The sequence below is a fragment of the Trachypithecus francoisi genome, unplaced genomic scaffold, assembly GCF_009764315.1.
Source record: "Trachypithecus francoisi isolate TF-2019V2 unplaced genomic scaffold, Tfra_2.0 Lachesis_group11, whole genome shotgun sequence".
Taxonomy (NCBI): Eukaryota; Metazoa; Chordata; class Mammalia; order Primates; family Cercopithecidae; genus Trachypithecus; species Trachypithecus francoisi.
Genome location: NW_022681456.1, coordinates 739,825 through 809,936, shown reverse-complemented (window position 1 = coordinate 809,936; position 70,112 = coordinate 739,825). Strand labels below are relative to the sequence as shown.

Genomic DNA, 70,112 nt, shown 5'->3' with positions numbered 1-70,112 from the left:
CGGTGGTGGCCGTCTCTGGAAACACGACTGGCTGTGGTTTGAGGAACGTGTTGCCACTTCCTGATCCTGAACAGAGCCTTCTGATGGACAGCAGGCCACAGACACAGCCAGTGCACCCGGCCTGAGACCCCCACTCAAATCCTGCGGACCCTGAGGAAGGAGAGCTCCGGCCAAGAGAGGAAGAGAGGGGGCCCGGTCAGGTCTCTGGAGTTGAGACCTCGTCCCTAGAGGGAGCGGGGCAGCAGAGGGACCTCCCTCCCCACCCCACAGTGGGCTCCTACGGGAGGAGATGCCTCCAAAAAGACTGACGGCCAGCAGCACCCAGTGCAGGAAGGGCCCCACACCCCAGATGTCAAGGCCAGAGGGCCCAGAATGGCTCCTGAAGGGTTGCAGCCCAGGGCCCTGATGCTCCCTTGCTGCCTAGTGCTCCTAGGCCCACCCCTGCCAGCCCCCAACACCCGGAAGTCCACGAGGAACCACCCCCTTGCTGGCCACAGCCCCGCAGAGGCAGGGCAGGGGGTTCTCAGCCAAGGCTGACCAGTAGCTGAGCGGGGCCCAGAGTCCTGCTGTGGCCGTGCCACTGACTGGAAACCAGGCCTGGTGGGCAGGAGGGAGAAACAGACACATCCCACCTACCTCTGCTGAAACCACACACAGAAGCCGAATGTCTCCCACCCACCCAGCCCCACGGCAGTCCAGCCACTGTCCTGGTCTCCACACCAGGGTCCTCCGTCCCAGCACAGCCAATCCCTTGAAACAATGGCTCCACTGTGTTGTTCATGGTGCTGGGGTCAGGGACTCAGGGGGCCTGGCCGGGGGGATCCTTGCTGGGGACTCAGGAGGCCTGTCTAGGGGATCTTCACTGGGGTCTCTCGTGTTGTGCCGCTGGCCAGGGCTGTGTCCCATGAGGGTGACTGGGCTGGACGTGGGCAACCACTGGTCTGGTTGCTGGCTGGGTGCTCCCCGGCTTGGTGGGGGTCTCCCCAAGGTCCCCCACACAGCGGTCCCGGGATCAGAATCTTCAGGCAGTGGCCGCCCCTGCAGTGCAGTGGCTCCAAGAACCAGGCAGAGGCCTTGGGCCTTTCAAGAGCCAGCCGCGGGACTAAAGCCTACGGTGTCACCCCTCCATGGTCCACAAAGTCAGGGAGGGCTGGACCCAGCTCTGTGGGAAGCGTGGCAAAGCCATTGGGCATACATTTCAGCACCGCCCACAGCCTCCTGCCTGTCCTCCTGCCAGTCCCCTCCTCCCATGGCCCAGCCTCCTGCCTGTCCCCCTGCCTGTCCCCTCCTCCCACGGCCCAGCCTCCTGCCCAGCTGGGGCCAAAACCAATGCCTCGCGTGCTTAGACCCACAGTGCCTTCCTGCTCTCAGGTCAAAGCCCTAGCCAGGGCCTGCAGAGCCCACGGGACCCGCCCAGCTTCCCCTCTGGCCTCCAACTGTGCTGCCCCGGCCGTGGCCGCACCGCCTGCTCTGCTGCCGACACTTGGAGCTCTCCCACCGCCAGGCCCTTCCCCGCCTGCTCCTCCTGGCTGTCCAGGTGGCCGGATCTCGCTCCGAGCACTCCGTGTGTCTGGCGTGGTCTCAGGCACACCTTTGCTTCCCGTCTACTCTGTCCCCATGGGGACCTGAGGCAGCGGAGACTTGTCCTCTGGTTTCCAGCTACTTCCCCAGCAGTTGGAAGGCTGCCCGGCACATACACGCAGAGCATCCCTCATGCAAAAATCCAAAATCAGAAAGCTCCGGAACCTGAAACTTTCTGAGCACTGGTATGAGCTCAGATGAAAGGCATGAAATGCCCATTGGAAGAGCTTGCATTTCAGAGTCTGGATTTTCAGATGAGGGATGCTTAACTGAATAAGTACAAGTCAAGTATCTAAAATGAAAAAAGATTACAGGTGTGGCAGCTCACACCTGTAATCCCAGCCCTTTGGGAGGCTGAGGTGGGGGGATCACTTGAGCCCAGGAGTTCAAGACCAGCCTGGGCAACATAGCAAGACCCTATCTCTACAAAAAACAAATGACTAGCCAGGTGTGGTGGCACGTGCCTGTAGCCCCAGCTACTTGGGAGGGACTTGAGGTGGGAGAATCGCTGAAGCAATCAGGTCAAGGCTGCTGTGAGCTGTGATTGCACCGATGCACTCCAGCCTGGGCAACACAGCAAGACTCTGTCTCAAAAATAAAAATGAAGAGAAGGGAGGGAAGGGGAGGAGAGGGGAGGGGAGGGGAGAAGAGAAAGAAAGGAAGGCAGAATCCTGGGCTCCTCTAGACCTCTTGGTGGAGAATCTTTATTCTAACAATACCCGCAGTGATTTACTGCACATTGAGTGTTTAGAAGCTCTGTTCCATGAAGTGGGCCCTGGGGCAGGGAGTTCAGTGGAGAGGGGGTGTCTCTCCCACAGTCCACAAAAGAGAAACGGAAGAAACACCGAGGCTCAGAGGTCAGAGGCTCCTCCGCATCCTCCAGAGCCTCTGCAGCCTGAGACCCGAGTAAGTGCCACTATGGTTGTGAATTTCCTCAAATATATTGTCTTGTTGATGTAAAGTTACCCAAATAAGCTCTGGACTCCACAGCATTCAATGCCTGCTGAGATCCCTTTGAAAAGGCATAATTCAGGGCCAAACGCAGTAGCCCATGCCTGTAATCCCAGCACTTTGGGAAGCAGAGGCAGGCGGATCACAAGGTCGAGACCAGCCTGGCCAACATGGTGGAACCCCATTTCTACTAAACATGCAAAAAATTAGCCGGGTGTGGTGGCACGCACCTGTAGTCCCAGCTACTCGGGAGGCTGAGGCAGGAGAATCGCTTGAACATGGCAGCTAAGTAGAGGTTGCAGTGAGCCAAGATCACCCCACTGCACTCCAGCCTGGGCGACAGATGGAGACTCTATCTCAAAATTAAAAAAAGGCATAATTCAGCTGCCACATGGTAACTTTCAATGGGCTCTCATTTTACCTGCAAACTGAAAGAGGGGCAACTCCGAGCTACGCTCTAACTTTTTCCTTCCTTCCTCCACTCAGTTTTCTTGCCCGGGGAGATGCTCTGACCCCTCTCCCACCTCAAACCCTGAAATCCGTTCTCCAGCCTGAACCCACAGGGCAGCTTTCTTCTCTCTGCCTCCCCAACCAGATGTTTTCTGTAGATGATTTGGCATCTGGCTGTGCCCTCCCAGCCCTCCGCCGCCCACACACTCCCTTTTGTGAAGGCTCTATTCTTCCTGATCCAGCTTCCTAACTTTTGTAATCAGAAATGTTCCAGGACTAAATTGGCAAAGACCCTCCTTCATGGGTGAAAGGGAAGGAAAACAGAAAGCATTCACCCATCCTGAACCTTGCCATGGTCGGTCACGGTAACATGTGTTGCCTGACAACCCTTTTGTGAAGGCAGAACAGCCATCAGGCTTTGGATTGATGACTGGCTGAGTGTGTTCGGGCTGGTTAATTCACCGAAGTACCAAAAGCAAAGCCAGAGTTAAGAGAGGCATGTTCCATGACATAAGAGCGGAGGAGCGGTGTCAACAGGGCATTGTTAGAGCTATTTCAGCTGCAGATGTGTGGAAAGAAGTGAAATAGAAAAAAAAAAAAAAAAGCTACATTTCAAGGGAAAGAAAATTAGCCAGCCGGGTGCGGTGGCTCAAGCCTGTAATCCCAGCACTTTGGGAGGCCGAGGCAGGCGGATCACAAGGTCAGGAGATCGAGACCATCCTGGCTAACACGGTGAAACCCCGTCTCTACTAAAAAATACCAAAAAAAGCTAGCCGGGCGAGGTGGTGGGCTCCTGTAGTCCCAGCTACTCGGGAGGCTGAGGCAGGAGAATGGCATGAACCCGGGAGGCGGAGCTTGCAGTGAGCTGAGATTTGGCCACTGCACTCCAGCCTGGGTGACAGAGCGAGACTCCATCTCAAAAAAAAAAAAGAAAAGAAAAGAAAATTAGCCACAGAGGAAACGCGATGCATGGTAAGTATGAGGAACCGCATGAAGCCTGGGAATAAATAGCTCACATACACGCTCTTGAAAGACTATTCAACGGTCTCTGTCAGGGATTATTTGTTTGGTTGCAAAACCTAGAAACACCCTCACAATTGGGAGCCACATTGAACTCAACAATTTTTTTTTTTTTTTAGATGGAGTCTCACTTTGTCACCCAGGCTAGAGTGCAACGGGTGATCTCAGCTCACTGCAACCTCTGTCTCGCAGGCTCAAGCGATCCTACTGCCTCAGCCTCCTGAGTAGCTGGGATTACAGGCACCCACCACCACGCCCAGCTAATTTTGTATTTTTGGTAGAGACGGGGTTTTGCCATGTTGGCCAGGCTAGTCTCAAGCTCCTGACCTCAGGCGATCCATCCACCTCGGCCTCCCAAAGGCTGAGATTACAGGCATGAGCCACCGTGCCTGGCCTAAAATGTTTTTTTAAAAAGGAATTGATTGTTTTATTGCTGTTGTTGTTTGGAGATGGGATCTCACCATGTTGCCCAGGTTGGTCTTGCCCCATAATCAAAATGTTCCAGTGCCTTCAGGTAAGACTTGATCCAGCATCTCAAATGTTGCCATACTCTGCCTCACATGGGTGGGTCAAGTTCAGGCTGCAGAAGAGGCTGCGTCAGGTGACCAGTCAGGCACACAGCTACTTCCTTCCGATGCCTGGCTGTGTCCTGGCCAGGGGTGAGTTCAGAGTAGACCCACATCTGGTCTATTGGGCTTTATGATTTTGGGGCCTGGCCAATGTTGGTGTTTGCCTTTGTGATGTCTGTGAGAAAAGACTTTGAAGCAAGTTAATGGTGCAAAACATTGAAGGAGAAAATGTCCAACTTACTATTTAACTCCCATTAGCAGAGTCAACATTGCCATGCAAATGGAAATTACTAACTTGGTGTGTGTGTGTGTATATATATATAGAGAGAGAGAGAGACAGAGAGAGAGAGAGACAGAGAGAGAGAGAGAGGGTTTTTCGCTCTTGTTGCCCAAGCTGGAGTGCAATGGCGTGATCTTGGCTCACTCCACCTCCCAGGTTCAAGTGATTCTCCTGCCTCAGCCTCCTGGGTTGCTGGGATTACAGGCATCTGGCACCATGCCCAGCTAATTTTTTGAATTTTTAGTAGAGACAGGGTTTCACCATGTTGGCCAGGCTGGTCTTGAACTCCTGACCTCAGGTGATCCACCCGCCTCAGCCTCCCAAAGTGCTGGGATGACAGGTATGAGCCACTGTGCCCAGTCGAGATGGGTAATTTGGGATAACGTCATCAATTTATTAACATAGGTACTGCAGATGAATTAACCTACATCAGAGGAATCAGATGAGAGCACTCTAGAAATGGGGGTTGGGAATCCCAAAACAATTCCCAGGAGATCCCCGAGATAGGAAATTCCTGTGAAGTTTGAGATGCCCACTGGACGTCCCAGGAGGCATGGAGTGTGCAGATGGGTGTGAGAGGCTGGAACTGGCATCCAGGCCCATGACAGAATAGGCAGGAATAGGCGTGGAGGCCATGAGACTGGGTGAGATGCCGGGGGTGAGTGTGGACAGGGCGGTGAGAGGATAGGCATGGAGGCCATGACGGGGCGGTGTGAGGATAGGCATGGAGGCCATGACGGGGCGGTGAGAGGATAGGCATGGAGGCCATGACGGGGCGGTGAGAGGATAGGCATGGAGGCCATGACGGGGCGGTGAGAGGATAGGCATGGAGGCCATGACGGGCGGTGAGAGGATAGGCATGGAGGCCATGACGGGGTGGTGAGAGGATAGGCATGGAGGCCATGACTGGATGAGGTGTCAGGGGATGAGTGTGGATGGCGCAGAGGACAGGCTGTAGGCACCGGGTCCTGAGACCGGATGAGATGCCAGGGGTGAGTGTGGATCAGGCAGAGGAGAGGCTGTGGGCACTGGGTCTCCAAGGCGCCCCCTCAGGGAGGAGAGAGAACCAACAGCCACCAGCCCCATAGCAGGAGGACAGTGAGAAGGAGGGGATGGGGCGGCGTGGGGTGGGGGGTGCCTGGAAGTCAAGGGAAGACACCGATTCCAGGGGAAGGACTGGACAGGTCGGCGTGGAACTAGGATACCCGGCCATCGCGACAGTCTCAGGAATAAGCACAGACCTCAGAGGCTGCCTGACATCATTCCTCCTTCGGGTCATGGCCTGGGAAGCCCCATGGCCTCTCCACTGAGACAGTCACACAGGCAGGCTCCGGGGAGGGGAACGGACTCCTCCTCTCGATGGGGACAGTCAGTTCTGGAAGAGCAAGGGGAACTGGAAACAGCCGGGGAAATGCCAGCCGCAGCAGGAAGCTGGACGACTCAGCCTGGTGGGCACAGGGTCCAGACCCTCCCGCTCCATGACCAAGGGCGGCAGCTCCCCCTGCAGACGGGTGTCCTCGCTGGAACCCAACCGGCCAGTCCACACTCTAGGAGCTGCCATTAGCAACTAGTCCACCCCACACCAATGTGTGTCAGGGTCTTTCTGATGCAAGTGATGGAAACCAACTCACAGAAAACAAGGGGATGAAGGAGTTTTAAACGCAGCCATCCAGGCGCCTCGGATTTCATAGAGGTCTCAGATAACATCATCAGAGCACAGTCGTCTCCGCCTCTGTCTCTCTCTCTCTCTGCCCTTTTCCATCTGTTTCTGCCTCTTTCTCTTCTCTGTTTCTCTGTTCCTCTCTCTCTGTCTCTCTCTGTCTCTTTATCTATATCTCCATCTCTGACTCTCTCTCTTTGCCTCTCCATCTGCTTCTGTCTCTGTCTCTCTCCCTCTGTCTATCTCTGTCTCTCTGTCCCTGTCTCTGTGTGTGTGTCTCTCTCTTATCTCTATCTCTGTCTCTGCCTCTCTCTCTTTGCCTCTCTCCATCTGCTTCTGTCTCTCTGTGTCTCTCTCCCTCTGTCTCTCTATCTCTGTCTCTCCTCTGTTTCTCTGTCCATGTCTCTGTGTGTCTTCTCTCTTTATCTCTATCTCCGTCTCTGCCTCTCTCTCTGCCTCTCTCCATCTGCTTCTGTCTCTCTGTCTCTCTCCCTCTGTCTCTCCTGTTTCTCTGTCCCTGTCTCTCTCTGTCTCTTTATCTCTATGTCTCTGCCTCTCTCTCTCTCTGCCCCCTCCATCTGTTTCTGCCTCTGTCTTTCTCCAACTCTGTCTCTCCTGTTTCTCTGCCCCATCTCTCTCTGTCTCTTTTTCTCTCTCTCCCTCTCTCTGCTCCCTCCATCTGTTTCTCTCTGTGTCTCTCTCCCTCTATCTCTGTCTCTCTCTTCTCTGTTTCTCTGTCCCTGTCTCTCTCTGTCTCTATCTCTATCCCTATCTCTGTCTTTCTCTCCTCCCCACCCTGGCCTGTCGACCTCAGGCTGCTCCACTCCCTTGGGACCCCAGGGGTCTCCGCACCACCTGCAGCCCAGACTCTGCCCTCCTGCTCCTGCGAGCCGCGCCAAAACCCCAGGCCTGGCTTTCATTGGTCTAGCTGGGATCACGTGCTCACCACTGAGCCAATCACGGTGTCCAGTAAGCCGAGACAGGAGCCAATCAGCAGTGCTGGGTGGGACACTGGGTGGTGCCTGGGCGGCCATGCCCCTCCCCTGAACAAGGCGGACCAGGGCAGAGACCAGCGGCCCGCGGGTGTCGGTCGGACGGGTCTGTGGATGAGGAGGGTCAGGGCGCGCGGAGTCTGCGGGCGGAGCACGGGCTGGGCCTCCTGTGGGACCGGAAGGGCGTGCGGTGCCCAGGACAGGGACTTTCACAAAGGGTGACTGGAAGAGTGAATTGCCGGGTCCCAGCTCTGCCACTGTGCTGTGTGGCCTCGGGCAGGTCACTCAACCTCTCTGTGCCTGGTCCCCTGCCTGTAAGGTGGGGCCAGCAAGCAGGTGCTGTGGGGTTCACCCTGATGTGTGCGTCACTCAGAAGGGCGGCTGCACCTCTAAGTTACTGTCACAGCAGAGACCTCCCCCGGGCGAGGCGACTGGATCCACAGAGAGAACATGGGTTGCCCTCCAGAAAGCACCTCCCCCGCGCGGGGCACGCAGAGGGCCCAGGAGTTTCCCTTCCCGGGGCCGGAGCTACGCATCCAGGATCCAGCTGCAGACCCACAAGGGCTTGGGCTGCCGGATCCCCAGGCCAGCGACCTCCACCCTCGCCTAATTGTCCCAGCTGTGTCTCCTTCACGCCTAGTTAGATTTTGTTGTAAAGAGATAAAAGGCTGTTACTTTGTATCAGCAAGCCGTCTTTTTCTGCAGGACTGAGTTCACCAAAGGGGAAGGCGGTGGGGGGCAGAGGAGTAGAAGGAAGGCGGGGAGTTAATAGACTTTGGAATAAAATCCTGACAGACTCAAATTGATTCTGCAGCCTGAGAAAAATGGAGTGCAGAGCAAATGAGATTTATGCGCTGTTAACTGTAACTGCCTCTCAGTGTCTGCACCAAAGGCTATTAAAATGGTGATCTTTAGTCATGTATAGAAATTGTGTGTGAAGAGACGGATGAACCATCTGGGAGCAGGCTTCTTCCACGCCATGTCTTATACACAGCAATATTATCATCAGTGATATAATGTATTATGGGTGTAATTTAATCCAAGCATCTAAAGGTACATGCAAACCAAAGGTTCCTGGCACATTTTCCACGCCTATGGTTACCAGAGAACTCTGGGGGCTGTGAAGACAGTGGTGGGCCCGTCAGTCACTGGCACCTAGTGGGCTATGGGGGGGGGTCTCACCTCTCCCAGCTTGGGGTGGGGAGGGCTGGGCCCACTTCTACTCATGCGCCAGCCCCGATGCAGGACACTGCTCAGGAGACCAGCCCCTTCCTCGGGGACAGGGCCCTGGGGGATCGTCAAGCCCTTCCTCAGCAGGGCAGAGCTGTGCCCACCCTGCCGCGACCAGCTCCTCCACAGACGCCTCCCATGGTGTTTCTTGTCATTGTTCCTGGGGGACGTAGGAGTAAGGTGTTCTGGACATTGCTGAGAAACAGCCCTGGGTCCTACTCCCCTCATTGGAGAAGCAGAGCCCTATTCATGCTTGAGGGAGTATATCAGTCAGGCTGGTCTTGGCTGGGCTGTGTAACAAACAGCCCCACACCACAGCAGCTGAGCACTTCGCAGATGCACTTCTTTCTCACACAGGTGTTCAGTGTGGGCCAGCAGGGGCCTTTGCTATTTGTCATCACTGGGGGACAGGGACCGAGGTGTCAACACACATCCACAATCCCCAAAGCAGGAGGCTTCATGAACTCATGTTTAAAGGCTAAAATTTCATTGGCCAAAGCAGGTCACATGGCCAAGCCTAACTTGGAGAGAGAGGGAAAGCATAATCCTAAATGTATCTGGAAAAGGAGACCAAAATATTCGTGGGCGGTGCCACTGACTTCCACGTCTGCCTTCTGGACTAATCAACTGTGTTCACTCCCCATCATGGCTCCCCAGGTGAGACGACCCCAAATCACAGCCATATCGGGTCTGGGTGACCCCAGACACCTCTTCACTGGAGACTCACGGACTGAAGAGGTTGGTCACTGCCTCCCTCACGCTCGGCACACAGCGGACGGCAGGGAATGGACATGACGAGCCCCAGCAGCAGGGAGAGAGAGAAGGGAGATGGCAGCAGTCGCTGGTGCACGGAGGACCTGAAACCCCTGGGAAGGCCGCTGAGCGCCCACCCTGGTGCTGGTCCACACTCCTTCACTCAGTCCAGATTCAGTTCCTCCTGAAGGTCACCTCCTTTTCCGCCGTCCTCCGAGGTCCCTGGCTCTGCCCTCCAAGAGGTTTCTGATTCCTCCATGACCCTTCTCGGCCAGTATGAGGTGGGTACCCGGGACACGCCTTCCTCAGGGCGGGTCAGTGTTCGCCGCCCACCTCCTGGTCGCAGGGGTTAGTGGTGGTTTCCACTAATGCACACGTTTCTCTTGTAGACTGAATGGGTGCCGTCCTGTCATCGTGACTTTCTCAAGATCCCAGGAGCTTTCTCGTCTCTGACTTCAGCCAGCTCCACATGCAGCAGCCACCCTTGCAGCTCCTCTGCCGTCAACCCTCCCAGGGCCGCAGAGCCTTCTGCCCACACCAATGGCTCGGCTGAGTTTCAGGGACGTCATCCCCTTCTCTCTAGCTAGTCGCTTTCCCTGCGCTGTTTTGTCCAAGTGAAAAGCACCCCCACTTCGCCTTCACCGTGAGATGCCTCGATCCCCGGGAGAGGAACCAGGGCTGTGACACTGTGTCCTGCATGAAACTTTTCTCAGAAGCTGCATTTTCATGATCGCGGTCTACAGTCAGCCAGCTCTTCCAACTTTCTGGGAGTATAATATTTTGAAATCTCCTTGTTCACTTTCACGCTTGCTGGCAGGATGGACAATTACTGTCTGGGTCTGACTCCTCAAAACATTTCACTGCCGTGTCTGCCGACGTGCGATTTTCCAGCCTTTCCTAGAGCTGCGGTTTCATCAGGCTCATGGTCCAACTTCCAAGTTGCCGGTCCAGTCTGACGAGTGTTCCACACGGAGTGCGCTCCGGCCTCTGCCCGCCTCCCCTCTGTCCTCCATGTGGGCAGGACACATGCTCCAGGTGCCCTGTGGCTGTAGCAGCACCTCATTTCTCGGAGCTGCTTTCTGTGCTGTCAGGACTGCTCAGTTCTGCTGCTCTAACAAACAGTCCCCAGACTCAATGCCTTCAATGGTGAAGGCATATCTCTCACTCAAGCAACTGCTCTCACACGTCCTCAGGGGACCTGCTGTTTGTCCTCACTCAGGGACACAGGCAGAGGGATGACCCCTTTGACACACCTTTCCGTAAGGACTCGGTTGGCCAGAGGAGGAGATATGGCGAAACATGCTGGGTGGGGGAGGCCTCTGCCGGGGCGGATCGGGGCACCTGCTCACGTTCTCGCAGCAATGCAGGCACGGGCTCACACCCAGATTTGCCCTCCACTCCCGCAGTTTATTCCTTGAACAAATGTTTACTGAGACTCTGCCATGGGTCAGACACTGCTCCAGGCCCTAGGGGTGCTGCAGGGGAGAAAGAAGACGCAGGAGAACCCTGCCCTTGTGGAGTGTGCATCCCAGTGGCAGCGGGGGGAGGTCAGCAGCTGGGAGGACCTGATGCTGATGAATCCTGCAGAGACAAATATGCAGGGGTGGCAGGGACATGGGAGAAATCTGAGGCTAAGCAGGGAGGTCAGGGAGGGGCTCACTGAGAAGCTGATGTTGGAAGGAGTGAGGGAGCAAGCTGTTCACCCATCTCAGGGAACAGCATCTCAAGCAGAGAGAACCGCCTGTGCAAACACAGTGGGAATGTTCAGGAAACTGCCCCATGTGGCTGGAGGCCAGCCAGGAAGCAAGGAAAGAGTAGGTGGTGGCCAGAGGGTGACAAACAGGGCAGGGCCTGGGGCAGGTGGCTGGAGGGTGATGAACGAGGCAGGGCCTGGGGCGGGTTGCCGGAGGGTGACGAACGGGGCAGGGCCTGGGACGGGTGGCTGGAGGGTGACGAACGGGGCAGGGCCTGGGACGGGTGGCTGGAGGGTGACGAATGGGGCAGGGCCTGGGGTGGGTGGCTGGAGGGTGACAAACAGGGCAGGGCCTGGGGTGGATGGCTGGGGGGGTGATGAACAGTTCAGGGCCTGTGGGGGGGTGATGAACCAGGCAGGTCTGGGGAGCAAAGCAGTGGCCAGGGGGTGACAAACAGTGCAGGGCCTGGGACAGGTGGCTGTGGGGGGATGAATGGGATAGGCCTGGGGAGCAGGTGGTGACCAGCTGGTGATGAACAGTGCAGGGCCTGGGGTGGGTGGCTGGGAGGTGATGAATGGTGCAGGGCCTGGGGCTATTGAGACACTAGGAGCCATGAGCAGGGAAGTGCTGTGAGCTGATCTGGTCTTGACACAATCACACTGGCTCGGAGGAGAAGGCAGGGTGGGCCTGTGGCATCTACTTAACTCCTGCATCACAAAGGGTCCCACACTTATCAGCTCCCATTTTCCTTAGATCAAGGATCAGGTGTGGCTTGGCTGGATCCCCAGGCTCAGGGTCTCAGGCTCACTCTGGGCTCAGCTGGGCAGGGGTCTCATCTGACAGCTCCACTGGGGAAGAACCGGCCTCCAAGCTCAGGCATGTAGTTCTGGGCAGGATTCAGTTCTTTAGGGCCTCAGCTCCTCACTGGTGTTTAGCTGGAGGCCACCCTCAGTCTCTTGCCCCATGGCAGCTCTCAGCACAGCTGCTGGCTTCACCAGACATGGGAGAGGGTGAGAGGGATGAGCAAGACAGACACAGGGTCTTTCTGTGACCAGATTTGGAAGTGACATCCCATTGCTTTTGCCATTTTCTATTCATTCGAGATGAGCCACAGGTCCTGCACATGCTCAAGGGAGGGAGTGCACGAGGACTGAGCACCAGCAGGGGTGCCATGAGCCGTGTGAGGCTGCCCCACAGAGGGCGACAGCAGGAGCTGCACCAGTCCAGACCTGAGACAGCAGTGGCTTGGACCAGCATGGCCGGGGTGGAGGCCATGAGAAGCAATTGGATGCTGGGTACTTGCTGACGACAGGCTCCGCCTCAGGCTGGGAGAAGAGCTGCACCTTGGCCATGTTCACCTGAAGGGGGCTGCTGTGACCTGAGATGGGGCAGCCGTGACCCGAGATGGGGCTGCCGTGACCCATGACCTGAGATAGGGCAGCCGTGACCCGAGATGGGGCAGCCGTGACCTGAAATGGGGCAGCCTAGCTCCACTCTAGACAGGGTCCCTCCCGTGCCCTGGGACCTTCCTCCCAATAGAAGAGGAAGGTGAGGAGAGTGGGGTGCGAAACCCAGAGGCCTTGAGAGCAGCAGGCAGGGCAGACAGTCCTCATGGAGAGACACCCCACGCCCAGCTCCAGCCACCTGCCTGGAGCACAGCAGCCTGCCCGTCGTCACTACGTGAAGGGGCTGCCCCTGCTGGGAGGCCCTGCCGGCCCCCGAACCACCAGCCCTCCCACTAATCCGCTTTAAACCCACGACACGGATGCGGTGGGGGCCTATAAGCAGCTTTTCAAGTGAGAGACAATGTCCCCACACGGCACGTTGCCCCGGAGACTGCAGGGCTGAGCTGCAGGCTGAGGTCTGCCGCTGTGTTTACGCTTCCGGACGTGTTCACCCTGCTCCGCCCCAGGCCCAGGAGGGATTGAGAGGCTGAATTCCTGAGAGCACGAGCACAAAGAAAAATTCATGGGAAAATGCAGACAGGCAACGGGAATCTGCTGTCAGTCCCAGCTTCCCCATGTACCTTTCGGCTCAAAATACTCCCTGATCTGCTTATCCCGACAGGTCCCGGAAGGGAGCAGACAGCCAGCCTGGGAAGGCGCTGACTCAGACAGAAACTGATCCAAGCCCTCATCTCTGTTCTCGCAGACGCCCTGGGAAAGGAAACCTGTCTGAAACCTGCGAGTCCCAACTGACAGCTGCCAACGGCCACCACGCTCCTGCCTCTCTGACCACACAGCCTCTTCCCGACGACGGTGCCACTCAAGTTCCTACCCCATGGCCTGTGACTTGCTCACCTCCCCACCTCCCATCCACCTCCGCCCGCCTCCCCGCCTCCCGTCCACCTCCCCATTTTCACACACGTGGGTTCTCCCATCCTCAGGCCTCAGCTCAGACGTCCTTTCCATGGGGCCCGTCGGAAGCAGCCACCTGCAGCCACTCTCCCTCTCCCAGGGCACTGGTCACTTCCTGAAACCCACTCCTGGCCCATCACCCGTCTCCCTCTCCAGGTTGGAAGTTCCCGAGGTCCCAGGCCTTGAATTTCCCCAACAGCCCCTGTGGCCCTGCCCACAATAGGAAACCACGGAAGGCAGCAGAGTTCGGGGTGCTCCTGTGGGATGCCTGCCTGACAGTCGGGCTCAGGCAGGGACCCTGACAGGCTGCAGCCCCTCAGCAGCCTGAGTCCTCTGGTCCTGGGGGAGCCATGGGTGTCAGGAGCCTGCCGGTGGGCTCTGGACAGGAACTTGGAATTTCCTAGTTCCTGGGAGGCAGCCACCAGATGGCAGCGTGGGCACATCCTTGCCTGGCCCCTCCAGCACAGCCCCCAAGCCCGAGAGGGCTGGGCGGATGGCCAAGGAAGGGAAGGTACCCTCCCCGATCCTGAGCAGGCGGCCATGAGGCCTTGGCAGACCTCCCACCCTGGAACTGGGCCGCTGGAGCCTGGGGTAAGACATGTGGAAGGGCCTCGGCTCCTGGTGCCTGGCCCTCAACACATCTGAGCACACCTAGGCACATCGGCACACACCTGAGCACACCTGCACACACCTGGGCACATCTGCACATACCTGGGCATACGTGCACACACTGGAGCACACCTATGCACACCTGCACACACCTGCACACACCTGCAGCGCTCATTGTCCCTATGTGACCTGGAGCAAGTTACCTACCTCTTGGTGCCTGAGTTTCCTTATCTGTAAGGTGACAGTGACGACAGCCCCCCCAGAGAGCTGTCATGAGAATGAAATGAGGTGATGCCCTTACAGGTGTGTAAGGGCGATGCCTGGCACATTGTGGGGTCATCTGAGGGTTGTTCATCATCCCCCATCCCAGAAGCTCACCACCATGCCCAGGTGTGCAGCCCACAGACAGCTGCAGCTGTCACGGCCACATGAGATCACAGAGAGGCAGGTCTGGGAAGGGGCTGCCAGCCCTGGTCTGGGGAGCAGCATGTGGAGCGCCAGCTGCAACGCAGTGGGGAGCAGTGGGGGCCATGGCGCAGCAGGCATGAGCCCCATGGGGCAAGGCGGCAGCCCGCACACAGCTGCAGCTGCTTCCTGACTTGCAGGGTGTGGACTCAGCCTTGCTCCACCTTCTGTTTTTTAAAGAAAAGCTAATACGAGGTTTCCGTAATGTGGTGGTTATCACGTTTGCCTAACACAGGAGAGGTCCCAGCTCAAAACCGGGCGGGAACACGTGGGCTGATATTATGGCCGGGCGCGGTGACTCACGCCTGTAATCCTAGCACTTTGGGAGGCCGAGGTGGGTGGATCACGAGGTCAGGAGATGGAGACCATCCTGGCTAACATGGTGAAACCCCGTCTCTACTAAAAATACAAAAAATTAGCTGGGTGTGGTGGCGGGCGCCTGTAGTCCCAGCTACTAGGGAGGCTGAGGCAGGAGAATGGCGTGAACTCGGGAGGCGGAGCTTGCAGTGAGCCGAGACTGTGCCATTGCACTCCAGCCTGGGGACAGAGCGAGATTCCATCTCAAAAAAAAGAAAAGGAAAAAGAACAAAAGCTGGGGCCAGGCGCAGTGGCTCAAGCCTGTAATCCCAGCACTTTGGGAGGCTGAGACGTGCGGCTCACAAGGTCAGAAAACCGAGACCATCCTGGCTAACATGGTGAAACCCCGTCTCTACTAAAAATACAAAAAACTAGCCGGGCGTGGTGGCGGCACCTGTAGTCCCAGCTACTCGGGAGGCTGAGGCAGGAGAATGGCGTGAACCCAGGAGGCGGAGCTTGCGTGAACTGAGATCGCGCCACTGCCCTCCAGCCTGGGCAACTGAGCAAGATTCAGTCTCAAAAAGAGAAAAGCAAAGCTGGAAGTCTGGATTTGGGGTCAGACGTCCCATGTTTAGAAATACTGTGCTGTTCAAATTTGCAACGTGCCTGGGTGTTGGCCACGGCCCGAGAGCCCGGCGGCGACGTCGGCCTCAGCATCAAGGTGGGCTCCAGAGTCCACACTCGCACTGCACGTTCTGAGTGTGCACCCGTCTCCCGGCAGGCCTGGGCAGCTTCCACGGGTCTGAAGCTGCAGACGACAGGATCCGCCTGAGATGAGGCTGCTGTGAGCAAGATGTCTTCTCTCTTGGATTCAGGGTCCACCGAGAGAGGTGGAGAGGAAATATCATACCCCGGCCTAACCATATGACAACTGCAACGACAGTCCCCGCCCAGCACCCGCCCTCCTGCAGGCCTGGCTCACCGGCAGGCGCTCCGCTCCCCAAACGGCCCCGCCCAGCACCCGCCCCTAATGTGGGCCTGACTCACCGGCAGGCACTACCCAGATGTGGCTTGACCTGTGTTGAGCCAGAGCCCTAGGTCCAAAGACTTGAGTTTCCAGGTTTGGAATCGGTGTCTACTCATATGACAGATTGTGCCAAAAACAAACAAATGGCCAAAACAGTATTTTCAGTCCTGAGTGTTCTTCTAGACCTTTGCCCTCCCCCTCAGACCCCCCCGAGAGGAGCCCTCCTCCCTGCTGCTTGGCTGCTTGAATATCCAGCCCTCATGGCAGGCCGGGGAAGGGAACGGGGCAGGAGGTTGCAGCTGGCCCACCTGGTCTGCTCTCGGCTCTGGGCTCTGGGCTCTGGGCTCTGGGCTGGGGACTCTGGGCTTTCTCTCGTGGAACCAGACACCAGGCTGTGTGGGAGCCCAGACCACACGGAGAAGCCCCTGTAGGTGTCTGGTCACAGCCCGGCCAGGGCCCAGCCGACAGCCACCACAACCCACCAGGAGCCTGAGCCTTGGGCGACCTCAGCCCCCAGCGTCTGGGCAGCCCAGCTCCTGCCAAGTGTAGCAGAAACAAGCCGTCCCTAGCAAACCTGCCTGGGCTGTGGATTCATGATAAAAATCAGCCCTGGTGTTGCTGCAGGTCACAAAGTGTGGGGGTGGTTTCTGTGTAGCTGTAGGCGATGGGGGCATGTGCCCAGCACCGAGTGACCCTGTGCAGCTCAGCCTCCTCCTGGCATTTTCACACCTGTAAACTGGGGACCATCAGGGGCCTCTCTCTTAAGAGTGGTGGAGGGTTCCGTATGTACATACGTGATACTCGGTAGACTGGTGTCCACCCAGAACCTCAGGCTGCAGCCTCATCTGGAAACAGGGCCTTTGCAGGTGGAGTTGGTTAAGATGAGACCCAGCCTATGAGGGTAGACCCTAAGTCCAAAGACAGGCATCCTTATAAGAAAACAGAGACATGGAGGAGACGCAGGGGAAGGAGGCAGAGACTGCAGCACTGCGGCCACAGCTGGGACCTTGGTGCCAGCAGAGGCCGGAACGGATGGCAGGATCCTCCTCTGGAGCCTCAGCCCAGTGACGCCTGACTCCAGACTCCTGGCCCCAGGCGGGGAGCACATGTTCCACTGCGTTTCGTCACTAGCGTGTGGCAGACGCCTATGAGCCTTTGTCGCTGCCCATCCCATTCCCTCGAGAACTTACTACTCTAGATTATCAGAAGGATGGAAAACTTAATTTTTAAATTACACAGAAAGAAAATCCCCCTGCTGCAGGCCCACTACCTTCTAATGGGACACCTGGGATGGAATCTTCTAGAAAGCACGTTCTGTGCTTAGCAGAGATGGTAGTTTCTCATGGGTTTTCCTAAAATGAGGAGCACCAGAGGGAGTGGGACGTGGGGACCCAGAACAGCCCTGAGCACACACAGTCACAGCTGGTTTCTCCAAGACGCCCAGCACAGAGGCCCAGAGCCAGAAGGCCAGCCACAGGGCACAGCTGTCCTGGAGGCCTCCAGTGACTCCATAACCCTCCCAGCGCTATCCTGGAGGCCCCCAGCAGCTCCGCAGCCCTCCCGGCCTGCTGCTGGGCTGCTGAAGGACCTCAGCATTGGCTGCATTTCCAAAACCAGCAGCTCAGAGGCCCCATGGGAGATGCTGCCAAGTGGGGCCCCGAGAGGGGCTGGACTGCAGCTGTTTGGAGCCTTTCTTCCAATGCACGGCCTCCACATCTTCCCTCCGCCCCCACCCCCACCCCCGCCGTGGGGAGCCCTGCCAACGGCATTTAACTGACTGTGTAAGGCTGGGCCTCTTGCCCTCCCACTCCTGTCCAGCACAGTGAGGAACTGTTCCATCCATCAGAGATAAAGGCCTCCGCAGAAGCCAGGAGCCATGCCTTCGCGTGTGCACACCTGAGGGCTCACGTGTCTGTGGGTACTCAGGGTTCTATGTGTACACAGATCTGAATGCGGGCACATGTGCCCGTGAGCACGCATGTCCCGAGAGATGCATGTCTGCTTATCCATGAGGTGCATGCGTGTGTCTGGACCTGCACAAGTGCGCGTCTGCTCGTGGACACGCAGAGGCAGGCGGGGCTGTGCATGTGTGCCTGTCTGCACAGGAGGCTGGAAACATAACCACATGTGACTTGAGGTCTCGTGTGTGATGGTGTCGGGGTCTGCGGCCTGCCTGGTCGGTATGTGTGTGTGTTTGCCAAGGTTGCATGTGTCTGCATGTTCATGCTTATCTTGGCGTGTCTGTGTGTTTGGTGTACACAGTGGATGTCTGTGTGCGTGTGTGCTGTCTCTCCGTCGGCACGCAAGTGTGCATGTGGTGGGTGCAGGGAAAGAATGTAAGATCGGGGAGCTGGAAAGGACATGCCCTTGCCCGGCCAGCCGAGGAAGCCTGTCCTTCGTTGCCATGGCAAGCACTGGCATCTGCGCGTGGCCTCAGCACAGCCCCTCCCCCCAGGTTGGCTCCCAGGGCCCCAGGCAGGCGCTGCTCACCAGGGCAGATGCTTCCCCCGTGGGTGTGGCAGGCTGGGGTGGGAGCTCATGGGCCCCTGCGCCTGCAGAGGGAGAGGGTCTCCCCAACACCGTGGTCAGGTGCTGGAGGGACCCCTGAGCTGCCCCCGTCATCCTGGCCTGGGCAGAGGCAGTGGCAGGCAGACAGCCCAGAGCAGGGACACACCTGGAGTCAGACCAAGGCTGCAGCCTGGCCCAGCAAGCAGGGCATCGGCCTGTGGTTTCTGACTTGAGAGCCACTGGGCCCCAATATCTCCGAGGCCAGAACAGTCCCTGGAGTGAAGGGGTGTCCTCCCAGGGTGCCCGGAGCCCAGGGAAAGACAGAACGGCAGAAGGAACTGCAGGCAGCGCCCACAGGTGCGCGGCTGAGACCCCGTCATCACATCGTGGCGTCTGTCAGGCATGAGTTGACCCTGGGGAGACGTCGGCACCGAGCCCGGGGTCACCACGACCGTGCTGAGCCAAAGCGCTGCAGCAGCCCGCCACGAAGCTCGTGCACCCACGGGCGCAGCCACAGGGCTGGTTCTGACCCAGGGCACGCCCACCCACTCTGCGGCCTCCGTCTTCATTGGTACAACAGGGGCCACGGGGCCCAGTGTGTGTGTCCTATTCCAGAAAGTTCTAGAGATGGCCTGTGCCCTGTTGCTGCTGTTTCATCTACACTGAAGATCCACTGTGAGTACAGCAGCCTTCATCTGTCATCTCAGCTGGATCTTCAGGAGAATCTGCTGCGGCTTCTCCATCAGGGAGCTGAACGTGCTGCCTCACCTGCCTCATCTGCGCTTCTGTGTGATGGAGGTGGCTTCTGTCCCTAAACCTCAGGAAGCCACCTCTGCCAGCTGCCAGCTTTTCTTCTGGAGCTTCCTTACCTCTCTCAGCCTCCATACAGTTGAGAAGAGTTACAGCCTTGGTCTGGATCCGGCTGTGGCTTGAGGAGATGTCGTGGCTGGTTTGATCTTCTGTGCCGACCGCTGCAACATTTTCCACATCGGCAACAGGCCTTTTTGCTTCCTTTCCATTCGTGTGTTCACTGGAGTAGCTCTTACAATTTCCTTCAAAGACTTTTCTTTTATACTCAAAACTTGGCTAACTCCTTTGCACAAGAGGCCTGGCTTTCAGTCTGTCCAGATTTTGGAATGCCCTTCTCACCAGGCTTAGCCATTCCTAACTTCTGATTTGAAAGAGAGACCTGCAACCCTTCCTTCCATTTGAACATCCGAGGCCACTGGACAGTATCACGTGGCCTGATTTCAGTGCTCTGTGTCTCAGGGACTAGAAGGGCCCGAGGAGAGGTAGGGGGATGGGAAGCTGCCGGTCGGTGGAGCACTCGGAACACACAACATGTATTGATGAAGCTTGCTGTCTTATGTGGGTGCAGTTTGTGGTGCCCCAAAATGATGATCACACTAACATCAAAATTCACTGATCACAGATCACCGAACAGATATAATAAAGATGAAAATGTTTTGGCCGGGCGCAGTGCCTCAAGCCTGTAATCCCAGCACTTTGGGAGGCCAAGGTGGGCGGATCACCTGAGGTCAGGAGTTTGAGACCAGCCTGGCCAACATGGTGAAACCCCGTCTCTACTAAAAATACAAAAATTAGCTGGGTGTGGTGGCTGGCGCCTGTAATCCCAGTTACTCAGGAGGCTGAGGCAGGAGAATCACTTGAACTCGGGAGGTGGAAGTTGCAGTGAGCTGAGATCACGCCACTGCACTCCAGCCTGGGCAACAAAATCGAAACTCTGTCTCAAAAAATAAAAGAACATGTTTGGAACTGCAAGAGCTACCAAATCCTGACACACAGCAACGTGAGCACAGGCTGTTGGAAAAGTGGCACTGACAGACTTGTTCCACAAGGTGGCCGCACCCCCAGTGTGTAAAACACCCACCGGCGACTGCCGTGAGCAAGGCTGGCCTGTGAGCCCGGCAGGTGGGGGTCAGCATTTTTCTCTCTTAAAGGGGCTGTGTGGATTCTAGCATGTTACAGTCAAGGCAGCCAGGCTCCCAGCTTCACTGCGGGTGGGAGCGGAGGGTCGACTCAGAGTGGGGCCCGTTTATTGACCCTGTGCCAGGGCTCTGCAGACACAGCCCAAGCCCCCAGCGCCAGCCCAAGGCAAGCCCTATCCTCGGGGTGCCCTTCCCACACTCAGCCCGGCCCCTCACCTGTTGCAGCAGCAGGGTTTACCGCCTGGATGAGCAGTGCCAGCATATCCCAGTGTTCATGCCATCACAACCCCAGACACGTGACCTTGCTGGTGGAAGCTGGCATTTGTCATCATTGTCCTCATTCTAGGGCCCCAGTGAGAGGTGACAACGTGCTAGCAGCCCTTGCTCTCAGTGCCTCCTCTGCCTTGGCATCCACTCTGGTGGCGCTTGAGGAGCCCTTCAGCCCACCACTGCACTGTGGGAGCCCCTCTCTGGGCTGGCTGAGGCCGGAGCCGCCTCCCTCTGCTAGTGGGGAGGTGTGGAGGGAGAGGCGCAGGCGGGAACCGGGGCTGCGCTCAGCGCTTGCAGGCCAGCACGAGTTCCGGCGGGTGGGGGTGCGGGCTCTGCCAGCCCCGCACTGCAGCCGGCCATGTCCGAGTCCCCTCGGCCTCCGCCGCCATGTCCGAGCCCCTCCCCCCGGCCATGTCCGAGCTCCCTTCCCCCTACCCCTAAGCCGAGCTTCCCCGACGGGTGCCGCCCCCACTCCATGGCGCTCCCTCCCATTGACCGCCCAAGGGCTGAGGAGTGCAGGCGCCGCTGGGGGACTGGCGGGCAGCTCTGCCTGCAGCCCCGGCACAGGATCCACTAGGTGAAACCAGCTGGGCTCCTGAGTCTAGTGGGGACTTGGAGAACTTCAGCACCTGTCTAGCTCAAGGTTTGTAAATACACCAATCAGTGCTCTGTATCTAGCTAACCAAGTGGAGACTTGGAGAACTTTTCTGTCTAGCACTCTGTGTCTAGCTAAAGGATTGTAAATGCACCAATCAGCACTCTGTGTCTAGCTCAGGGTTTCTAAATACACCAATCACTACTCTGTGTCTAGCTAACCTAGTAGGGACTTGGAAAACTTTCCTGTCTTGCACTCTGTGTCTAGCTCAGGGATTGTAAATGCACCAATCAGTACTCTGTCAAAACAGACCAATCAGCTCTCTGTAAAATGGACCAATCAGCAGGATGTGGGTGGGGCCAGATAAGGGAATAAAAGCAGGCTGCCCAAGCCAGCCAGTGACAACCCGCTCGGGTCCCCTTCCACACTGCTAGAAGCTTTATTCTTTTGCTCTTTACAATAAATCTTGCTGCTGCTTACTCTTTGGGTCCATGCTGCCTTTATGAGCTGTAACACTCACCGCAAAGGTCTGCAGCTTCACTCCTGAAGCCAGAGAGACCACGAACCCACCGGGAAGAACAATCAACTCCAGACACGCTGCCTTTAAGAGCTGTAACGCTCACCGTGAAGGTCTGCAGCAAACCCACCAGAAGGAAGACGCTCCAGACACATCTGAATGTCTGAAGGAACAAACTCCGGACACACCATCTTTAAGAACCGTAACACTCACCGCGAGGGTCCGCGGCTTCATTTTTGAAGTCAGCAAGACCAAGAACCCACCAATTCCAGATACACCGGCAAGTAGCGGCTTCTCTGGAGAACACAGCCAGGCACCATGCAGAGAAGTGTCATGGTTTCACTCACCGTCACGCACCCGCTGAAGAGAGAGACTATGCTTTGGTCCCAAAGAAGAGAGCCTAACCCCGAAGGAGAGAGAGACCCTGAGCCTGCAGGAGAGAGACCGACTCTGAGCCTGAAGGAGAGAGAGACCCTGAGCCCGAAGGAGAGAGAGACCCCGGGCCCGAAGGAGGGAGAAACCCCGAGCCCGAAGGAGGGAGAGACCCTGGGCCCGAAGGAGGGAGAGACCCTGGGCCCGAAGGAGGGAGAGACCCTGACCGGAGAGAGAGACCCTGAGCCCAAAGGAGAGAGAGACCCTGAGCCCGAAGGAGGGAGAGAGACCCTGAGCCTGAAGGAGAGAGAGACCCTGAGCCCGGAGGGAGAGAGACCCTGAGCCCGAAGGAGAGAGAGACCCTGAGCCCGAAGGAGGGAGAGACCCTCAGCCCGAAGGAGGGAGAGACCCTGACCAGAAAGAGAGACCCTGAGCCCGAAGGAGGGAGAGAGACCCTGAGCCTGAAGGAGAGAGAGACCCTGAGCCCGGAGGGAGAGAGACCCTGAGCCCGAAGGAGAGAGAGACCCTGAGCCCGAAGGAGGGAGAGACCCTCAGCCCGAAGGAGGGAGAGACCCTGACCAGAAAGAGAGACCCTGAGCCCGAAGGAGGGAGAGAGACCCTAAGTCCGAAAGAGAGAGAGACCCTGAGCCCGGAGGGAGAGAGACCCTGAGCCGAAGGAGAGAGAGACCCTGAGCCCGAAGGAGGGAGAGAGACCCTGAGCCTGAAGGAGAGAGAGACCCTGAGCCCGGAGGGAGAGAGACCCTGAGCCCGAAGGAGAGAGAGACCCTGAGCCCGAAGGAGGGAGAGACCCTCAGCCCGAAGGAGGGAGAGACCCTGACCAGAAAGAGAGACCCTGAGCCCGAAGGAGGGAGAGAGACCCTAAGCCTGAAGGAGAGAGAGACCCTGAGCCCGGAGGGAGAGAGACCCTGAGCCCGAAGGAGAGAGAGACCCTGAGCCCGAAGGAGGGAGAGACCCTCAGCCCGAAGGAGGGAGAGACCCTGACCAGAAAGAGAGACCCTGAGCCCGAAGGAGGGAGAGAGACCCTAAGTCCGAAAGAGAGAGAGACCCTGAGCCCGGAGGGAGAGAGACCCTGAGCCCGAAGGAGAGAGAGACCCTGAGCCCGAAGAAGAGAGAGACCCTGAGCCCGAAGGAGGGAGAGACCCTCAGCCCGAAGGAGGGAGAGACCCTCAGCCCACCTGTCCCTCTAGCACACCAGGCTCCCTCCCAAATCAAATGGCTCTGCTCCTGCCTGCTACCCCCACCGGCTCCCCGGCACCCTCTGCTCGGGGCAGCGGAGCAGGCTCAGAAGCACCTGGCTTCCGTCCCAGGGCTTTGGGGTGAGAACACAATGAGACTGGATAATTCTCAATAGAAACTTACTGCTTACAGTGCTGGGGGCTGAAAAGCCAAGACCAAGGCAACCGCATTTGGTGAGGGCTGCTCTCTGCCCAAGACAGCGCCTGGCATGCGGTGTCCCCTGGAGGGAGGAACGCGGGTCCTCCGGAGGCAATGGTGGGAGGGACAGACCCCTGATAAGGCCCCTTCTAGGGGCACTAATCCCACGCACAGGGAAGAGCCCTCAGGCCGGTCACCACTTCACACCATCACATCGGCAAACAAAAAAATTGGCAGGTTCGTGGTTTATTTTCTTCTCCCCAGACTCCACCCCCGACCTCACACAGAGCAGGGGGAACTCAGTAGGTATCTGTCAAATGAATAAACAGAAAAAAGGAATGTGGGGAGTGGGAGGAAAGGACTGGAGAGGAGGGGAGAGGGGATGGAGGGGAGAGAGGAAGGAAGGGAGGGAGGAGGGAAGGGAGAGATGGAGGGAAGAGAGGAAAGAAGGGAGGGAGGAGGGAGGGGAGAGAGGAAGAAAGGGAGGGAGGATGGAGGGGAGAGAGGACAGGAAAAAGGAAGGCAGGGAGGAGAGAGGGAGGAGGGAGAGGGAAGGAGGAGGGAGGGGGCAGGAGCTCAGTGGTGAAGGGCAGAGGGGTAGCGGTTGGCCAGGCCTGCCCAACACAGGGATGTGCTGTTCCCAGGGCCGGGGCTAACCCCACAGGGCTCATGCAATCAGGAGCCAGGCTTTGTGGGTGCAGGAGCCAGAGAGCAGTCCCCAGCCACACACCTCAGGCTTGGTGGGCATCCAGGAGGGGTGCCTGGGCCAGTGCTGGTGAGCACTGCATTGCCCCCATGGCCCCTGAGCCAGGGCTGAGGCTAAGCGCACATTGCCTGCCTGCCTGCCCTCTCGGCCTGGGTCTGGGTGATCCCCAACCACCGTGGGGGTTCTCTGAAGCTCAGGCTGGAAGAAATGCCACGTGGAGGAAACAGAAGGAAAGTGGAGGAAACAGAATTCCCAGAGATAGAGCTGGTGCCTGAACAACCTCCAGCTGCAGCCTGGGAATCAAGGGTCCAGGACCCCCCTCCAGGGCTGCGTTGATCACCACAGGAAGTTGCGCAGCCCGGGGAAGAAGCTCCGCGGCCCCACGCCCTGCTGCACACTCCCACCGCCAACTTCTCTCTGGAGCCCTGCAGGGATGGACTTATGATCACCCATGATACTGATTTGCCGTGTTTCATGTTTAAATTGCTGAGCTGTAGCTGTGGCTTTGTGGGGGCTGGCAGGAAGCTGGCGGGGAGGGCCCACGCCCAGCATGGTGGCTGCCCTTGGCCCCTTTCCTGCTAGGCCTGGCCTTGTCTAGGACACTGCAGATGTGGAACAAAGCACGAGGCCACTCGAGGGTCATCAGGAAAACAGTTAGAACCAATGAATGCTTGGTCATCTTCACACCGCCTCCCACCATGGCAGGGTCCACGGCCACAGCCGGCGTTCACAAGACCCCAGGACTGTGGATGGTGGGGCTCCTGGGGTCTGAAGAGTTGGGGGCCAAGCACTAGCAAGAGTCAGGAGATTTCTGGAGACTGAGGTTGAGTTCATTGAGGACACCTCTGTTTGCCCCTTTCAAGTAAATGACCCCATCCCCGCAACGGAGGGCAGGAACCCAATCCTCGGGTTGGGGCTCAGGATCACTTCCAAATGTAGCCCCACTTACCGCACAGCTGCAGGCCCCTGAGTAGAGCTGGGATGCTGGGAGGGCTCCAGGGAGGGTGATGGGGCGGGTAGACACCAGGCCCACTCAGCGTCTGGCCCACTCAAGCCACTGTGCTGTGTGCAGAGTGGCTCCGTGGGCTGCACTCCAGGGCTCCCCGGTGGCTTTGGGGTGGCGGGCAGGCAGGCGGGGCCCCATGTGTCCCACTCTCCCCCTGCGTGGGAGCCACAGGTGCAGCAAGCAGCCACTGCGTCTCTCAACAGCCCGAGGGCTGACTCGGGGCCACTGCACCGTGGGGGAGGTGAGGTCCTGCCTGGTGGCCTCTGGGGCCCCTTGGCCCTGCCCATGCCTCTGTGAACATCTGTCTGCCAATGTTAATGTGAATGGCTTCCTGCTCGTGCCCTTGGTGACAGAGAAACGCCACTGGGTCGCCAACACTGACTAAAGGCCGCCATGAGGCTGGAGGTGCTGAAGCTGCAGGCAAGAGGGCTTCATGCAGCTCCGTATCCTAGAAACCAACGCCCATCGCCACCCGTCACCCCCACGCCACCTGCTCACCCCACACCACCATGGTCCACAGTACTCACCATCGATGACCCCAGCAGCAGCACCGCCAGACACAACACCACTGCCCACCCCAAACCAGCCCCACAGCACCCCAACCCCACCACAATCCCTGTCGCCAACACGGCCCCACTGCCAGCTGGCTCATCTTTGCCACCGACAAAGGCTGAGCATGGGCCTCAGGTGGGGCCTGGCCCAGTGTTGGGGGACCTGGAGTGAATCTGACAGCCAGTGTCCCTGCTCAGGCAGTTTCTGGTGCAGGGATGGTGAGAGGCAGCAACAGATCAGCACACACGTGCGGCCTCACCTGGGCCGGCTGCGGAATGCGTGGGGCCTGGTGCAGAATCAACAGGCAGGGCCCTCATTCTAAAAGCAGGGAGTGGTGTGATCACAGGAGCTGACTTCCTTCTTTCCGTGTTCTTTTTTCTTTTCTTTCTCTCACCCAGGCTGCAGTGCAGCAGCACTCCCCTCAGCTAAAAGGGGAGAAATCACAGTGAGCTCGAGCTCTGTAGGCTGGAACAGGCACAAGGCTGGGTCCACCTCCGCTATCCACAGACCTAGGAGGAGACGCCATGGTTCCTGAGTCTGAACGGGAGATAACAATATTCCTGCTCCAAGGAACTCCCAGAGCTGCTCCGGAAATGGAGAAGGTGGTTGGAACTCTGTTGTCCGGAAGTGATAGCTCACAGTGTAATATACAAGCAAAAAATATAAAACTATGAGCTATCACTTCCAGACATCGGAGATCCAACCACATTCTCCATCACCATCCTCCCCCATGGTGGAGGCTTGCAAGGCCCTGAGGCTCGCCAGGCATCTCCAGACTTGGGGAAGGTGAAAGCCATCTTTACCCTCCTCTGCCACCAACTGGACCGCCTGACTTCTCAAGCCAGGAACCACCATGCAGTGGCGGTCACAGTGAGGGACTCACAGCACGGGGGACACATACCGTATTTTTTAATGGCTTTAGTTTTATCAAAAATATACATCCACATGACTTAAAAAGCCAGTTTTGCTAGCCACGGTGGCTCTTGCCTGTAATCCCAGCACTTTGGGAGGCCGAGGTGGGCGGATCACAAGGTCAGGAGATCAAGGCCATCCTGGCTAACACGGTGAAACCCCATCTCTACTGAAAATACAAAAAAAATGAGCCAGGCATGGTGGCACCTGTAGTCCCAGCTACTCAGGACGCTGAGGCAGAAGAATGGCGTGAACCCAGAAAGCGGAGCTTGCAGTGAGCCAAGATCGCACCACTACACTCCAGCCTGGGCAACACAGCGAGACTCCCTTTCAAAAAAAAAGCAAAAAGCCAGTTTTATGGCCAGGCACAGTGGCTCACGCCTGTAATCCCAGCATTTTGGGAGGCTGAGGCAGGCGGATCACTTGAGGTCGGGAGTTTGAGACCAGCCTGGCCAACATGGAGAAACCCCATCTCTACTAAAAATACAAAAATTAGCCAGGCGTGGTGGCGCACGCATGCAGTCCCAGCTACTGGGGAGGCTGAGGCAGGAGAATCACTTGAACCCGGGAGGTGGAGGTTACAATGAGCTGAGATCACACCACTGCACTGCAGCCTGGGCAACAGGCTGAGACAGAGCGAGACTCTGTCTCAAAAACAAAAAAGCCAGTATTATAAGCCTGTTACAAACAAGAGCAGCCCCACCTTCTCATTCATCGTTCTCCCTGGGGACAGCTACATGTAGACGTCTTCCCGATTCCCAAGACGCAGCCCCATCTCCGCATGAAAAGCAGGGCTTGCTGCTCCTCGGCTGTGTAGCACTAAACATTGTCTTCCGACTTTGAACTGTGAAGCAAGGATTCCTCTCTGTTCCTCATCACCACAACCCACACCACGTGGAATCTGACGCCTCGTTAAAAATGCAGATTCCCTGGCTCTGCAGGTCTTGGGCAGGCGGTCCTAACACACACAGGGGTCTGTGGTAAGGGCCAGGGCCCCACAGTGGGGGTCCCTCAGGGGCTCTAAGCTGCGGTTCCAACAGTTCCTCTGTCCGCTCCACTCCCTGCAAGGGGCCTCCGGCCCCCCTCGTTCTGCTCATCCAGACCACAGACTCTTCTCGGTCCTGGGGGAAGGACACTTGGCCTCCAGCCTGGAGCTCCGTCTTTAGTTTTTTAGCCTCAGATCTGCCAGCTTCAGGTTTGGGGACTCCGCTGAGGCAGCCGTGGGGGTGGCTTGACCGTGCCAGCAAGTGGGTTGAGGTCGTGTCAGGAGCTGGGTGTGGGTTGAGAGTGCGTTCAGCTTTGGTCGGCTTATCTGCTCTTCCCGGGAGCTTCTCGGAGCAGGAATATTGTTACCTCCATTTCAGATTCAGGAACCGCCATGTCTCCTCCTAGGTCTATGGAGAGCAGAGATGGACCCAGCCTCGCACCTGTTCCAGTCTCCAGAACTTGAGCTTGCCGTGGCTCCTCTGCCTCTGTCTTCAGATGGGAAGAACTGGGCGCTGGCCTCTACCAATCCCTCCCCACTCAGTCATGTGTCTGAGTCCAGTTCCACGGTCCCTGGCATTCAGCCAGTTGTCTGGGTTCAGTGCCACAGGCCCTGGCGTCAGCAGCTCTGGCTCCACCAGAGGCCAGCAGAGGCACTCTGGTTCCCATGCCCTCCCTGCTCCTGCCATGCGCCTGGTCAAAGCAGGTTTGCGGTCACCCTCTGGATCCCAACCCCAGCCACCCACTCCTCAGGCTTTGCTCTTCCAGGGGAGGCTCCCAGATCACTGGCTCTTCCTCACCTGCCTCGGTGGAATCCCGGCGGTTCGCAGCCACACTGGAAGAAGCTCTCATCTCCTCTCTGGTTCCTCACAGGTATTGGTGGACTTCAGGGAAGGCAGGTGCAGCCTCCTGCATTCACTCCGTCGTCTCTGGCTGAGGCCATGGCACACACTCTGCCCACGTTCCTCTGCACTCCCAGGAAGGAGACGTCCTCGACCCCGGCCTCAGAGAATGGACACCAAGCCCCACTTGCTCTTTGTGGCCAGTTCCATTTTAATTTGGTCTCAACAGAGTAGAAAATGGGAGAGAGCTCGCGTGTGCTCCAGACTGAAATCAGCCAGTCCAAAAATGAGCCCATGAGACACCAAGTCACTGAATCCCCCCACACTCTGGCATCTCTGAACACCCCACAAGGATGTCAGTGCTGTGGTTGCTTTGGGGTCTGCAGTGCACGTCCTCGTGGACCCCGGGCTCCTTCAGGTGAAACCTGCCACTCTGTGGTGATGTGAGAACCTTCCCACATCCACATCCCCATGTCTCTCTGCACGGCTTGGGTGCCATGGCTGCCACACTCTTTATACGTGTTTTAAAACTCACAGTGTAGGCCGGGCGCAGTGGCTCACATCTGTAATCCCAGCACTTTGGGAGGCCGAGGCAGGCAGATCACGAGGTCAGGAGATCAAGACCACCCTGGCTAACACAGTGAAATCCTATCTCTACTAAAAATACAAAAAAAATTAGCCATGCATGGTGGCAGGTGCCTGTAGTCCCAGCTACTCGGGAGACTGAGGGAGGAGAATGGCGTGAACTCGGGAGGCGGAGCTTGCACTGAGCCGAGATGGCGCCACTCACTCCAGCCTGGACGACAAAGCCAGACTCCGTCTCAAAGAGAAAAAAAAAAACCCACAGTGCATTGTCAATATTTTGTTTAAACAGTCAATTATCTTTGACGGATACTTCATCCATTGGTCAAATCTCAGGTATTTGATTCACCCACACCGTGGCTGTTTCGGGAGCTCCAAGTTGCTCCGGCCCACCGCTGCGCTGCTCCTGCTGGGAGGACACGCCCACGCCCACGCCCCACAGCAGTCCGCTCACCACCACTCTTTCAGGTGTGACCTCAGGAAACACTCGTTCCGTCTCGTCTCTGAGAGATATTCTTGCTGAGTAGGAGATGTAGGCTGACAGGTTCTTCTTACGAGGCTGCTCCTGCCTGGGTTCACTCGCATTGCTCCTCAGGAAAAACGAGAGTGGGTGTTTTCCTCCGGTGACCCGGAAGGTGACCGTCTGTGGCTGGCCGGGCACTCTGGCTTTCGTGGGCCTCTGTCCCATTTCTTCACCTTTCCTGTCATTGAGGCTTGTTGAGCTTCTATCATCTATGGGTTCACAGTTGGTGTCAGATTTGGAAATCTTGGAGTTAAGATTTCGTCATCTTTTCAGTGTCTCTGTGGTCGGCTCATATGTATTGCAGTTGTGTGTTGGGTCCTCTCATACTCACAGGGGTACCGGGCCCCTGGAACCCGCAACTCACGCAGGTTCCTCCTTTAACTTACTGTATTATTTTTCCTGTTTTATATGGTGCTATATCATTTGCTCTGTCTTCAAGTTCATTCATCTTTTCTTTCATATGCAGTCTGTGAATCCCATCCATTGTAGCCTTAACATCTAGAAGCTTTGTTTGCATATTTTTAAATGGTCTATGTTTCTACTTAGCTCTTTGAACACAGGGAATGCAGTTATGATGACTGTCAGTGTCACTGTCTGGCAATTCTAACGCTTGCGTTAGTTCTGACCAGGATTTAGTGGTGGATTTTTCTGCCCTTACGGGTGGGTTTTCCTGCTTCCTCGTATGTAATCTTTGAATTGATGGCAGACATTGTTAACATTGCCTTTGTTGGGTGTGGATGTTTGTGTTTATGTGGAAATATTTCTGCACCTTTTTCTGGCGTGCAGTTCAGTTACATGGAAAAGGTTTGGCCTCTCAGATCTTATTTTAAAGTGGTCGTCAGGGTCAGATGTTCTGCCCATTTTGTCCACACTAATTATCCCTCCTTGGGGAGCAAGACCCTTGTGAGATGCCACCGCCACCACCACCCTTGGGAGGCCTCCAGGCTGGGGGGTGGGCACCGTAGGCTGCTGGTGTAGGGCCCGGACCCTCTCGGATAGTTTTGCCTCTGGCCTCCGGAGGCTTCCTCCCAAGCTGCAGGGGTTGGGGCTCTTCTGAACACTTTGTAGGACTCCGTACAGCCCTCTCCCCTCCACACTCTGTCCTGGGTACTTTAACCCTCTGGGCCTCCTGGAGCCCTCTGCCTCCTCCAACCCGGGGTCTGCTGGGGTCCACCCTGCCCCGCCCTGTCTGCAGCCTGGAGCAATGCCGGAGACCGGGGCTGGGAAACCATGAGCCCTGCCTTGTCTGTGTCCCTCTCAGGGATTCTCATCCTTTCCAGCCTGGTGCCTGATGTCTGGAAGCGCCTCTTCTGTCTGGGGCTGCTGTGTTTTCAAACGAGATGGCGAATCCAGTCCTTATTACTCCATTTTGGCCAGAAACAGAAGTCCTCCATGATTTATATTTTCACTGGAGTCTTTTAAAGGGGCACAAAGGGGGGTGTTCTGCAGGCATACAGAAGCCCCCCGTCACTCCTCCCGCCTCGTCTCTGAACCGCTGTGGGGTGGGAAGGGGGTCTCTTCTCTCTCCGGCCCACATCAGTTTCACCCCACCCAGCCAAGGCTGCGTTTCCCTCGCCCCCACCCCAGCCCCTAGCGTTGGTAGTGGGATCGGTTTTGTATTCTGAGGCTTCTCTCATTTATCCTTTATCACCATCTGCCCCACAGCAGGCAGGCCCAGAGCCTCTGCAGAAGGCGGGAACCAGGTTCAGGCCAAACGCCGGTCTCTCAGTGTGGCAGCCTTGCTCCCTAGCAGAAGGCCTGGTTCCTACTCTGCAGCCTTGGCTACCAGGCACGGAGAACATTTTAGCAGAAACACCGCTGGAAAACCACTTCCTGGCCGGTCCCAGCCAAACACCACCCTCCTCCTTCACCCCAGGGCTCTGTCCCCATCTCCAGGCTCAGCCCAACACCCAACCCCCCCTCACCTAACCCCCAGCCTCACTGCATCTGCTCGGGCCATCTGCCTCCACCCTGCCTCGCTAACACAGTTATTAATGAGCAATTTTCCTGTAATTACAACGCAGTTATGCCAATTACCCCGACCTGCTGAGAGCACTCACTTCCATGTGGAATTAGCCCCCAGGCCTGAGAGGAGGCAAACACTAGCCCCTCATTCGCTGTCCCCCCACCCCCACCCTGCCAGCCAGCACCACTCTCCACCCACTCTAGGCCCTTAAGGAAGGAGGGAAGGGCCGCGGGGAGGAGCTCTCAGATCCTCACGCCCTACTTCCCCTGCAAGGAAGGCTGTGAGTTTGGCCGCACTCCACTGCCAGTTCCCCAGACAGCTCCCACCTCCCTCCGCGGCCTCCTGAAGGGACCACACTCCCCTGGCTCCTCCAAAATTCGCCAATGAACAAACAGCACGGGCAGAGGGCCCCACCACCTGCGTGCTCCTGGCCTCAGCCCTCCCTGTTCTGAAACCACCTTTGCAAAGACGGTAGCAGTGAGGAATCACGACAGTGGAAGGGGCCAACCTGACCCGCTCCCACCTGCCTCCACCCCAAGCCGCCGGGCTCCTTCCTGAGCATGGGCCAAACCAACTTTGAGAAGAACTTGGTTTACAGTTTAAGTTTGAGATAAAAATGATAACACCCCCTCCCCAAAACAGACTTCCTCCTCGCTTGGGAGGACCACCAGACCCTCTTGTAAAACCAACAGAGAAACCGCAGGATTAGGAATTCCAGCTCAGGATTCACGCAGAGGCCACAGGACTCCTCCCAGCCGCTCCTGTAGATGACGTCACCGCCTTAAGCCCACAGGACGCCCTCCCAGTTGCTCCTGTAGATGAGGTCACACGGTAAGCCCTCCCAGCCGCTCCTGTAAATGACGTCACCGCCTTAAGCCCACAGGACGCCCTCCCAGCCACGCCTGTAGATGACGTCACTGCCGTACGCCCACAGGACGCCCTCCCGCCGCTCCTGTAGATGACGTCACCACGGTAAGCCCTCCCAGCCGCTCCTGTAAATGACGTCACCGCCTTAAGCCCACAGGACGCCCTCCCAGTCGCTCCTGTAGATGACGTCACTGCCGTACGCCCACAGGACGCCCTCCCAGCAGCTCCTGTAGATGACGTCACCACGGTAAGCCCTCCCAGCCGCTCCTGTAAATGACGTCACCACCTTAAGCCCACAGGACACTCTCCCAGCCATTCCTGTAAATGACGTCACTGCCTTAAGCCCACAGGACGCTCTCCCAGTTGCTCCTGTAGATGACGTCACCACGGTAAGCCCTCCCAGCCGCTCCTGTAAATGACGTCACCACCTTAAGCCCACAGGACGCTCTCCCAGCCATTCCTGTAAATGACGTCACTGCCTTAAGCCCACAGGACGCTCTCCCAGTTGCGCCTGTAGATGACGTCACCACGGTAAGCCCTCCCAGCCGCTCCTGTAAATGACGTCACCACCTTAAGCCCACAGGACGCTCTCCCAGCCGTTCCTGTAAATGACGTCACTGCCTTAAGCCCACAGGACGCTCTCCCAGCAGCTCCTGTAGATGACGTCACCACGGTAAGCCCTCCCAGCCGCTCCTGTAAATGACGTCACCACCTTAAGCCCACAGGACACTCCCAGCCATTCCTGTAAATGACGTCACTGCCTTAAGCCCACAGGACGCTCTCCCAGTTGCTCCTGTAGATGACGTCACCACGGTAAGCCCTCCCACCGCTCCTGTAAATGACGTCACCACCTTAAGCCCACAGGACCTCTCCCAGCCATTCCTGTAAATGACGTCACTGCCTTAGCCCACAGGACGCTCTCCCAGTTGCTCCTGTAGATGACGTCACCACGGTAAGCCCTCACAGCCGCTCCTGTAAATGACGTCACCACCTTAAACCCACAGGACGCTCTCCCAGCCGTTCCTGTAAATGACGCCACCCCGCCTTAAGCCCACAGGACGCTCTCCCAGTTGCTCCTGTAGATGACGTCACCACGGTAAGCCCTCCTAGCCGCGCCTGTAAATGACGTCACCACCTTAAGCCCACAGGACGCTCTCCCAGCCGTTCCTGTAAATGACGTCACCGCCTTAAGCCCACAGGACGCTCTCCCAGTTGCTCCTGTAGATGACGTCACCACGGTAAGCCCTCCCAGCCACTCCTGTAGATGACGTCACTGCCGTAAGCCCACAGGACGCTCTCCCAGCCTCTCCTGTAAATGACGTCACCGCCTTAAGCCCACAGGATGCTCTCCCAGTTGCTCCTGTAGATGACGTCACCGTCACCGCTGTAAGCCCACAGGACTCCCTCCCAGCCGCTCCTGTAGATGACGTCACCGCCGTTAGCCCTAAGATTGATGCTGGAGCGGTTCTTCAAACCCTGCGTTCTGACGGCTCAGCTGGCGCCACCCGCGGGTAAACTAGCTCTTCCGGTCTGTGGCTCCCATCCAGGAACCTACTGGGCACAGCAGGACAGCTTCAGCCCCTGTGATTTCTTCCCGGACCAGCCAACCAGCACCCCCACTCCCTAGCCCCCTGCCTGCCAAACTATGTTTAAAAAAACTCTAGCTTCCAAATTTTCAGGGAGGCTGATTTGAGTAATAATAAAACTCCAGTCTCCCGCTAGCTGGCTCTAGATGCACGAGACTTTATTGCAATTCTCCTGTCTTGATATATCGGCTCTGCCAGGTCAGGAGAACCCGTTGGGTGGTTACAGTTTCAAGGCTGTAGTCATAGAAATATCCACTAATTAAATACCTGTTTATGCGTAGGTCCCACCCCCACACCCTCCCTGCTCAAACTGCCTGCAATCCGGCACAGCTTTGTTGACAATGTCCCCATCAGCCAACAAAATGTAACACAGTGCACTTTCTCTCAGTTATCTCCTGCTGCCTAATAAACCTCCCCAGGAGGTAGAGGTTGCCATGAGCCGAGATTCCACCATTGCAGTCCAGCCTGGGCAAGAAGAGCAAAACTCCATCTCAAAAATAAATAAATAAATAAATAAGCCTCCCCAGAGCTTGATGGCCTAAACAGCAATCTCCTGTGAGTGCTCAGGGCTCCGGGGTTGACTGGGCTGCGCGGGGTGGGTCCTGCCTGGGGTCTCCAATGTGGTTGCAGCAAATGCAGGCTTGAGCTGTCCAACATCGCTCTCTGAGTAGCCTCTCCACGCTCAGTTTGGACCCCCTCACAGCATGGTTGCCGAGGTCATCAAGCTTCTCAGCAGGCAACTGGCCTCCCCCAGGACACATCCCACGAAGCTGAGGCAGGAGTTCCAGGGCTACTAAGACACAGTCTCAGAGTCACACTCTGCCACCTCCAGCTCATGCCACTGGTTACAGAGGCCCAGAGTTCATGCGTCCCGGGAAGCACCATCCTGAGAGGCCATCTTACAAGTGAGAAGTGGGTCCCAGGAAGTGGGGTGCCACCATGATTAGCACCCCAAATACGTGCCATCACCTTTGCAGTCACACAGAACCTGGGGGCCTCCGGGAGTCTACGGGGGATGGTGGGAAGGCCGGGGAGGAAGATGGAAAGGAGACCCCCGCTGAAGGAAGGTGGAGTGCTGGGATGGACAACCTCTGGCTGCGGGGAAGGTCGTGACCCGGTGAGGACCTGTCTAGACAGAGGCTGAAGTGGGGGGGCGGGAAGGCGAGGGAGGCAGGCATGTGAGGAGCCGTGGAGTTTGCAGAATCTGGAGGAATCAGGAGGGCCCAGGACAGTCTTTTAAGCCAGTACCAGGTTCTCAAAGCAAGAAATGGCCTCTGGCCTAAGGGTGAAGACCTCAAAGGCATGGTTGTAGCAGCTTTGTTGAGATTTGCAAGATTCACAAGTGTGTCTTGTAGACTCGGTAGACAAGCCTCTGAGAACCTTGAGGATGTCCTTCCGTAGCCCCCGGGTCTCAGCCCAAGGAGACAAGGGCTTTCCCCAGTGAGCAGGTGTGGGTTAGCTCAGTCACGCTTACAGGAGACGCACAAGGTTCTACAGAGAGCTCTGTTGTGGAAGTGCCATCAGAGAGAGGTGGCTTGGTATGGAAAGAGGCCCCTTTATGCTCAGGCGGCAGGCTAAGAAGCTGCCCAGCCACAGGCACAGGCCACCTCCTACAGAAGAGGGACCTTAACTCTGACCACAGCCAAGAGCCCAGGAGACAAAGCCTGAGGCCACAGAGTCAGCTCCCAGGAGCAGGTGGCGCTCACCTAGAAGCTGCAGGTGTGGACCTGGCTGGACCTCAGGTTTCTGCCAACCGTGTCTGCCCCTCCTGTCCCTGCTGTTTGAACGGAGGTGTCCCGCCCCTGCCTTGCCATCACAGATACCCCCCAGATAAGTGCATGCCTGTGATCCCAGGCTTCTTAGTTCAGTTCCTCAGATGGAGAGGAGCTGAAGATGGAGATGTGGGTGAGAGACACTGACGGCCTCCCCCCCAGCCCTCATTCTGACATGATCAAGGACTCCAAGCCTGGGCCCGAGGACGCAGCGGGATGAGAGGCCGAGGTCTCCAGAGGCTGAGTGTGTTTTCACGTGGAGGGTCAAGTGAGAGGGCGGCCACCCCTTGTGCTGGCTTCTCCCTCGATGAATCTGGACTGGCCCCAAGTTACCGACTGAATCATCCTAAACTGGGTGACTTACACAAGCCTCTCTCCGGCTTCCAAAAGTTCCTTGGCTTGAGGATACCCCAGCAACCTCCCCTTGTGAAAGGACCCCTGTCCAGGCCTCATCTTTGCTCATCACATCTGCGACGGCCCTATTTCTAAACAAGCTCTCCCCCGATGACCCTTTTTTTGTTTTTTGTTTTTTTGAGAGGGAGTCCTGCTCTGTCGCCCAGGCTGGAGTGCAGTGGTGCGATCTCAGCTCACTGCAAGCTCTGCTTCCCAGGTTCAACTGATTCTCTTGCCTCAGCCTCCCGAGTAGCTGGGATTACAGGCACCTGCCACCACGCCCGGCTAATTTTTGTATTTTTAGTAGAGACGGGGTTTCTCCATGTTGGCCAGGTTGGTCTCAAACTCCTGACCTCGTGATCCGCCCGCCTGGGCCTCCCAAAGTGCTAGGATTACAGGCATGAGCCTCCACACCCTGCTGAAAAAATTTATTTTTTTAAGAAGAGAGAAGTGCTTAGGAAATTCAAGAAACTTTCATTTTTTTTTTTCCAGAAATTGCCCCTCTTGGAGCATGCTTTGAAAGTCTCAAATAAAGGCTGTTATGTTGTGGCATTCAACCATTTTGTCTGAAAAGCAACTTCCAAAAATCAGCTGTGGATTCATTGTGTTTCTTTCTAAAAATGAATGTTGTAATTAACACTACTCAGTTTCATAAATACACAAAACATATTTTCTTGCATTCTAGTTTCAGGTTGCAGGATGAAACCTCCATAATATCTCTAGTTCCTTCAAGTCTGTTGAAATGTCACCTTCCCCGTAGCAAGCATATTTTAGGTAAGGAGTAAATGCAGCCTGCCCCTCCCCGCACCCCACTTCCCCTTGCTTGTTTCGTTTGAATGATGTACTTACCTATGATGACCGCGGCTCACATCCCCCCATCAACCTCCAGGGGCCCCGGGAGGGCAGAGAGCGTGTGCTTTGTTCACTGTTGCTTTGAAAGTGCTTAAAACTGTGTCTGGTATATAGCAAATGTTCAGTTAATTTTTTTTTTTTAATAGTTTTACTTTTCACATGTAAGCCTTTAATCCACTTGCAGTACAGTCATCTCTCGATATTCGGGGTTGGTTTCAGGACCGCCCTTGGATCCTGAAATCGGCAGGTTCCCAAGGGCCTGTTATAAAGTGGCCTGGTATTTGCACAGAGCCTACTCACCTTCTCCCGATACTTTGTCATCTCTGGATGACTTGTAATACCTAATTCCAAGTAAATGCATCCCCTGGCGTCCCCGGACACCTGCCTGCATCACACAGTCCTTGCCTGTCCATCTCGCAGCTTTACAGCCCAGGAAGGGCCCAGGCCCGGCTCCTCCAGGCCTCCCCGAAGTCTCTTTCCCCCAGCCTTGGTCCCGGAAACAGCCGGCTTGAGGTGGAGGTAGTGAACGCTCAGGGTGCAGTTGCAGGCTAAGCCCTCCTAAGCTGCCTGGGAGAAGCGCTTTTCTGCCAGCAGCTCTGTGGAGGAAAATTGATTTCCTTGGTAATGAAGTGTTAACCCACTGGGGGTGCTTGGAGCCGCGCCAGGCAGGCGGGAGGCCCCAGTTTGCACAGGCAATCTTCCCAGACGTGTCCCAGAGTCCCCGCCCCGAACTGCCTGGGGCCTGGGCCGGCCTGGAGTGACTGAGGGCACACAGACCTGCTTGCAGGGCGAGCTGAGCCAGCAGGGCCCGTCTCCTCAGGCTGAGAGGCTGTCACCTTGTAATCAGCTGGTGGTCTGCTGCCTGCCAGTTCAGGAGAGTCACACACGCAGTAAAATCCTCCAGAATCCAATACAGCTGCTTCTGCTCCTCCTGGAAGGTGATGAGAAGCCCCGGAGGAGGTTCGTGAAGTGCCTTGGAGCCTTGGAGCCCTCCGCCTGGGCTGCAGCTGCTGATCTTGCAAACAGGGCCATCTGAACAGGGGAGGCTTCTCCCAGGGCCCCCAGGTTGATGTGGAGCCTCAGCCATCTCCATTCCGGAGGCTGGACCTCTCCTTGATGAGGATCACGCCCGCCAGGGAGGGCCAGGCAACATCAGAGCAGGTGTGACCACTCTCTCCCGCCCCTCTTCCTACGCTGCCCCACGGCAGGCCCCCAGGGGCTACGCAGCCTTGAATCCCCTCAGGGAGGGCCCCAGGGCCCCTGTCGAGAGCTAGGCGTGCCCAGCACGCCTGCCTAGCTCCTGCAGGGAGGGGTCCGTCTCTTCCTGGCTGTGCTGGGTTTTCCAGTCTAGGCCAGTGAGGAACCTTCCCACCATCAAGCCCAAGAGCCCCTGTGAGGCCAGACCCCAGCGGAGCCCCCTGCCTCCAGCCCGGGGGGGGCCGAGGAAGAGCAGGTGAACCGTTCTGAGACCTCAACCAGTTCAGGGTGTCCAGGAGGTGCCGGGGCACCTTCTGCACAGCTGGGGTGTCCTCCCGGGAGGTCACCCCTCCTGCTGTCACTGGCCCGCAAGGCATCTGGAGGGCCCACGCCTCCCGGTGGCCCCTATGGGGGGTTGTCACTGACGTCCTTTCTGCGGCTTGGGTGACACAGGTGGTGACTCTCCAGGGCAGGGCAGAGGCTGGCAGGGCTGCCGGGTGTTCCCTGACCCTGGAGGCTCCGAGGAGGGAGGGGAGGATACCAAGCAGGGGTGGGAGCTTAGAGTTCCCCCAACAACTCGTCTGGCCACGCGAGTCCTGCAGGGTGGTCTGGGATGGCCCCTTGCCCTCTGACGTCCTCTTAGGCTGGGCCAGTGAGGAGCAATCACAGGAAGGTGGAGGGTCAGGAGTGGAGGTTGGAAGGCAGAGGGCGGAGGGTGGGTGGGGGCGTCTGTTCTCCCGAACCGGGGTCTTGCTGCGTGGTTCGTCCATCTCACACTGCAGGACCTGTCTCTTCCCCGGTCCAGGCTGAGGATGGTTTTAGTGATTTCCCCGGGTTCTGTGCTCTAAATCCTGCCACACTTCAGCCACATCCCCCTCAATACTCCCAACTCAGCTTCCCAGGTGGAGGGGCCAGCCCACGCTGGCTGCGGTGGGAGGGCAGCCCCTGAAATGCACAGCCTGTGGCCCACAGAGGATGGGGTCTGGGCTCTGAGGAGGGTTCCCAGCCCCCATCTGTCAAGGCAGAGACAAGGAGGAGGCTGTGAGGCTGGAGTGGTGTGGCCACAGCAGGAGGCCATGAGGCTGGAGTGGTGTGGCCACGGCCCAGCTGGAGGAGAGGGTATTTGCACGGAATCCAATGGTGTTTCCCCAAATTCACATCCACTGAAACCTCGGAATGTGGCCTTATTTGGAAATGGGACCTTTGTAGGTGTGATGTTAAGTGAGAATGAGGTCATCTTGGATTGGGGTGGGCCCTAAATCCAATGAATGGTGTCATAAGAGAGGAGAAACAGATACACACAGAGAGGGGATGACCATGAAGATGGAGGCAGAAATGCTCACAGATACACAAATACTCAGGGAAGACGAACAACAGACCAGAGGGGCCGTCAAACGCTCAGGGATTTTAACTTCACCTACTGCATGTTTCAGTCTTAAAATGTCCACGAATCTTTTGTCATGATTTCCAATTTTCTGATGAAATTCTCTCTCTTGCATATTTTCTTGAATACACTGGATGCTGCAGTTTTAAACTCGAGTCGCTGCTGCATCTGTTTCTATTGACTTTGCTGCTGCTGGTGCTGCTGCTGGTTTTATTACCTGGTCCTGCCACCCCTGTGCCTGGATGTTTTTGGCTGAATGCTTGGCATTGTGAATACAACTTTACAGCGGGCTTGGGTGATGTTGCCTCCTCTGGAGATGACTTGCTTTCTTTTTTTTTTTTTTTTTTTGAGACAGAGTCTTGCTCTGTCGCCCAGGCTGGAGTGCAGTGGCCGGATCTCAGCTCACTGCAAGCTCCGCCTCCCGGGTTTACGCCATTCTCCTGCCTCAGCCTCCCGAGTCGCTGGGACTACAGGCGCCCGCCACCTCGCCCGGCTAGTTTTTTGTATTTTTTTTTTAGTAGAGACGGGGTTTCACCATGTTAGCCAGGATGGTCTCCATCTCCTGACCTTGTGATCCACCCGTCTCGGCCTCCCAAAGTGCTGGGATTACAGGCTTGAGCCACCGCGCCCGGCCTGACTTGCTTCTCTTTAGGATGGTAGTTAGGGTAGGGGTCGATTGCCATGACCCCTTCAGGGCCGGGACCACTGGAGGCCGCCAGTCTCTATGAGGCTACTCTCCTCTGGTCCCCCTCACTCCCAGGCTGCAGCATTCAAGGGCATCAACAGAAAGCCTGATGCAAGTTCTTCCCTCCCAGCTCTGACTCTCAGGCACCCTGAGGCTGCCTCAGGGAAACATGAGGTCTCCTTCTCCCTGGAGCCATTGCCCCTCAAGTCTTGGCTGCGTTGGTTACCCTCTGGCACCTTTGAACAGCCACCTGTTCCTATGACCCAGCTTTTAAAGCAATTCCCAGGAGCAGGTGCGCTTGGACCATGCGGCCCAGTGGTCAGACCCCTCACTAATCTCCCCTTCATTAATCCCATCCAAATGTGGCCACATTCTGAGTTCATCCTGGTGAATTTCAGGGACTCTCTTCAACCCAGTGCACCATCCCCCACAGAGCAAGCCAACATCCTGCTGGGGCAGCCTTGGCCACTTTGCCCTCGCTGGCCCCATGACACTGCCCCCCAGCCATCGCGCCTCCGGGAGGGGCCTCAAATGCTGCAGCCTTCCATCCTCAGGCCTGGAGTTGGCTGCTTCTCTGCCTGTGTGCCCCTGCCTGCACCCCAATACACCAGGATCTCCCCACACCTCCTCATTCTACCATCACCTCACGGAGACGTCCTGGTCACCCCGTGAGACGTTGCTCACGCCCTCTCTGGCACTCCACAGCCTTGAGGGGCACTGACCACAGGTGCCTCTGCCCACTGTGCCTCCCGACCAGACTGCAAGCCCCCCAGCCAGGGCTCATCCCGGTTCACAGCTCTGTCCCGCAGGTCTACAGCGCCTCCCGGCTCGAGGTAGGCCTGGATCCTGTCAGGAGAGGGGCAGCCTTCGTGACCAAGGGTCTCCCCGGCTGTTTTCAGACCAGGCTCGCCCGCTGGGCTCCTGATCACCTTCCTGGGCAGCCTCTCCAGGAACCCAGGAGCCGGAGTACGGCTGATGTCATTGAATTCCGGAATCCGTCATGACCAGGAAGCAGATGCCTGTGGTTTATGGGCTCAGCTGACGGCCGACACCTTTGGGGCTTTGTCACTCCTCACACGGGGAGGCTGATGAGAGCCAGGAGCTCTGCGGTGCCTCCAGCCGGCTGCTCCAGCGGGCTCTGAGCTCCAGTTAACCTCCCTGGCCCTGCGGAGCCGGGCGTCAGGGCTGGGGCTGGGGGCTGCTGGCATCGGTGCCCAGGCTCAGCCTGCAGGTGACAGGCCCTGAGGGGGAGGGGAGCACCCCGCAGCCCTGCCGCTCCCTCTGGGTGCTTGGCCTGCACCCTGCTGAGGAAACTAGGAGCCGTGGTCATGAGCAGGGCAGAGGAAACCCCTGGCCAGCTAGTTAAGCATCCCAAGTGCATCCCAGGGGCTGGGCAGAGCAGAGCAGGCTTGGTCAGCAGTGATGGGGCGGAGAGATGCCTGCTCAGAGTCCGGACACAAGACAGCTGTGGCCAGCTCTGCCCCCCGGGCCTCCTGGGAAGGCCCCGTCTGAGTTCCTGGGCCAGACGAAGAGAGATGGGTGGAGTCAGGAGAGCGGCTCTTGGCGCTGAGGGGACAGTCAGTCTTAGGTCCCGAGGAGGGAGGGTTAGGAGTTAGGGTTAGATGTGATTGGTGGTGGGGGGTCAGGGGGTGTTGTTAGGATTAGGATTAGGGGTAGATGTGATGGGTGTTGGGGGGGTGAGGGGGTATTACGTTTAGGGTTGGGGTAGATGTGATGGGTGTTGGGTGTGGGGTGTTGTTAGGATTAGGTTTAGGGTAGATGTGATTGGTGGTGGAGGTGGGGGGTGTGGGGTGTTAGGATAGAGTTGGGGTAGATGTGATGGGTGTTGGGGTGTGGTATGTTGTTAGGTTTTAGGGTTGGGGTAGGTGTGATGGGTGTGGGGGTGAGGGGGTGTTAGGTTTAGGGTTAGTGCTAGGATTAGGGTTGGGGTAGATGTGATGGGTGTTGGGGGGTGTGGTATGTTGTTAGGTTTAGGGTTGGGGTACATGTGATGAGTGTGGGGGTGAGGGGGTGTTAGGTTTAGGGTTAGTGCTAGGATTAGGGTTGGGGTAGATATGATGGATGTTAGACGGGTGTGGCATGTTGTTAGGTTTAGGGTTGGGGCAGATGTGATGGGTGTTGGGTGTGGGGTGTTGTTAGGATTAGGGTTAGGGTAGATGTGATTGGTGGTAGAGGTGGGGGGTGTGGGGTGTTGGGGTAGATGTGATGGGTGTTGGGGGGTGTGGGGTGTTAGGATAGGGTTGAGGTAGATGTGATGGGTGTTGGGGGTGTGGTATGTTGTTAGGTTTAGGGTTGGGGTACATGTGATGGGTGTAGGGGTGTGGTTGTTGTTAGGTTTAGGGTTGGGGTAGGTGTGATGGGTGTGGGGGTGTTAGGTTTAGGGTTAGTGCTAGGATTAGGGTTGGGGTAGATGTGATGGGTGTTGGGGTGTGGTTGTTGTTAGGTTTAGGGTTGGGGTAGGTGTGATGGGTGTGGGGGTGAGGGGGTGTTAGGTTTAGGGTTGGGGTACATGTGATGAGTGTGGGGGTGAGGGGGTGTTAGTTTAGGGTTAGTGCTAGGATTAGGGTTGGGGTAGATATGATGGATGTTAGACGGGTGTGGCATGTTGTTAGGTTTAGGGTTGGGGCAGATGTGATGGGTGTTGGGGTGTGGGGTGTTGTTAGGATTAGGGTTAGGGTAGATGTGATTGGTGGTAGAGGTGGGGGGTGTGGGGTGTTGGGGTAGATGTGATGGGTGTTGGGGGGTGTGGGGTGTTAGGATAGGGTTGAGGTAGATGTGATGGTGTTGGGGTGTGGGGTGTTGTTAGGATTAGGGTTGGGGTAGATGTGATGGGTGTGGGGGTGTGGTATGTTGTTAGGTTTAGGGTTGGGGTAGGTGTGATGGGTGTGGGGTGTTAGGTTTAGGTTAGTGCTAGGATTAGGGTTGGGGTAGATGTGATGGGTGTTGGGGTGTGGTTGTTGTTAGGTTTTAGGGTTGGGGTAGGTGTGATGGGTGTGGGGGTGAGGGGGGTGTTAGGTTTAGGGTTAGTGCTAGGATTAGGGTTGGGGTAGATGTGATGGGTATTGGGGTGTGGTATGTTAGGTTTAGGGTTGGGGTACATGTGATGGGTGTGGGGGTGAGGGGTGGGGGTGTTAGGATTAGGGTTGGTGTTGGGGTATGGTCACAGGAGGATTTGGCTTTTATTCTTGGGGAGGTGCTGCACTGAGCTGAACAGGGCCCCAGCACCAGCCTCCTTCTCTGACCCAATGTTATTTAGACCCCTCCCCCTACCCCTGTGTCCTTGGAGCCCCTCCCTCTGCCCCACGCCCCTCCCTGAGTTTGCTCTTCACTGGGGTAAGAGTGAGGGCCGCCTTTGGCTTCCAGGCAGGCAGCTTGGAGGATGGGCAGGGCGAGGAAGTGGACTCTGCCTCTTGCAGGGAATCTGAGGCCAGAGGCGGCTCTGAGCAGCCCAGCTGTGCAGGGGGCAACTGGGGGAGGGCTGCAGCCACCCCAGGGCTCTCCTCCATGCTAAGCCAGCATCTGGAAGGCCAAGGGGAGCCGGCTGCAGATGGGGTGAGGGCCCCATAGGGTGAGGGGTCCATGGGGGCGAGAGGCCTGGTGTGGTTGAGGGTCCTGTGGAGTGGAATGAGGAGCCAGCCCCTGCCCTTGCCCCGGGCTGAGCAGGACCACCTGGCCAGGGCGCGTGGAGCTCCTGGTGCCAGGCGTTGTCCCCAGGACTTGGTGAGGTTGAGTCGTGCCCCAGACCTGTCTTGTCCTGGCCCCAGCACCCAAGAAGGTGCCCCTGCGTGGAGAAGGGAGCTCGTGCTGGATGGAGGTCAGACGTGGCCGCCGTGCTAATCCCCAGAGCCTGCGCCTACGTCAGGTTACCGGGCGGGGGAGTGACGGCAGCAAATGTTCAAACTGCTGATCAGCTGACCTTAAACACAGTTACCCGGATTCTCTGTGGGCCCAGCGCAATCACAAGGGCCCTTGAACAGGGAGGAGGAGGCAGGAGAGGAGGCCGGGAGACGCTGCAGGGAGACTCCGCGGACGCAGCAGCTCTGAAGACGGAGGGAGGGCCTGGCCCAGGCGGGCCACTCCTGGGGCTGACGAGGCGAGTGGCGGGTCCTCCCCAGGCCCCAGCGGAGCTGGCCCCACTCACCCCATGCCAGGCTTCCGACCTCCAGAGCTACGAGATGATAAATCTGCACGGCATTGCGGTCACTTGCTCCAGGGGCCACAGGAAGCTCTCATATGGCGAGGCGTCAGGAGAGAGGGCTCCGTCGGCCTCCATGCCCACCCAGTCCTTGTGCCCGAACCCCTTCCTGAGCCCATTTCTCCACCCGGAAGGGCTGGGCTGGGCCAGTGGGTCTCACACAGGTGTTGCACTGGGCCCCAGGGGACTGAGCTTGGAAGGTGAGACTGCGGGACAGGGCGGAGCCCAGGAACTCATGCTTAGGAGGCACCTGACGTGGCCTGCGACTCGAGGGCTGACTGCTCCCGGCTCCCACAGTCACGCGGCTCCCACAGACACGCGGCTCCCACAGACATGCACAGCAAGCTGCCTTTTCCCCGTAGCAGCAGTGAGCAGGCAGGGCTCTCCTTCCTGGGTTGGGTTTCAGCCCTTGTGCTGCTGTGGCATTTTGGAGGGAAGATGGTTGTGGGGCCGTCCCGTGAACCATGGGAAAGTTAGCAGGGTGCCTGGTACGGTGGCCGGACTGCGCCTCCCGCGGAAGATACACTCACATCCTAACTCAGGTGCCTGTGAAAGTGACCTTCTTAGGAAACAGGGTCTTTGCAGGTGTAAACCCGCTGAAGTCATGCTGGGTGGGCCCTAAATCCAATGGCCAGTGTCCCTGCAAGAGGAGACACCGAGAGAGAGGTGTGCGCCTGGAGGCCAGGAACGGAGCAACGCAGCCACAAGCCAAGGATGCCTGGAGCCCCCAGGAGCTGAGAGAGGCAGGAAGAAGCCTCCACGGGAGCCTCCAGAGGGAGCATGGCCCTGAGACACCTGGATTTCAGGCTTCTGCCCTCGGAAATGTGAGAGAAAAACCCCGACGTTTTAAGCCCCAGGGACTTTGTGGCAGCAGCCCTGGAAGGTGACGTCCCCACCCCACAGGCATCGATGTCCAGACCTGGCAGCCAGAGGCGTGTCCAGGCACCACCAGGTGTCCCCTGGGAGCAAGAGCACCACCCTTGAGGCCGCTCTGGTCTGACAGGGTCCCCACAGCACCGTGCGGTGCTCCCCTCCCAGGGGAGGCAGGAGGCCAGGACCCCATAGGACCACAGCCACCCAGTCCTCCCTGGTGGAGGGCACAGCAGGGGCAGAGCCACAGAAGGGACACTGAGCCTGCAGGGAAGGCTCAAATTAGACCATGAGCAGCTCAGTCCGTGTCTGCAGAGAGACTGTGTCCCTCGACCCAGACAGGACTGAAATGGACAAACAAAAACGTGAGAATAAATATTAGGAGGAGCAGAGAGAGAATGTTCCAGAGCAGCCTGTCAAAAGTCAGCAATGTGAAGCAGGAGGGAAGGCCAGGGACCAGGAGGACGGGTGTCGTGGGCGGCCTCCAGATGGAAGAGGGAGAAGCAGATGTGGGAAGAGGGGAGGTGACGGGAAGGTGAAGACGAGGCGGGTGAGTGGATTGGTGGTGGACAGGTGGGTGGGTGGACAGGTGGGTGGACGGGCGGGTGAGTGGGTGAGCGAGTGAGTGGATGGGTGGGTGGGTGGGTGAGCAGGCAGGTGGGTGGACAGATGGCTGTGAAACTTTGTATCCTAATTAGAGGGAGATGCAGATACGTATTGAAATCTCAGCCTTGCCAGGCACGGCGGCTCACGCCTGTAATCCCAGCACTTTGGGAGGCCGAGGCGGGCGGATCACGAGGTCAGGAGATCGAGACCATCCTGGCTAACACGGTGAAACCCCGTCTCTACTTAAAAAAAATACAAAAAAATTAGCCTGACGTGATGGCGGGCACCTGTAGTCCCAGCTACTTGGGAGGCTGAGGCAGGAGAATGGCGTGAACCCGGGAGGCAGAGCTTGCAGTGAGCCGAGATGGCGCCACTGCACTCCAGCCTGGGTGGCAGAACAAGACTCCGTCTTAAAAAAAAAAAGAAAAGAAAAAGAAATCTCAGCCGTATGAATACAGGCATATATCGAATCCGGTTTCCACTCCTTCAAACCTTCTGTGTGCTGTCAGTATTGATTAACCATTTCCCGCACTCATGTAGCATTCACTGTGTGTCTGGCACTCTTCTCCACACTTATTTAATTTTAACTCATCTGGTCTTTGCAGCATCCACGAGGGAGGTGCTGCTATCCTCCCCCTTTATAGGTGAAGAGACTAAGGCTGAGGGATGGAGTGATCTGCCAGGATCAGTGGCCGAGTGCAGATATGAACGCTACCGGCGGCACCTCAGCCCTGCACTGGCCTCGGGCCCTGCACCACCTCAGCCCTGCACTGGCCTCAGGCCCCGGCCATGCTCCACTGGGTCCACCCCTCCACGGTGCACCCTCCATGCCACCAGCTCCCAGCTCATTTCCAGGGGTGGTGGTGCCCGAAAGCTGAGCCTGGGACAGGCCCCTGGGACCTCAGGGGTGAGGCGGCAGGAAACTGAGCGTCACACTTTTGGCTTTCACAGCAAGAGGCTGCCTCTGCGTCCCACCCGCCCGTGAGGTGGAGAATTCCCCACACAGGATGTGGGCTCAGATGCTGGGTAGGCGAAGAATGGCCAGTGGCCACCGCACCTGTCCTGTCCAGAGAGGCCAGGAGGCCTCCCTTGTGACTGCGGTTTTATCAAATTTCTCTTGAAATTCCTCCTCTTTTTTTTTTTTCAGAGACAGGGTCTTGCTCTGTCACCCAGGCTGGAGCGCAGTGGTGTGATCTTAGCTCACTGCAGTCTGGAACTCCTGGGCCCAAGCCATCCTCCGGCCTCAGCCTCCTGAGTAGCTGGGACCACAGGTGCCGCCACCATGCCCAGCCCAATTCCTCCAGTTGTGTGTGGTCTAGTTCTATTCCGCACTGCTCAGCACACAAAGACTTATGTCTGTTGAACCTCTGGAAGGCACAGGACATTTTTATCCCTTTATAAACTCAAAACATGATCCTATCTATGTTTAAAAAGCAGACGCGAACCACGGTGGACATGAGGAAAGGCCAGAGGCAGCAGCCAGCCCATCTCGGGCACGTCACTATGGAAGCAACAGCCAGAGGAGCCACAGAAAGCAGAACTCCCAAAGCCACCCACGTACTTCGGGTCTTAGCTCGGATCTCCTGGAGATAAGCCCTGCAAAGGAGCTGGGTTGGGAGCAGGTTTATCGGGGCGTGATCTTAGGAGGCAGCCATAGGAGGTGAGGAAGGCAGGGTGTGCAGAGTGCAGCTGACCCAACCGGCCAGGCTGACCCATGGGATGCCCTGGGCTGAGACGCTGTCAGCACTGCCCCAGGCGGAGACCACCTTGGGAGGGGTGTAACTTTGTGCAGGGCGGCTCTCCGCAGCGGAGGGCAGTCCCGGGGGGGACACGGCTGGGGACACCAACAGCAACGTCCCAGCGTACCCAGGAGTAGGGAGGGTCAGGGGACCATCCAGTGCCCATGACACTCATGAACACAAAAGCCAACCAGAGAAAACCGAGTCTCCAGCAAAGAGCCGAGCGTTGAGTGTGGAGTGTTCGCCTGTCTGTCCCGTTTCCCACCTCTGTCCCAGGCAGGCCCTCCCCGGTCTTGCCACCACACTGGACCACCGTGTGGACCCTGTGCTCACCCAGGCCTCACCTTTCAGCCCCCCAAGCTGGGCCCAAAGCAGCAGACTGTGTTGTGCAGATGCTGTGGCTCACGGCCCCCACTCCCTGCTAGGCAGAGGTGCCGGATAAAAGACAGGATAACCAATAAAATTAGAACCTCAGATAAACACAGTGTTTTTTTTTTTTTTTTTTTTTTTTTGAGATAGAGTCTCCTTCTGTCGCCCAGGCTGGAGTGCAGTGGCGCCATCTCAGCTCACTGCAAGCTCCGCCTCCTGGGTTCATGCCATTCTCCTACCTCAGCCTCCTGAGTAGCTGGGACTACAGGCACCTGCCACCATGCCCGGCTAATATTTTTGTATTTTTAGTAGAGACGGGGTTTCACCATGTTAGCCAGGATAGTCGCGATCTCCAGACCCCATGATCTGCCTGCCTCAGCCTCCCAAAGTGCTGGGATTACAGGCGTGAGCCACTGCGCCTGGCCAAAACACAGTGATTTTTGGCATGAGTTCATCCCAACAGGTGCATGAGACCAAAAAATTATCCATCGCCAGCAGGGGCTGAGGAGGAGGGAATGGAGAGTTATCGGTTAACAGTTGCAGGGTTTCTCTTTGGGGCAATGAAGAAGTCTCAGAAACAGATGGTGGTGGCGACGGCACAACAATGTGACTGGAATTAAGGCCACTCCAGACACATTCACAATGGTTACAATGGCACATTTTATGCCGTATATATTTCACGACTCTTAAAAAATAATCCCAGCCGGGCGCGGTGGCTCACACCTGTAATCCCAGCACTTTGGAAGGCTGAGGCAGGCAGATCATGAGGTCAGGAGATGGAGACCATCCTGACTAACACAGTGAAACCCCGTCTCTACTAAGAAAACAAAAAATTAGCCAGGCGTGGTGGCGGCGCCTGTAGTCCCAGCTACTCGGGAGGCTGAGGCAGGAGAATGGCGCAAACTAGGGAGTTGGAGCTTGCAGTGAGCCGAGATCGCGCCACTGCACTCCAGCCGGGGTGACAGAGTGAGACTCCATCTCAAAATAAATAAATAAATAATCAATAATCCCCAAAACCTCTGAATCTTACACTTTAAATGGATGAGTCATATATGTGAATTATACATAGCTCAACAAAAGTGCTGTTTAAGCCGATTAGAGCCCTTCCCTGGGACTTTGGAACCAGACTGAGGAAGAAAGCTCACCTCTCTCCAATAGGGGACGCTGTAGGCCACGTTTCCACATTTCATGCTGCCTGGGAGAGGCTGTGCCCGGAAAGATACGGGACAGAGAGACAGAGGGACGCAGCAGCGAAAGCAGCTACGGAGTCTTAACCGCAGGCCAGGCACAGCAGCTCACGCCTGGAATCTCAGCACTTTGGGAGGCCAAGGAAGGAGTATCACCTGAGGTTGGGAGTTCGAGACCAGCCTGGCCAACATGGTGAAACCCATCTCTACTAAAAATACAAAACTTAGCCAGGCGTGGTGGCAGGTGCCTGTAATCCCAGCTACTCGGGAGGCTGAGGCAGGAGAATCGCGTGAACCCAGGAGGCGGAAGTTGCAGTGAGCTGAGATGGCACCACTGCACTCCAGCCTGGGCGACAGAGAGAGACTCCATCTCGAAAAACACACAAAAACAAACAAAAAACAAAACAAGTCCTAACCGCATGGAGCACGTCTGCACCCCCCTTCCAGCTGCACCTGAGGCCCACCCACGCCTGACCTCCCAAAGAGTCCTTTGTTCAGCCTTCCTCCAACTGGACAACCTCCAGGATCCTTCCCGTGTGGTCCTTTTTCTGCCCAAGTCAGTTGAAGTTAAAGTTGGGTGTCTGCCATTTGCAGCAACAGCAAAAAAGGAACATCCAGAGACGCGGGTGTCTGGAAGCTCGTTCAACTGTGGGTTCTCCATAACCTGAGATAAATGCTGGAGTTCAGGGCAGTTCAGGAAATGTTTGATGTATAAACAAACAAAAGGACAGCTTGGTTCCTGACAGCTGTGGGTGCCAGACCCCTCAGGTCCGTCTCCTGCCCTGAGCAGGCAGTTCGTGGTCTCAGCCCTGACTGAGGGGATGCCAGGAACCTGGGCAGGGAGGATCAGGGCGCTAGGCCCAGAAGCTGGAGAACTGGGCCGCATCCCCCTTCTATGGCTGCCTCGGGCTTCTTTTTTTTTTTTTTTTTTTTTTTACCCCTTCCTTCTTTAACTCGGTGTCTGAGGGGTTTTGTCTGTTGCCTCGGGCTTCTGGTAGGTGATAGTGGCATTCCAGACAGCATTCTTCCAGTAAGATGTGGCCTGTGGCAGAAAATTCAGCTTACACAGCAAAGGAATGCAAAGAACCGTGCATCTGTGAAGTCCACGAGCAGTGCCAGCTTCAGGTATGGATGCATCCAGAGGCTATCAGTGTCCGCCGGTCTTTGTCTCTCTGTGTCCTTGCCCGCCATCCTCCATGTGAGCATCCAGAAACCCAAGCCTACACCTCCTGCCCCAAGACCTGAGGAAAGGAGGGAACTTTATTCCACTCACTGCCATCGAGGTCCTGGGTCATGTCCCAAGACTGGGCCAATCACAGGGCAAAGAGGAACAGGGTGCTCCCACTGGCAACGCCTGAGCGACACACACACCTGGACCCAAGGATGGAGTGTGGAACCATGGGCCGAACACAGGAGAGCAGCGTTTCCCAGAGGAAAACGGGAACTGTTGCCAAAGACAGGGCATGGTGCACAGTCCTACTGCCCACCGTGTGCCCACCCGTGCCTCTTCTGTCCTGCTCAGAGAGCCCCAGTTTTGTTCCAATAAGAGGCAGAAGCCTCTCAGTCTCAGGAAACATAGACTTCATCCCCCAGCCTTGTGATGAATTCTATTTGGATTGAGTCACAGTAAGTCACAGTAAGTCCATCACCCTTGCCTAATTTCCACTTTCCCAGCCTCCTTTGCAACAAGCAATGCCATCAGACACTCTTCTGGTCAATGAGATTTGAGAAGCCAGGTGGGAGCTCCTGGCTGCTACACCACTGTTTACTTGCCTCTCTGCACAGGGTGCTAGAATGCGGATATGATGCCTGGAGCTGCAGCAGCCTTGTTGGGTCAATAAGACATCAAGTAGGAGAAACAAAAGCCAACACTGCTAGTAATATTCTATTTCCTGATTGTTACATTTGTAACATGTAACACACAACATTTTGTGAGAATTCAAGGAGCTGCGCATTTTTGTGAGTGTGTCACACCTCGCCAACACTGCTACACCTCGCCAACACTGTGTCACACCTCGCCAGCACTGTTACACCTCACCAACACTGTGTCACACCTCGCCAACACTGTGCCAAACCTTGCCAACACTGCCACACCTCGCCAACACCGTGTCACACCTCGTCAACACCATGTCATACCTTGCCCATACTATTACACCTCACCAACACTGTGTCACACCTCGTTAACACTGTTACACCTCACCAACACTGTGTCACACCTCGCCAACACCGTGCCACACCTCAACAACACTGTCACACCTCAACACTGTTATATCTCATTAACACTGTTACACCTCACCACTGTGTCACACCTCACCAACACCATGCCACACCTTGGCAACACCATGTCACAATCGTCAACACCATGTCATACCTTGCCAATACTGTTACACCTCGCCAACACTGTGTCACACCTCATCAACACTGTGTCACACCTTGCCAACACTGTCACACCTCATTAACACTGTTACACCTCATCAACACTGTTACACCTCACCAACACTGTCACACCTCATTAACACTGTCACATCTCGTTAACACTGTTACACCTCACCAACACCGTGTCGCACCTCGCCAACACTGTGTCGCACCTCGCCAACACTGTTACACCTCGCCAACACTGTGTCACACCTCGCCAACACTGTTACACCTTGCCAACACTGTGTCACACCTCGCCAACACTGCGTCACACCTTGCCAAAACAAGTAAAAATCTAACACTCTGAGGATGGCAGAGCAAACCCCTGAAAACATGGGTGAACTGGTTAACCAGCCTCAAATATTGTAGCTCTGAGCTTCTGATTAAGAGAATAAAATGGCTTTGTTGCTTAATTACTAAGTTTTCTAATACCTGAAGCTGAATGCACTCTTGATTAACCCAAAGAATTACTGGAGGCTGGGTGGCAAAATACTAAGGTGCACTCTTCAGGAAATCCCCACACCCCAAGGCTGACCCTGAAGAGCAGAGTTCCCTTCCTCTTCCTGCTGACGGGTGAACCGCCCAGCATAAGGGCGCCCAGCCCTGAGAACCATGCCTTCCCCATTCCCAGCTTCAGCAGGGAGCTTGCCATTGCTGGACAGAAACTCCACTCCAGATGTCTCCCAGCCTTAGTCTTGTTCCAGAGATGCTGAGATTCAAAAGGCCCTCTGGCCAAGCACCCGGAAGGTAAGCTCAGCTGTGGATGGGAATGCCGCCTGGGGAAGTAAACTACGAAGCTCTTTCCTGGTGCCAGCACATCCAGCTTTCTCTCCTGGGAGACACTTCTTCCCACAACCCCCTCCTTGTGAAAGCATAGTTGGGTTCTCTTTGAGAAAGGGAGTACAACAGAGATTGGACACAGGCATTCTGACCACGCATAAATACCAGCCAGTGACTCACAGTGTGCCTGAAGAGAAAAAGGGGAGCCTACCTAGGAATCTGAACTGGATTAAATAGTACCACTGTCACCATCATCAGCATCATCATCATCATCATCACCATCACCAGCACCATCATCACCATCACCATCATCATCAGCATCACCATCAGCAGCAGCATCACCATCACCATCATCATCAGCATCACCATTAGCAGCAGCATCACCATCACCATCATCACCATCACCATCACCACCATCACCATTACCACCATCACCATCACCATCATCATCACCATCATCACCATCACCAGCATCATCATCACCATCAGCAGCAGCATCATCACCATCATCACCATCATCAGCATCATCACCATCACCAGCAGCATCACCATCACTGTCACCATCATCACCATCACCATCAGCAGCAGCATCACCATCAGCAGCGGCATCACCATCACCATCATCACCATCACCACCATCACCATCACCATCATCACCATCACCATCATCAGCATCATACCATCATCAGCATCATCATCACCATCATCACCATCATCAGTATCACCATCACCAGCAGTATCACCATCACCGTCACCATCATCACCATCACCATCAGCAGCAGCATCACCATCACCATCACCATCATCACCATCACCATCATCACCATCATCACTATCATCACCATCATCATCACCATCAACACCATCAGCATCACCATCATCATCACCACCATCACCATCATCACCATCACCATGATTACCATCATCATCATCACCACCATCATTTCTATCACCACCATTATCACCATCACCATTACCATGTCCATTCCCCACCCCACTACCACCACCAGCATCATCACCATCATAATCATCTTCATCGCCATCATCACCAGTGTCACCATTATCCTGTGCTCTGGTTCCTGGTTGGGCTCAGCAGCAGAAGACCCAGAGCAGGTCCTAGGGCTCCTGGAGAACCGCCTTCCTCTCCACTTCCCCTCTGCATCCCCTTTCCACGGCTGCCTCATTTAGCCATGTTCTGGCGCCACTAACTTCTCCCCTGCCCTTGCCGGCTTCTGGGTGGTGGTGGCTTCCCACAGTGCACATCCCTGGGTCCTCAACAACCCTCATGGGTTCCCATCCTGCCTGCCCCTGGGGAAGTCAGGCCTCAGTAGCCCCCTCACAACCTGTGCCTGTTTCCTGCTGAGACCTCCACTGGCATGGGCTTAGTGAATACACATAGAACAGGCAGGCAGGCCCAGGGGCTTGCATTTCCAAGGAGCCGAGAGTAACAGCCCCTGCAGGTGCTCCCAGAGGCAGAGGGCGACCAACACCACCCGGCCAGGAAGCAGGCTCTGTGTGGAGGGAACACTCAAAGAAGAGGTGTGCCAAGGCAGCCCAGTCCCCAGTGTGGACCCGAATGTCTCAGGGGTTGGGGATGGTGAGTGTCTGTGTCTGGGTGCAGGTTGCAGAGGGACAGTGCAGGCCATTCTGGGGACGAGCCAGGGAGACCACAGGAAGAGCCTGCACACCTTGCTCTCAGAGGCAGGGCCCCGGGGCGGGAGCTGCCTTGCAGAGGAGACCAGCCCCCTGGAGTGCTTGCTGCTCAGTTTAATCCCTGTGTGCTCAGGAGAGCACTGACGGGAAATGACAGGCCCCGTGCGGGAGAGCTGCTCCCTCCCTGGAAGAGGGCACTCCTGTGTGCACAGAGCCTGAGCCCCTCCCTTCACTGGTGGGAGCTTTCCCGGAGCTGAGCCCAGAGAAGAGACCCTGCCAGGCGTAATCTTGGATCAGATGCCAGGGAGCTAAGGATGGTGACACCCCCACATGGGCCTGCTGTGCAGGGCGAAGGCAGGCGGCGGCCTGGGGGTCTCTCCTTCCCTGCCAACCTCTGTTCTGTGCCCTGGCAGTAACTTACAGACCCTTGCCAGGCTGCCCTCCAACTTCCTGTAAGATTTGGTCATGGAAAGCTATGTGGGGAGCCTGGAGCCAAGAAGAGGGAGGTCAGAGGTCAAAGGTCAGAGGATTTATCCTTGACTCCTGAGGCTTTGAGCTGACCACAGCCCCTCCAGGCAGCCCGCTCCTCCCTCCCTCCCCCGGGGCCTGTGTGTCCTCATCATCCCCTCAGCCTGGCCCACTTTTCTGGGAGTCTCCCCAGGAAGGACAGAAGAGAAAGTGTGGTGAGGGAGGGTCCAGGCACCGCAGCCTCCCTGGGTCTCTGCTGCCCGTCCCCCTCCTCCTCTTCCTCTCTCTTCATCTCCACAGGATGCTTTTCTCCAACCATTTATCTCTCTTTGCCGTCTCTTCTGTCTCTCACTCTCTTTGCTTTGTGTCTCTGTTTCTCTCTGCTCCCTGCATCAGCTTTCTGTGGCTGTCTGCGGCCGGGGACACCTGTAACCGGGAACACCTGTGCCTGGGGACACCTGTGACCAGCGATGTGTCCAGGGATGCCTGTGCCTAGGGACACCTGTGACCGAGAACACCTGTGACTGGGGACACCTGTGCCCGGGGACACCTGTGATCAGGAACACTTGTGCCTGGGGACACCTGTAACCAGGGATGTGTCCAGGGATGCCTGTGCCTGGGGACAGCTGTGACCAAGGACACCTGTGCCTGGGGACACCTGTGCCTGGGGACACCTGTGACCAAGGATGTGTCCAGGTATGCCTGTGCCTGGAGACCCCTGTGCCCAGGGACACCTGTGACCGGGGACACCTGTGCCTGGTTTACCTGTGATCAGGAACACCCTGTGCCTGGGGTCACCTATTATCAGGAACACCTGTGACCAGTGACATCTGTTCTGGGGACACTTGTGCTGGGGACACCTGGACTCAGTCGTGAACACCCCCCAGGGCAGTCATGCAGGGAGGTCGGGCTTCCTCCATGGCACGGTGGAAGGAGAATACTGAGCGAGGACCAGGCCTCAAGGACTGAGGCCGGGATTGGAGCTTTGCCGAGCCCAGAGTAGCTCCAGGTCCAGGCTCCTCCCTAAGAGCTGAAGGCCTTGAGCAACTGGCAATTCATTCTCACCTCGGGGTAACGGGATTACAAAAACAAAATCCTTCCACATAGGGGCTGTCATCGTAGTACATGAAATACAAAGACAAGCAACCCAGTCAAATGTGGGCAAAGGACTCGAATAAGCATTTCCCCAAGTAGATACACGAATAGCCATGCGCACAGGGAGAGACACTCAGACATCATTAGCCATAAAAGCAATGCAAACCCAAACCAGAGGGAGAGTCAGCTCCACATGCACTTAGATGGCTGTTTTTTTGTTTGTTTGTTTTGTTTTTTAAAGGGAAGGGTTGGGGATGTAGAGAAACTGGAATTCTTGCACACTGTTGGCAGGAATGTGAAATGGTGCAGTCACTGTGTTAAAATGCCTGGTGGCTCCTCAGAACATTAAATGTAAAGTCACCAGGTGACCCAGCAATTCTGCTCCTAGGCATATGCCCAAGAGTGCACACGAACATTTGCTCTGGCATTGTTCATAATAACCAAATAGCAGAAGCAACCCAAATGATCATCAACTGATGAGCGGGTTTTAGTGGTGGATTCACACAACAGACTACTAGTCAGCAATAAAAAGGAATGATGGCCGGGCACAATGGCTCATGCCTATAATCCCAACACTTTGGGAGGCTGAGGCAGGTGGATTGTCTGAGGTCAGGAGTTCGAGATCAGCCTGGCCAACGAGGCAAAACCCCGTCTCTACCAACAATACAAAAAAAAAAATTGGCCGGGCGCGGTGGCTCAAGCCTGTAATCCCAGCACTTTGGGAGGCCGAGACGGGCGGATCACGAGGTCAGGAGATCGAGACCATCCTGGCTAACACGGTGAAACCCCGTCTCTACTAAAAATACAAAAAACTAGCCGGGCGAGGTGGTGGGCGCCTGTAGTCCCAGCTACTCGGGAGGCTGAGGCAGGAGAATGGCGTAAACCCGGGAGGCAGAGCTTGCTGTGAGCTGAGATCCGGCCACTGCACTCCAGCCTGGGCGACAGAGTGAGACTCCGTCTCAAAAAAAAAAAAAAAAAAAAAAATTAGCAGGACAAAAACCCACATTTGACTGGGTTGCTTGTCTTTGTATTTCATGTACTACGATGACAGCCCCTATGTGGAAGGATTTTGTTTTTGTAATCCCGTTACCCCGAGGTGAGAATGAATTGCCAGTTGCTTAAGGCCTTCAGCTCTAAGGGAGGAGCCTGGACCTGGAGCTGCTCTGGGCTCGGCAAAGCTCCAATCCCTGCCTCAGTCCTTGAGGCCTGGTCCTCGCCCAGCATTCTCCTTCCACCGTGCCATGGAGGAAGCCCGACCTCCCTGCACGGCTGACGAACCTGTAGTCCCAGCTACTTGGGAGGTTAAGGCAGGAGAATCGATTGAACCCCAGAGGCGGAGGTTGTTGTGAGCCAAGATCACGCCACCGCACTCCAGCCTGGGTGACAAGAGCAAGATTCTGTCTCAAAGAAAAAAAAAAAAGGAATTAAGCACCAATATAGATGACAACATGGGTGAACTCAAGCATCATACCGAGTGAAAGAGGAAGGCACAGAAGACCACACACAGGTGTGTGAAATGTACACAACAGGCAGATCCACAGAGAGATGCAGGTGAGCAACCTGGGGCTGGGACCAGGGCTGGGGTGGGAGGAATAGGGGGAGGGACAGCTAGTGAGTGAGGTTTCTTTTAGGGATGATGAAAATGTTTTAAAATTAGATGGTGGTGATGGTTACACAACTCGGTAAATATATTAAGTCACTGAATTGCACACTTCAATCCATAAGTGAACTTCATGGTACATAAATTATATCTCAATGGAGTTGTATAAAAAAAAAAGATTAAATGAGTTATGCTTCTCAGACACATAGTCCAATGCCTGCCATGTGTGTTGACTCCCTCACCCAGTCAACACTGATTATGCACCTGCTGTATGCATACACTGTCCCAGACACAGGGGACCCAGCACTGAAGAATGGGACAGATGCCCCACCCTCAGGAGTGTGCAGCCCAGTGAGGAAAACATACAACAAACAAGAAAATTCAAAATATCCATGGCCGGGTGTGGTGGCTCACACCTGTAATCCCAGCACTTTGGGAGGCCAAGGTGGGAGGATCACCTAAGGTCAGGAATTCGAGACCAGCCTGACCAGCTTGTTGAAATGCCACTCTAGTAAAACCAAAAAACAAAACAAAACAAAAAAATACAAAAATTAGCTGGGTGTTCGGCCGGGCGCGGTGGCTCAAGCTTGTAATCCCAGCACTTTGGGAGGCTGAGACGGGCAGATCACGAAGTCAGGAGATCGAGACCATCCTGGCTAACACGGTGAAACCCTGTCTCTACTAAAAATACAAAAAACTAGCTGGGTGACGTGGCGGGCGCCTGTAGTCCCAGCTACTCAGAAGGCTGAGGCAGGAGAATGGTGTGAACCCGGGAGGCGGAGCTTGCAGTGAGCTGAGATTCGGCCACTGCACTCCAGCCTGGGCTGCAGAGCGAGACTCTGCCTCAAAAAAAGAAAAAAAAAAAAATTAGCCGGGTGTGGTGGAGCACACCTGTAATCCCAACTACTCGGGAGGCTGGGGCAGGAGAATCACTTGAACCTGGGAGGCAAAGGTTGCAGTGAGCTGAGATCGTGCCATTGCACTCCAGCCTGGGGAACAAGAGTGAAACTCCGTCTCAAAAATAAATAAATAAAATAAGATAAAATAAAATATATATAGTAGGTCGGGGGTGATTCATGCCATGGAGAAAAAGTAAGGGAGGGGGTGGGGCATGTGGGGCACAGGGCACCAGGAGGGCCAGGAAGGGTCCCCGTGCAGTCATGGCCAACTGACCTTCAGCAAAGGTATTAAGGACACACGACAGGGAAGGGGGCGTCCTCAATAGGTGGTGCTGGGGAAAGTGGAGGAGGATGAAAGGGCCTCATCCAACACCATCTACGAAAATCCACTCAACACAGATTAAAGACTTAAACGTTTAAGACCTGACACCACAAAACTCTTGGAAGAAAACATAGGAGGAAAGCTTCTTGACATTGGTCTGGGCAATGATTTTTTAAAAATATGGCCCCAAAGCACAGGCAACAAAAGCAAAAATAGACAGGTGGGAGTACAACAAACCAAAAAGCTTCTGCACAGCAAAGGAAACCAGCAGAGTGAAAAGTCAGCCCACAAGGGGAGGCGGGAATATCTGCGATCCATGTATCTGATGAGGAGTTAATCTGCAAATTGTAGAAGGAACTCAAACAACTCAATAACAAAAACAAACAAACAAACAAACATTTTAAAATGTGCAAAGGACCTGAATCTGTGTGTCTCAAACGAAAACATGTAAGTCGCCGATGTGTAGAAGAAATAATGTCCAGCATCACTAATCATCAGGAAAATCAAATAAAAACCACATGAGGTACCAACTGGCACCTGTTAGGATGACTGTCATCAAAACACAAAAGATAGCGAGTGTTGGTGAGGACATAGAGGAAAGGGACCTGTTGCACTCTGTTCCTGGGAACGTCATTGGCACGGCCACCATGGGAGACGGCAGGGAGCTTCCTCAAAAATGTAGAAATAGAGCTCCTACAGGATCCAGCAATCCCACTGCTGGGTGTCTATCCAAAGAGTTGAAATTAGCGCATAAAAGAGGGGTCTGCACCCTCGTGTTCATCGCAGCACCGTCCTAGCAGCCAGGACACAGAATCAACCCAAGTGTCCATCAGTGGATGCACGGATGAAAATATATGAGAAATACACACACATGCATACACACATACACAGGAGTGTTATTCCACAGGAGGGAAAGGGAAGGGAAGGGGTGGGGGGAGAGAGAGAGGAGAGAAGAAAGGGGAGGGAAGGGAAGGGAAGGAAGGGAAGGGGAAGGGGAAGGGGAAGGGGAGGGAAGGGAAAGCCCGCCATTTGTGAGGACACTGATGAACCTGAAGGGCGTTGTGCTAAGTGAGATAAGCCAGGCACAGAAAGACAAATAGCCCGTGGCGTCACTTGAGTGACGTGTGAAAAAGCTGAACTCATAGAAGCAGAGAGAACAGTGGCTCTAAGGGCTAGAGAGGGGATGGGGAGTTGAGGGTCACAGGGAACAAAGGTGCAGTTATGAGATTAACAGGTCCTAAGATGGAATGAACATGGTGACTACAGCTAATAATAATGTGTCCTTTATTTATTTATGTATTTATTTATTTTGAGATAGGGCCTCCCTCTGTCACCCAGGCTGGAGTACACTGCAACCTCCGCCTCCCAGGCTCAAGTGATTCTCCAGCCTCAGCTTCCCAAGTAGCTGGGACCATAGGTGCGCACCACCACGCCCAGGTAATTTTTTTTATATTTGTAGAGACAGGGTCTTGCTCTGTTGCCCAGGCTTCGTGTCCTCTATTTAAAATTTGAAGTGTTCTCACCACAGACAGAAGTAACCATGTAAGGTGATGGGTGTATTAATTAGCCCAACTGTGGGACTCATTTCACAATGCATACATGTGTCAGGTTGTGATGCTGCATACCTTGAGTACACACGGTCCTGAATTGTCAACTATACCTCAACAAAGCTGGAGAGAGAGAAAGAAAAGAAAAGGCGTTTCCAGGACGGTGACCGGGCAACAGGCCCCAGGACACGCACAGAGACCAGGAATGCCGGTGCAAAGGCCCTGGGGCAGTGACGAACAGGAAGCAGGAAGAAGGGCGTGGGGTACAGGGATGGGGCCTGGACGACCTCCATGCCCAGACCCTTCCTTTCCCAAGTGGGAAGAGGTAGGAGGTTCCTGCAGAACAAACGCCAGGGAAGAGGTGGCACGGAGCCCCAAGGGGGCTCAGGCGAGGGTCCAGGCCGGGTGGGCAGGCAGGGGCAGCACTCTGCAAGGGCAGGAGCCGTCAGAAGAACATCGGCTATCGCCGGAGAAGGCCCTCTTGGAAGGAGTGAGCCGGGAACAGGAGTTGGGGGGCGGATTTGGGGATCAAGCGCAGGTTCCTGGGTGGCCAGGCAGTGAGCGTCTGCACTGAGACCTCAGGTATCACTGGCATCTTGAAGCAGAAATAACATAATCAGGTTTTGCTTTAGGAATAATTATCTCTATCCCCAAAGCCAGCAAGCATATGAAGAGATGCTTGAAATCATCCGTCATCAGAGAAATGCAAATTAAAACCACCACGATGATCCCGTCCCACCATCTGGCTGCCAAGATGAGAAGCTGGATCTGCCAAGTCCTGGTAGGGGTGTGGGGGCATCCTCTGGAGGGAGGGAACACTCATCCACTGCCCCGTGCCTGAGGGAGAAGGGGTGAGGCGGCCCTTAGGGAGAGCAGCCAGAGCCGGGGAAGGGCTGGGAAGTCCTCACCCAGGTCCATGGGGGCAGGTCCAAGGCTGCGCACCAAGGTGCCATCATGGACCCCTTCTCTGCCAGCCGCCCGCAGTTCTGGGGGTCAAGCATAGGGAGCCCTGCCAGGGAAGGTGGGACAGGAGATCAAGCCCCTCCACCAAAGCCTGCCTGGAGAGACAGCAGGGCCTGTTTCTGATCTTTTTTCTAATTTACACAAAGGCACGACGTGGGCTGGCAGGAGCCCTGAACCCGGGGTCCTTCCTGGAGAGGGCGTGGGCAGCTCGAGGACCCGGGTCCCTTCCTGGAGAGGGCGTGGGCAGCTCGTGGACCCGGGTCCCTTCCTGGAGAGGGCGTGGGCAGCTCGTGGACCCGGGTCCCTTCCTGGAGAGGGCGTGGGCAGCTCGTGGTGGACGCACACTGGTTCCATCAGGGCGGGCATCATTTGCTGCAGGAACAAGCAGCCCCGAAACGGACCCACTCGCAGCCACATAGGCTCACTCCTCACCCACTTCGGGATTTACCGGGCTCTGGTCCACTTCATCCCCTGCCTCCAGGCCCCAGGCCTGGGCGGCCTCCCTCTCACCGCGCCTGCGCGGGTTTGCCGGTCCTCAGGGCTGTGGCCTGGCTGCGCTCCTGCAAGCCCGGCCGGGTGTATCTCCCTGATTCCCGGGTGGGCGTCCAGCAGAGGCCGATCAGGACCAGAAGTGCCCGACCCTCAGGGTCCTCCTCAGAGCCGCTGGGGGATCACTTAGGCGCCTCCGGAAACAACACTGTCATTGCACAGGAATTTTCAAAACACAACTGCCCTTCCCATCCCTCCGCGGTGACCCCGCCCCCTCCCTCCGCGCTGACCCCTCCCTCTCCCTCTGCGGTGACCCCTCCCGCTCCCTCCGCGGTGACCCCGCCCCCTCCCTCCGCGCTGACCCCTCCCTCTCCCTCTGCGGTGACCCCTCCCCCTCCCTTCGCGGTGACCCCGCCCCCTCCCTCCGCGGTGACCCCTCCCGCTCCCTCCGCGGTGACCCCGCCCCCTCCCTTCGCGGTGACCCCCTCCGTCCCCTCCCTCCGCGGTGACCCCGCCCCCTCCCTCCGCGCTGACCCCTCCCTCTCCCTCTGCGGTGACCCCCGTCCCCTCCCTCCGCGGTGACCCCTCCCTCTCCCCCCGCGGTAACCCCTCCCTCTACCTCCACGGTGACCCCGCCCCCTCCCTCCGCGGTGACCCCGCCCCCCCGCGGTGACCCCCCCTCCCTCCGCGGTGACCCCGCCCCCCCGCGGTGACCCCCCCTCCCTCCGCGGTGACCCCCGTCCCCTCCCTCCGCGGTGACCCCGCCCCCCCGCGGTGACCCCCCCTCCCTCCGCGGTGACCCCGCCCCCTCCCTCCGCGGTGACCCCGCCCCCCCTCCGCGGTGACCCCCGTCCCCTCCCTTCGCTGAGGCCCCTCCCTCTCCCTCCGCGGTGACCCCGCCCCCTCCCTCCGCGGTGACCCCGCCCCCCCGCGGTGACCCCTCCCTCTCCCTCCGCGGTGACCCCGCCCCCTCCCTCCGCGGTGACCCCTAGAAGCGCTAAATGGTGCTGATGTGTGTTCTTAGGAATGTTCTCAACCTTCAAAGTTCAAAAGGCTCACGTGATGGTGTCTATGCAACGTGTGCGCATCCGTGAGGACGTGGTATCTGCATCCGCGTGGCCAGCGTGTCCCTCTAGAAACAAACAGGCCCCTCCCGTCCTCCACGGCGATGTGGCCCAGTCACCCCCTCATCAGCGCTGCAGGCCCCGGCATCTGAACAGCCATTCCTGCAGGAAGCCCCTGAGGCTTGGGGTGGCTGTTGCCACCACATGGTCCTGCCAGCCTCACTGGGGCGTCTCCTGCCTGCCCCTTCAGCCCATCCACCACACTCAGCTACGATGTGAGTCTCTTTGGGACACCACAACAAACAACACAGGCCGGTGGCTCAAATCACATGTACCCATCACCCACCCTGGAGGCTGGAGCACCCGTCACCCATCCCGGAGGCTGGAGCACCCGTCATCCATCCCTGAGGCTGGAGCACCCATCACCCATCCCTGAGACGGGCACCCGTCACCCATCCCTGAGGCTGGAGCACCTGTCACCCATCCCTGAGGCTAGAGCACCTGTCACCCATCCCTGAGACAGGGGCACCCGTCACCCATCCCTGAGGCTGGAAGTCCCCACCTCAGGGCCAGCAGGGCGGGTTCATCCTGTGCCTCCCTCCTTGGCCGGCAGTCGGTGTCTCCTCCGTGCATTCACCTGGCGGTCGCCTGTACCTGTCTGCATCCTTACCTCCTGCTTGTCCATCACAGGGCGGTCATCACGAGCCAGTCATCACCGGCCAGTTATTACAGGCTGGTCATCACGAGCTGGTCATCACTCTCTAAGCCACTGTCTGGGAACTTTTCCTCCCCGATCTCCTTTTCATATTGCATCACCCGTGGGACTGGATCAGGGTCCACCCCAACAACCTCGTTTTACCTTGAGGGACTCGTTAAAGACCGCTTTTCTGAGTGCAGTCACATCCTGAGGTCGTGGAGGTGGGACTTCAGTGTGTGGATTTGTGGGGGACACAGCCCAGCCATCACAGCTCCCAAGCCCACATCTCCTCAGAGCCCCTGGTGGCCCCCCAGGAGTCTCCTCACCCATGCGCTCGGAACCGAACTGGGGACTTCTGCTCTGTGTCCAGCAGAACCTGACTCCATCGCAGTCTCCAGTGCCCATGCCGGAGACCCCACAGCCCTCATCCTGCCATCGCGAACCTCATGGCTGCCACCCCCCACACTGACCATGCAGTTTCTGACCCCACAAGCCTTCCTGAAGAGGCCCTCAGACCCACAGCTATGCCGGCCAGGGTGTCCCCACGCCCTGTGCCCTGGCAGGAGCCCCCAGAGACCAGGACGCCTGGATTGCCCCCAGCTTCCATCACTGTGTCCAGCTTTCCCCAGCCCACCCTCTCCTTCCTCCGACACGTTCTCCCCACGACACCTGGCCTGTTGGAAAAAACCCCAGCCCTGAGCTCCCCTCGGTGCTTCCAGCACTTCATGGGGTGCAGCCTCCCCACCGGCCCCCAGGCTGGACCACACCCCTCCCACTGCTGGCCCCCAGGCTGGGCCATACCCCTCCCACTGCCGGCCTGACTGCACCTTCCTCCTCCCTCCAGGTGGCTCCCGGCTCCACTGGCCTCCCTGGCTCTGGGCCTCCCTGCAGGGCCCCCTCTCCCCGAGTACCTCTTCCAGGGGAAGCCCTGGAACGCACAGATCAGATCAGTTCCTGCCCCTGAGCTTCCCTCCCCAGCCCTGCTGCAGCTACTCCGGTTTGCTCAGGTGGGGCCTGTGCCCCGGGTCAGCATCCACCCCCTGCACACCACAGAGGCTCTCCAAGTCCCTGCAGAACTGAGGGCTGATTCCCAGACTGACCACACTGCAGCTGTCACAGCCTGGTGGAGCAGTGACATTTGGGCTGACTGTGGTGGCTCCTCCCAGGTTGGGAGCCTGAAAGTGCCCTCCCACCCCCTGCCCCACCTCCCTACAGCTGAGGCACTAGGAGGTCCTCCCCAATCATAATCACCAAGACGCATCCCCAACTGTCCTCTCACTCCACCTGCGTCTGTCTCCCCTGCCTCCTCAGTGGGCTAGTCTGGGCTCCTCCTGGGATCAGTGGGCTAGCCTGGGTGTGTCCTTTTGGGGCCAGTGGACTAGCCTGGGTGCATCCTCCTGACATCAGTGTCTGGAGTTGGGCTTGGGATAGGTTCACAATCACTACCATCCCTTTTGTGAAGCACCACAGCTGGCCGGGTCCTGAGCTGGGGATGAGAGAAGCCTAGGTGGGGGTGGGAGAGGCCGAGGTGGGGGCGGGAGAGGCCGAGGTGGGGGCGGGAGAGGCCGAGGTGGGGGCGGGAGAGGCCGAGGTGGGGGCGGGAGAGGCCGAGGTCGGGGCGGGAGAGGCCGAGGTCGGGGCGGGAGAGGCCGAGGTGGGAGCGGGAGAGGCCGCCATCCCCAGCACCCTCCTGCTCCGCACCGAGGATCCGCCAGGCTGTGCACCTTGGGGGCCCTGGGCTCCATCCACAACACTTGGTGCTCAGCTGGGGGATGATTCCTGAGCTCTGACCCTGGGGATTCCCCTTCTTGATAGACATTTTCTTCTCTCCTGACTGCACAACCCCACACAAGTCAGGGCATTCTGAGTTGTGACGGAAAAGGCAACACAAAGTGGTTGAAGTCAAGGGAGAGTTTAGTGACTCACATAACCAGGAAGTCCTGGAGTGGGCGGCTTCGGTCTAGCTGGATCCAGGGGCTCAAAGGACATCATGGGGGCCTTACTTCTGTCTCCCTCTCACCTTCACTCTTGGGGTCAGCTCCACTCTCAGACCAGGTCACCCTTCCCACACGATACCCACAGGGGCCCAGTTCCTATCCTCCCAGGAAGTGCGCTCCCTGGGAGCCTCCGGGAGGAACCCCCCTGCCCACACCTTGATCTGGGCCTCATGAGCACCTTTCAGAGGCCTCCCCTTTCGAGGTGTCCCACGCACCACGTTCTCTGCTGGGAACCGTTTTCTTCATGCCACTCACGTGAGCAGCTCCCTGTGCACTGGGCGATGTTCCAGCCACGGGGGTCAGCAGAGAAGGGACAGAGTCCCCGGGGCTCACGGTGTAGTGCGGGCAGCACTAAACCAGTGAAAGCCACCATCGGTCCCGTGGGCACCAGGCGGGGCAAGGTGGCCTGGTGCCACCCTGAGGGGCCCGGCCATGCCCCTCTGAGAAGGCACGAGCGGAGGCTGCCAGCAAGGAGAGAACACGGGCAGAGGCCCCGAGGCAGGAGCCGCTCTGAGGCCGGCATGCAGGGTGGGCAGGGGTGGAGAGAGTGCCCAGAGGTGGTGGGCGGGGGTCCCAGGACGCAGGCCGCGTTGGGAGTCAACAGGTGCTTCTGAGGATGCCTGTCTCTCCGTGCAGGCCACAGGGTGCTGTCCAGCCCAGCAGGAGCAATGCTCTCAGGAGGGAACCTGCGTTGTGTGACTCACAACCTCCCAGACCCGCCTTAGGAATGAAATTCAGATCTCCAAACTGACCAGGCCACGGGAAGGGTGGGAGTGGGCCAGAGTGGACTGTAGGAGGCTGGGGTGGGCCACAGGAGGCAGGAGTGGGCCGCAGGAGGCTGTAGTGGGCCGCAGGAGGCAGGAGTGAGCCGCAGGAGGCTGGAGTGGGCCAGAATGGACTGCAGGAGGCCGGAGTGAGCCACAGTGTATTGCAGGAGGCCGGAGTGGGCCGCAGGAGGCCGAACTGGGCCACAGGAGGCAGGAGTGGGCCGCAGGAGGCCGGAGTGAGCCACAGTATATTGCAGGAGGCCGGAGTGAGCCACAGGAGGCAGAAGTGGGCCGCAGGAGGCAAGACTGAGCCGCAGGAGGCCAGAGTGGGCCAGAATGGACTGCAGGAGGCCAGAGTGGGCCGCAGGAGGCCAGAGTGGGCCCTTCCTTGTGTCGCCTGCACGATGGGCTGCTCTTCTCACCTATGCTCCTGACGCGGGGCTTGTAGCCACCTGTCGCTGGGACACCATCTCCCTTCCTGCAGCTGCCATAAATGAACCACCACAGACTGGGTGGTTTAAAACCACACACTTACCGTCTTACAGCCTGAAGTCCCAGAGGGGCTCCTAGGGCTGACGTGGAGGTGTGGGAGGCCGGGTTCCTCTGCAGGCTGTGGGAGGGTCCCACCCTTGAATCTTCCAGCGTCCGGAGGGTGCCGAGCCTCCCACAAGGACGCTTGTGAACAAGTCCAGGGCTGCCTGGACCACAGAGGGCTCCGTCACCACCTCAAGATCCTCAGCTCAACCACATCCACCAAGTCTCCTTGCCACGGAAGGTGCCACATCACAGGCTCCCAGGACCGGGCATGGAGCTCCCAGAGCCCAAGGCTGGTCCCCAAGGCCTCAGAATCCTCCCTCAATGCCCTGAACAGACAGGTGAGGGGTCAGGACTGCACCTCCGGCTGCGGCTGTCAGCTCTGCCTCATTTCCCAAACAGCCAGGAACAAGTCCTGTTGGAAACACTCCCCTGCTGCCCCCAAGTGAGTCCCCATGCTGGACAGGTACAGGCCACCGCTGCCTCTCCCTGGGCCCTGTAGCAGCCTCCTCAGCCCCTCAGCACTTCCACTTTGGCCCCCGGCCCACGGTCTACAGAGCAGTGCAGACACCCTTCTAAATACAAGTCAGATGTTGGCAGTCTCGCCCCAAACTCAGACTGGAGAAATGAGGAGGAAAGGGCTCCAAGGGCCGTCCCGGGACGTTGTGTGGGCTGCACACTCCATGACGCTGGGAAGTGCACGGGGGAAATAGGGAAGTGGGGAGCTCAGCTTGGCCCCTCGCCCCACCCCTGACCTTGCTGGAGGATTGAACTCTGCAGGGGCAGCCCCTCCAGGGTCGCCAGCAGCCCTCACAGAGCCTCTGGGAGAGCCACAGGGATGCCTGGGCTGCCGTGGCACCTCCATCTCACGCACCCCAGGACATATGCCTGTGTCTCGCTGCGCTCCGAAGCTCACACTTGCCGAGTGCGGCAGCAGGCGGGCACCTTCCAGACCTTTCTCCGCACTTTCGGACACTCCCAGGGACCCTCAGGAAAGGCATAGCACCGTCCCGCTGGGCTCCTCCCTCTCACACGAGCGGCTGCGCCCCTCCTGCGGCATGGCCTCTTCCCTCCGCGACATCACCTGCAGAGTGAGCTCATGCCTTTGTCGCAGCAGCGTTTGCACTGAGGATGCTGCCGCGCCAGGCTTTTCCGTAAGGAAGGCCACGGGGAGTGTTTCTGATGTTCTATAACAGACGGGGCTCTGGGGCCGCTGCTCCCCTCCGGGGTTTCGAATGAAACTCCCAGCCCTCAGCTGGGAGTGTCCCCTGTGTCCTCCAGGAAAGACAGTGGCTTCAGGGGCCAGCCTCACCGGAGCTGCTGCCTCCAACACGCCGGTCGGCTTCTGTGGGTGAGGTTTGGGTTTGTGAGATCTTCGAAGGGCTGATGATGCATTCAGGAAAGAGAAACTTCCAGACTGTCCACAAGGCCCCAGGCCCCTGTCATTTCGTCCTGGTGGCCCTGCCACCCTGGCCCTGGGGCATGGTGCATGTCCAGGCTGGCTGTCCACACCCTGTGTGCCCCAGGCTCCCCTGCAGCTGGGGTTCCAGGCAGCCCTGCCAAGTGGAAGGGAAGCTGTTCTGGCCTCCATGCCAGTGAGGTTGCACCCCCAGGGACCCAGTGGTCCCTCCCATCAGCAGTCCTGGCCCCTGCGCACTGTGGGCCTCCCTGAGGCTGTCCTGCTGGGCTCTCATCTGCGTGGGGTAGAAGCTCCCCTTCTTGGGAGTGCCTTGTGGTCGTTTTCCAGGCTCCATAACAAAGTACAGCAGAAGGCTGGGTGCAGTGGTTCACGCCTGTAATTCTAACACTTTGGGAGGCTGAGGCGGGCGGATCACTTGAGATCAGGAGTTCGAGACCAGCCTGACCAACACGGTGAAACCCCGTCTCTACTAAAAATACAAAAATTAGGCCAGGCGCGGTGGCTCAAGCCTGTAATCCCAGCACTTTGGGAGGCCGAGACGGGCGGATCACGAGGTCAGGAGATCAAGACCATCCTGGCTAACACAGTGAAACCCCGTCTCTACTAAAAAAAATACAAAAAAAAAAAAAAAACTAGCCGGGCGACATGGCGGGCGCCTGTAGTCCCAGTCACTCGGGAGGCTGAGGCAGGAGAATTGTTTGAACCTGGGAAGTGGAGGTTGCAGTGAGCCAAGATCACACCACTGCACTCCATCCTGAGTGACAGAGTAAGACTCCGTCTCAAAAAAAAAAAAAAAGAAAAGTACAGCTTAAAGCACAGAGACCCGATGTCCAGTATCAGTGTTAGCAGAGCCACGCTGCCTGGGGAGGCTCCAGGGGAGGACCCGTGTCTTCTCCCGTTCCTGGTGGTTTTGGCCTTCCCGGCTGTGTGGATGCGTTGCTGCAGCCTCTGCTCCCATCCCCACATGCCGTCTCCCCTAGGCCTGTGTCTGTTTTCACAAGGGGACCAATGTTCGGATGTAGAGCCCACTCAAATCTGGGAACTTCATTTTAAGATTTGCAATTATATCTGCAAAGACCCAATTTCCAAACAGGGTTACATTCTGGGGTCCTGAGGGTTGGGACTTCAATGAGTGATACTGAGGACACAAAGTAACCCGTAACACAGCGTCCTCACTTCCTTTACCTGCAGCGCATCTGCGTTAGTCAGGGATCTCTAGAGAGACAGAGCCAGCAGGACACAGAGAGAGACGTGCGAGGGGTCTGTTGGGGAACCGGAAGATGGAGGTTGGGAAGTCCCACAACAGGCCGTCTGAAGGCTGGGCAACGCTGATGCTGGGAGCGTGCCTCAGCCCAAGTCAGAAGGCATCAGAACCCAGAGAGCTGAGGGTACGACTCAGCCCCAGGCCACAGGCCTGAGACCCGGGAGCTGCCAGTGCAAGTCCTGGAGTCCAAAGGCTGGGGCACCTGGAGTTCTGGTCGGAGGGCAGGAGAGGAAGCCCAAAGGCTGGGGCGCCTGGAGTTGTGGTTGGATGGAAGGAGATGGAGCCCAAAGGCTGGGGCACCTGGAGTTCTGGCCCGAGGGCAGGAGAGGAAGCCCAAAGGCTGGGGCGCCTGGAGTTCCGGAGGGCAGGAGAGGAAGCGTGCATCCCGGCTGGCTGCCGTGGGGAGAGACGCATTCCCCTTTTCTGTTTCTGTTCTCTCCAGCCCCCAGCCCACCGGAAGGTGCCACCCACACTGAGGGCAGGTCATCTTCACCTCTGCCACTGGGACACACACTGCAGTCTCCTCTGGAAACACCTGCTCAGAGGCAGCCAAAAATCACACTCTACAGGTCACCAGGAGCTTCCCATCCAGTCCCGTTGGCCCCGAGAGTGTCCCAGCCCCCTAGTGCCGGGGATGGCTGCACAGCCCTTCTGACATTTATGCGCCTGACCCAGTGTCCCAGGCCCCTGCTGTCTGGTCCTGTTGGCCCTGAGAGCTTCCCAGCCCCCTTGAGTCCAGGATGGCTGCACAGCTCTTCCGACATTTGTGTGCCCATCCCCATGTTAAATGCCTCTCTGCCT

At 57.1% G+C, this 70,112-nt stretch overlaps 3 long non-coding RNA genes across 3 annotated transcripts; 1 reads left to right on the top strand and 2 right to left on the bottom strand.

Annotated features, from left to right (window-relative positions):
• Positions 1-8,517: 8,517 nt before the first annotated feature.
• Positions 8,518-13,445, bottom strand: LOC117089157. Its single transcript, XR_004439482.1, has 2 exons — positions 11,886-13,445; positions 8,518-11,067 (listed from the first exon to the last, which is right to left on the bottom strand). It is a non-coding gene; the product is annotated as an uncharacterized LOC117089157 (long non-coding RNA).
• A 30,009-nt stretch (positions 13,446-43,454) lies between these two features.
• Positions 43,455-48,265, top strand: LOC117089155. Its single transcript, XR_004439481.1, has 2 exons — positions 43,455-45,986; positions 47,480-48,265. It is a non-coding gene; the product is annotated as an uncharacterized LOC117089155 (long non-coding RNA).
• A 2,057-nt stretch (positions 48,266-50,322) lies between these two features.
• On the bottom strand, positions 50,323-52,865 carry LOC117089154. Its single transcript, XR_004439480.1, has 3 exons — positions 51,945-52,865; positions 51,789-51,807; positions 50,323-51,748 (listed from the first exon to the last, which is right to left on the bottom strand). It is a non-coding gene; the product is annotated as an uncharacterized LOC117089154 (long non-coding RNA).
• Positions 52,866-70,112: the final 17,247 nt, after the last annotated feature.